This window comes from Rhipicephalus sanguineus, chromosome 11 (assembly GCF_013339695.2).
Source record: "Rhipicephalus sanguineus isolate Rsan-2018 chromosome 11, BIME_Rsan_1.4, whole genome shotgun sequence".
In the NCBI taxonomy this organism is placed as follows: Eukaryota; Metazoa; Arthropoda; class Arachnida; order Ixodida; family Ixodidae; genus Rhipicephalus; species Rhipicephalus sanguineus.
In genome coordinates, this window is record NC_051186.1 from 11,780,788 (window position 1) to 11,852,876 (window position 72,089).

The 72,089-nt window shown below is 47.5% G+C and overlaps 2 protein-coding genes across 2 annotated transcripts; both read left to right on the top strand.

The window, feature by feature from the left end:
• Window positions 1-26,334: 26,334 nt before the first annotated feature.
• Window positions 26,335-48,491, top strand: LOC119374866 (epoxide hydrolase 4). Its single transcript, XM_037645066.2, has 6 exons — window positions 26,335-26,628; window positions 35,700-35,827; window positions 37,169-37,281; window positions 39,001-39,169; window positions 44,551-44,693; window positions 48,322-48,491. Exons 1-6 carry the CDS (start codon window positions 26,335-26,337, stop codon window positions 48,489-48,491), a joined length of 1,017 nt encoding a protein of 338 aa, XP_037500994.2.
• Window positions 48,492-54,653: 6,162 nt separating this feature from the next.
• Window positions 54,654-66,053, top strand: LOC119374867 (neprilysin-1). Its single transcript, XM_037645067.1, has 3 exons — window positions 54,654-54,794; window positions 58,344-58,424; window positions 63,972-66,053. Exons 1-3 carry the CDS (start codon window positions 54,654-54,656, stop codon window positions 66,051-66,053), a joined length of 2,304 nt encoding a protein of 767 aa, XP_037500995.1.
• Window positions 66,054-72,089: the final 6,036 nt, after the last annotated feature.

Sequence of the window (72,089 nt, forward strand, 5' to 3'; positions counted from 1 at the left end):
CTTCCTTACGTGCCGTTTGCAGCTTACAAACCATAGTGCATCAATGCCTTATTGCACCAGACCCGCAACATGTCAATGATTCCGCTCCAGTTATTCTTACAGGAATTTCAAGAAAACTATGCACTGGATCTTATGCGCTAAGGGAGCAGGAGCTGTTCAATTACGTGGGTTTATTTGTAAACAACCTCGCACAGAACATTTGTTCTGCTCAGCAGTGAACCTTCATATCTGGTGCTATAGATTTGAGCCTTTTGAATGGCACTAGCATTTTTTTCCCCCCTCTTCTGCATATTGACATTAGACAGGGGCTAAATATTCCAAGAGAAGCGTGGTGCCACGTGCAGGCACGTGATAAAGACTGTAAAAGATTTGTTGGTTACAATCTGGGACCCAGCGCAGCTACAAGGTTGATCCTTACAGGGCCAACTTCCAGTACTTTTCACAGCCACTAATGTAGCATTTCCCATTTCTCAACGCACAACTTTCCGGGCAAGCATTGCCCTCGCTTTCCAGATCGGCCAAGGTAAGAGCCATTGACAGCATGGAAGGCGTGTCGTGCAAAGCGAGTATCCACCTATGTCCCATCTTCTCAGAATGCCCGCTCGTAAATGCTGCCCCGATGAAGCAGCAATAACCAAGCCACCTTGCTTTTCACGTATTACAGTGTTGAACTTCAACCAAGCCCCACTACTACGCACATACACCACAGTATATGGTGCCCTTTTTTTTTTTCTGAAACATCTCTATAGATCAGATCATGCCTTTGCAGTTGGTGAGGTGAAATTGCATTAACAAATGGAGACTTTCATAAATATCTTATTGATGAGACATTTAAAAGCCGTTTTATTATATCTTCTCACAATAGCTTCAAGAATAGATCCAAGAGCTCCAGAGTCTGCATTGTTTTTGTCATTTTTATCCATAGTGCTCAGTCACAGAAGCTATAACGTGTGCTGTTGAGGATATCTCTTCTGCTACGAGAAGCCATTTTGACTCCACCATTGAAGATGGAACCTGAAATTTTCGTTAGCAGCTGCTCGAAACCAGAGCTTATTTTTTGTTCTGAAATGGATTTTTACAGCTTTGTGTTACTAAATATACCTATATATATATTTGTTTAAATGCACATGTTTTGACAGCCTGCTACGAGTGTCACTTTAAAAAGCAAGGATGCCCAGATAATGTGGTCCAGACAGTAACGAAGTGGAAGAACCATTACGTTGGTGAAAAAATTGCAGACATCGACGATATGGTGAAGAGGTACACCAACCGCAATTTTGTTATAATTACTTTCTGCCATTTTTCTTGCAGTTTCACACAACCCACCTTACGATAAATGGTGTGCATCAGTGCGATTCATATTGAAGCCATATAGCCTCCTTAACGTAATGATGACATTACATCCACGCTCGTGACAACGTTACCGATTGTCGTTGTCATGGTAATATAGCGCCAATGCCATCGCATCACCATCCAGCCGTTGCATCACTACTTGCCGGGCTAGGATGCCCCCGACATACTTACCCACTACTATCTCACGTATCGTGGGCTCGCAGTCCAGTAATCACTTGAATGATTGCTTGGCACTGCAGGGCATCTAACAATTCGGCCATCTAATTCGCCAATCAAGGAAATGCTGGATGGCCTGCCGACTATGTCAATATGTGAGGCTGACTTTGCCCCCCACCCTCTTAGGTGAATAGGGGGGGGGGGGGGCGCCCCCTGCCCCCCCTGTGCGCACATCTATGATTTTAACCCTCTGAGGTACAGGAGACACGTATGTCCCCATGACTAGCATAAACCTTGTTTTTGGTCTCCAGGGAAAAGCTTTTGTGTGTATCTTGAAAATTAGGCGTAACTTGGCACGCCATCATTCACACACACGTATACTCACAACCCTGCGTTTGCGAATGTGTGCGTGAATGAGGGAGTGCCAAGTTGTGCCTTATGTTTAAGATGACGTATTACCTACTAACTCAACAGCAAGTTATAATAATAAGCTATATTGTGTGTGTTGAAACTTGGGCGTAACAGCGTATGTAACAGTGTCGGCTAATGTGGCGTAAAGTGGAGGTTGTAGGAATACGTGTGCCACCGGTGGCAAATTGCTTTTTTTTTTTGTCCACTCTAATTTCACTTGACCTCATAAGCACACTTATAACTACAAATAGCGGCCACTGGAAATACACGCAACAGTGGAATGTGTTACCGATTTTATTCTTGTTCCTTGTAAAAGTGTTTCCAGCACCTTCCACGCCAAAGAAGGCTAACGAAGAGGAAACAGACGAAGCAAAGAAACTTCTCGCACTAAAAGCCAATAAGAAATGCACACAAGGACACTTTTTCAGTGGTGGGAAGAGGATACTCCTGCGTGATCTTCACAATTTAGCAACAAACATGCAGGCAGAGAAAGTGAAAGGGTCGACGCTTGACTGCATTGCTTCTTCGCGTGCGCGCGAATCTGGAGGCACTATGGACATGCTTGTGGACAGCGATGATGCGCTGATTGGCCTGTTCTACCAAGATAGAGAAATGAAAAAGGCACATGAGAACTTTCCGGAGATTGTTTTTGTCAATGCAATTCATAAGAAAAATGACAAACGGATGCCCCTGTATGTTGTCCTCGTTGAAGACTCAAACGGGGAGAGCGAAATAGTGGCACTGCTGCTGTGTGCAGGTGAGGACGAGGCAACATTACAAGCGTTGTTTTCAAGGTTTAACGTGAACAACGAATCGACCACTAATACAAAGGTTATCGTGACAGACAAGGATTTTGTAGAAAGAAAGACCCTGAAGACCGTTTTTCCCTGCACAGTGAGCACTATATGCTTATTTCATGTGCTGCGTACTTTCAAAAGGTAGGTGACTATAGAGAAGATGGGTGTCACAAGTGAGATGAGGACGCATATTCTGGAGTTACTGCAGAAATTATGCTATTCTAGAGGTGAAGATTATTACCAAGAGACCTATAAAAGCTTGCAGGACACTGGTTGTGCAAAGGTGCTTCAATATTTCAATAACAATTGGCACCCCATATGTAATGAATGGGTGGAAGGCCTGAAACATCAAGCTACAACCTTTGGAAACTCCACCAACAACCGTGTCGAAGCCATCAATCAGGAAATAATGCAGGTCGTCAAACGGTACGCATCTCTCCATGAGATGTTTTCTGACTTACTCACTGTCGTGAACAGTGAGCGTCTTGAACGAGACCAGAGAGCAATGGAAGCGTTGCTGAAGGCCCCAGTAGTGGGAAACTTGACAAGTTGTGAGGAGGAATACTGCAAAATTTTGACACCATATGCGTTTCATATAGTGTCTAAGGAAATGAAAGGGGCAAATGAAATGGATTCGTTAGAGAAGTATGCTCAAAGTGTCTGAAGAAAGCTGCTCATGTAGTCTGTCCAAAGCAATGCATCTGCCATGTAGACACATATTCTTTTGCCGCAAAGAGCTTGGTCTACCTATGTTCTTTGACAACGGAACACCGAAAAGGTGGACAAGAAGTTTTACAGTCAGTCTTGACTCTTTGCCACAAATCCCATTGTTACAGGTCAAGCTAATGTACCGTATTTTCCGGTGTATAAGACGCACCTTTTTTCCTAGATTTTCGCTGGTGCGTCTTATACAACGGTGCGTCTTATATACGCAAAAAGTCACGTGATTCTGCGAGACCAATTTGTTTATATTTAATTTATGAGTACGATAAACAGAGCTCGAGAGCATTCGTAAAAATATATCTAATTTTGTTGTAACAATGAAGCGGCTGCGATCTTAGACTTGCTGTTCAAGCAGCGCGGTGACCACGGAGATTACGGCCACAATAAAAGCCACCACTGTCGCGTGCCCCATTGTACTGTTTGAATTGTTTGTTCTTACACGAAGAATTAAACCCACAGAACTGAGGCAATAAATAAAAAAGAGCACCACAACGGTCCATTGTAACGTTGTAGCGCCCACAATATCAGTTACAAAAGCGAAAGTACCACTTCATTATCATCATCATCAGTTTCTGTGTGAGACGTCGCTGCAGTCCAGCAGTAGTCGCAGCTTCCGGCTTCCGGTCGCCATTTACGTTTTGTATGCGTGTGTAGGTGGTATCCGACGATCGTGTGATAACCGTGCGGCGCGTTCGTTGTTTATGTGTTCTTGCCAAGTCTGGTAATGCCCTAAAGGTATGGTAGCCACCATAGTACAGGCAGTGCCAACGATGTCCTTCAAGGTGCTTACAATACTGCGTAAAAGTTACTCAGAGGCTGACGACGGCAACCCAGCGATGCTGCCAACCGAGGCGGAAGAACTTTTGACAGTGCGCCGGAGGATGTGGCTTCAAATCCAGCAGAATAAATAGTGGTTTTCTGCGCCTTAATAAAACTGCTGCTTACAGATATTCAGTGACGTGCGTGACTACGCATTTCGCAATCAATGTACTCTGCGTGGGTCATTGTGTTTTACCATGTCGACCGAGTTAAAAATAGATGCGTCTTATACATCATTTTTTCTTTCGAAAGTCGTAAAAAGTAGGGGGTGCGTCTTACACAAAGGTGCGACTTATACATCGGAAAATACGGTAGTTCCAAATACAGCTACAAGAAAGGTCATGTCAGAGTGTCAGAAGCATAGACAAGCTACGGCAATTCTGCTAAATATTGCGACACTGCTTGCAGAACTACCAATGAGGAATTATCTACAGACAATGGAACTGTTGAAGTCATTGAAAAAAAAGCATTGTTAAAAGGAAAGTCTGCCTTGTCGAAGTAGCAGTGAATGACAGTTCAGACGTCATGCAAGTCAGAGACAGTCCAAGTGAGTATTTTCTTTCTTGCATTAATTCACGTCTCAGCATTATGGTTACATATTGTATGTGGGCGACATGCATTGCATTTGCGAAAATGAACTACAAACATTGTTATTGCAGGCCAGCCTCTGGATACATGGGCAGCCAGCGAAGGCCCAAATGGGCCCGTGTCACTGCCCACGCAAGGAAGCGAACCTGCAGTGATATCACAGCAAGCGTGCAGTACAAGTGGTAAGCCATGCTGCATGCTGCCTTCAGTTATATCTTCCCATGGTTCTTCTAAAGTCATGTCAGTTCTGCATGATCATTACGAAGTGTTTCATAAACAGCCTTTCAACAGTAGGCCAGCCTGTGGATACGCTGGCGCCCAGCAGAGCCACAACAGTGCGCGTGTCCCTACCCACTCAGAAAAAAGCACCTGCAGCGAGATCACCATAAGCATGCAGTGCAAGTGGTAAGCTCGGATGCAACTGTTTTCAGCGACACCTTCCCGTGGTGTTTCTAAAGTCATGTCAGTTCTGTTTGCGTAATATTATGAAATGTTTGATAAACTGCCTTCCAACAACAGGCCAGCCCACAGACAAATCAGCACCCGGCAGAGGCACAACAGTGCTCGTGACCGTTCCCACTTGGGAAAAAGCACCTGCAGCAAAATCACAGCAAGCATGGAGTGCAAGTGGTAAGCTATGCTGCAGCTGCTTTCAGTTACGTTCCCGTGGTTGCTTCTAAAGAGTCACCTCTGGGTGATCCTTATAACTGCTTCATAAAATTCATTTCAACAGCAGGTCAACCCACAGACAAACTGGGGACCAACAGAGGCACAACAGTGCTGGTGTCCCTGCCCACTTGGAAAAAGTTGGACCATCTCCCCCGAAGGGAACGCTGATGGGATGCGAAGCAGCAGCGTTGCGCACGGGTGGCATCACGGGCTGAACGGCGCTAACGCGGGTGCTGCGGTAAGCGCTGGAAGATTCGTTTGAAGCGAAACTCGGTGTAGCGTTTACTGGTGTAAATGTTTGTTTGAAACGCAGTCACGGGAGGCAGCCGGCAGCTGCGGCGCTCCGGCGGGTGAGGGAGAGTGACGTACGCGCGCACCTGCGAGGGAAGCGTGCGAGGGGTGCGTGACGTCAACACCCAGCTGCAGCGTGACCTACTTGGCACCGCTCCAACACCTGTGTCGAGGGAAGCGCGTTGCCTCGCGTTTGTGCGGACGGACGGACAGCGTTACACAGGCTAGTCAAAGAGCTGCTACGCATCTAAAAAGCCCTTCCAGTGAGATCACAGCAAGCGTTCAGTGCAAGTGGTAAGCTATATGGTCCGGCTGCTTTCAGTGATATGTCTCCATGGTTCTTCTCATGTCAGATGCGTGATTATTATGAGGTGTTTGATAAACTGCCTTTCAACAGCAAGCCAGCCCATGGACTCACCGGCGCCCAGTAGAGCCACAACAACGCTCATGTCCCAGCTGCTCATGAAAAGCAGCTGCAGCGAGATCACCACAAGCATGCAGTGCAAGTGTAAGCTAGGATGCAACTGTTTTAGACGCACCTTCCCATGGTTCTTCTAAAGTCAGGTCAGTTCTGATTGCGTAATTATTATGAAATGTTTGATAAACAGCCTTCCAACAGCAGGCCAGCCCACGGGCACATCAGCGCCCAGCAGAGGTACAACAGTGCTCGTGTCCGTTCCTCGGGCAAAAGCCCCTGCAGCGACATCGCAGCATGCATGCAGTGCAAGTGGTAAGTCATGCTACAGTTGCATTCAGTGACACCCTCCCATGGTTCTTCTAAAGTCAGGTCAGTTCTGTATGCGTGATTATTATGAAATGTTTGATAAATGGTCTTTCAGCAGCAGGCCAACTCATGGGCACACCAGAGCCCAGCAAAGACGCAACAGGGTCCATATCACTGCCCGCTCATGAAAAGGCACCTGCTGCGAGATTACAGCAAGCATTCAGTGTTGTGCTGCAGCTTCTGCGATATTTTCCCACAATTCTTCTATTTATGAACATGGTGTCAGTTCGTTCTTATTGCATTCGATGTTGCTACTACTTTATAAGCACCTTAATAGGTCATACCGTAAAAACCGTAATATAGGTCGAATTTTTTTTCAAAAAAATGCGATGAAAAGTCGACCCTAGTCTTATATACCGGTCATTGGCAGAAAACCTATGGAAGTCTTGCAACAATGGGTTGATGAAGTCAGTAGCCCTATTGCCATCGTGAGCATCAGCAACAGCACACAGCACCGTTGGGCAACGCCATTTTGCGTTTTGTTTGTGCCGACTGCGAAGCAAGGGTGGCTGCGTTGGTTCTGCGCTGTTTAATTATCCCTATCTGAGGCTATCTCCTTCAATATGAGTGGCAGCCGACGGCAGTTTACAATGTGCTTCAAGAAAAAAGTCATCGAGTATGCAGAAGCCCACAGCAACCTGGCGGCACAACGAGAATTCGGTCCGACGGAGAAGAGCATCCGATACTGGAGGAGCCAGAAACAGTGCATCATAGGTTGCAGCACCAGAAGAAAACGTCGTTTCGTGGACGGACTGCAGTTCACCCCGAACTGGAAACGGCACTCGCCGAGTTCGTCCGGGAGCTGCGCACAAGGTCGCTACCCGTGACAACGGAGTGCATCCGCGTGAAAGCGCTCGAGATTGCGCGCGACTCGGGGCTCACGAGGGTGCAATTGAAGGGCTCGCCATCGTGGGTGCGCCGATTCATGAAGCGGAAGGGCCTTGTTCTGCGGCGGCGTACTTCAGCGTGTCAAAAACTACCAGCAGAGTTCGAGCACAAGCTCGTGGAGTATCAGCGCTTCATCATCGAGCTTCGTTGACAGCGTTGCTACATGATGGGCCACATGGGCAACGCTGACGAAACTCCGGTCTGGTTCGATGTGCCATCGAACACGACTGTGACCGAGAAAGGAGCGAAGCAAGTCAAGCTATTGACGACGGGCAACGAGCATTCGTGGTTTACTGTGATGCTCGCGTGTACAGCAGACGGAAAGAAGCTGCCCCCTTATATTATTTTTAAAAGGAAACGCTACCAAAGGAGGACTTTCCTTGGGATGTAATCGTGGCAAGCGAGAAGGGGTTCATGAACGAATCCCTCATGCTGGAATGGATCCGGCTCGTGTGGAACCGGCGACCGGGTGCCCTTTTTCAACGACTGAGCATGCTGGTGCTCGACTCTTTTCGAGGTCACCTCACGGCCGATGTCAAGCGATTGCTGTCCGATGGCAAGACGGATCTTGTTGTCATCCCGGGGGACTGACCTCTATACTCCCAGCCACTGGATGTTGTGCTAAACAAGCCGTTTAAGATAGCGTGCGCGAGCTCTACAGTGAGTGGATGCTGGGAGACAATCCCAAGACCCCCGCTGGCCGCCTACGGCGTCCACCGCTCGCAACCGTTTGTGGCTGGGTGTCCTCAGCCTGGAAATCCCTCCCGGAAGAGATGGTTTCGTAAATCCTTCCGCAAATGTTGCATCAGCAACGCGTTAGATGGCTCAGAGGACGATGCACTCTGGGACGTCGCTAGTGAAAAACAAACATCATCCGACTCGAGTTCGGATGAGTCCGAGTAACTTCGTGACCACCTAGCATTGAACAGTGTGTAAATAAAAATAAATGTCACCACAGTGCAGCTAGTTGCGTTGCGTTTTTATCAAGGTGAGGCGTGCCGCGATACTTTGCGATTTTTTTTAATTTCTTTTTTTACGATTCGAAGTTTGGGGGGTCGTCCTATATTGCGGTCCGTCCTATAGTCCGGTTTTTACGGTATTTTCTTGCTTGAAAATATTTCACTATTGCTAAACCTTTTGATATTGATGAAATGCTATAAGATTTCAGGTTCTCAGGAACGCCTTGGGCACATCAAATTGCCAGCAACCCTCAAGCACAGTGGAAGGCCAAAGGGAAGGGGACAAACTGTTATCGGAATTTCCAGAAAGCAGAGATGCACACGTCCAGTTCCTTTCACTAAGGCGCCTGTTGACCGCGCGAAAGTCATGCTTGGATGGCTCGTGGACAGTTGCAGTTTGGAAGCTGCACTGAACGGAACAAGGATTTCGGAACGCATGCTGGAGGTAGTGCCAGAAAATGTGACCTCGGCAATTCTAGACGGTGCCTGCAGTTTGGCAGAGATAAAGCCATATTTTGAAGACGACGCCTGGCTTTCTGTGATGGCCATGGTGGAAATTAAGAAAACCCGTGTGGAGCTGTCCAAGGTGCAAGAAATGTATTGGCAAGACTGATTCAGTCTGTTGCGATTCCTGTCTGGAATGGAGACATCCGCTGGGCTGATAAAGGTGCTTTTTTCTTGGGAATCCTTTTTTCGGACTCCTGATTAATCGGACATTTTGGCGGTTCCCTCCGAGTCTGAATAAACGGTCGGCGACTGTATTCGGGGTTCCCACCGGGTCAAAGAAAGAGATGCCGGCAGGGGCTACCATGGTTAATGAGATAGTTCACTCATTCAACGAGCTGGGTAGTCTTTCTCTCAAGCAGAGCGTGAAACCTGAAGTCATAAAGAAGGGAAAGATGGCAGAGAGAAGTCATAAAGAAGGGAAAGATGGTCAGAGTCACAAGCCAACTACCGAATAGTGCGGAATGGTCGAGATTTTTTTCAAAAAATGTCACTAAAAAGTCGCCCCTCGACCTATATACCGGCCCTTGGCACAAACCGAGTGATCGTCTGGCAACAGGGAGCGTCGCATGCTTCTTGGGCATCAGCATCGACATCGCCTCCATGGGCTGACGCCCGACGCCATTTTTCCTTTCTTGTACATCTAGTGTTCCTAGCGAGTGGCGACCTTGCTCTGCGGCCAGCTATGAATACCGGGACGCGGGGCCAGTTCACCGCCGCATTTAAAAGAAAAGTCATTGAATTCGTGGAAGCGAATGGCAACACGTCGGCGCAGCGGCAGCTTGGAGTGTCTGAGAATAGCGTCAGGTACTAGCGCAACCAGAAATCCAAACTGTCGGTGTGTAACGCGCGGAAGACGTCGTTTCGCGGTCGCCAAGCAGTGCACCCGGAACTCGAGGACAAAGTGGCGGATTTCGTCCGCGAGTACCGTGCCAGGTCCCTGCCAGTGAGTGCGGAGCTCATTCGCACAAAAGCCGTCGAGCTCGCCCGTGAGGCCGGTCTGTCAAGGGAAGACTTCAAGGGGTCCATTTATTGGGTCCGCCACTTCATGCGACGCAAAGGGTTTGCCCTTTGACGGCGCATGTCAATCTGCCAGAAGCTGCCGGAGGAGTACGAGGACAAGTTGATAGAGTTTCAACTCTACGTGAATAGCTTCCGGCGGCAGCATGGCTACATGTTAGGCCAGATCGGCAACGCCGATGGAACGCCGGTGTGGTTCGACATGCCGTCGTCCACAACAGTCTGTGAACGCGGGGCAAAGGAGGTGAAGCTGCTGTCGACCGGAAGCGAGCATTCACGCTTCACTGTGATGCTTTGCTGCACGGCTAACGGCAGAAAGTTGCCCCCGTTCATCATCTTTAAGCGGAAGACGCTGCCGAAGGAGGCCTTCCCGCGGGATGTCGTCGTCCGCGTGAATGAGAAGGGGTACATGGACAAGGCCCTAATGCGCGAGTGGATCCGCTCAGTGTGGAACCGGCGGCCCGGAGCCCTCGTGCAGCACCGGAACATGCTCATGTTGGATGCATTTCGCGGGCATTTGAAGGCATCAGTGAAGGAGACACTTCGCGACAGGAAGACCGATCTTGTCGTCATCACGGGAGGGATGACGTCAACACTGGAACCGCTCGACGTCGTCCTTAACAAGCCTTTTAAAGACCGTGTGCGTGCGTTTTACAATGAATGGATGGCTGGCGACAACCCGCAGACCCCGACAGGCCGGCTGCACAGGCCACCTCTCGCGACAGTTTGTGCTTGGGTCTCCAAGGCATGGAGGTCTCTGCCTGAAGAAATGGTGGTGCGCGCATTTAAGAAGTGCTGCATCAGCAACGCTCTCGACGGCACCGAGGACGACATGTTGTGGGAGGGGGCTAGCGAAAAGTAGTCGTCCTCGGAGGAGAGCTCCGACAGTTCGGAGGACTGAATAAAGTGCATCAGTGAACAGTACCGTGCTTTTTTTTTTTTTGCTGGTCAAGGTAAGGGGGTCGACCTATATCCGCCTCGACCTATACTCCGCATTAAATGGTACATGATCCACAAACATGTCTTTGGGGACCTTGTTTCAGTTGAGAGGGATCCCGCCTCGTGGACAGCAATTGGCATGTCGGCCTCGAAAGCGGCTTCTCCTGCCATATTCACCAGGTGGTTTCATGTCTTCAGGCACTGCACATGCAGCTCCTGGGCATCCTTTTTGGACTTTCATGAGACTATGCACGGCCATGAATTGAATAAAAAGTCCGGGCAGGCCTCGCCAGGTCCAATGGATTTTTGCGCCTATATTATCATGCTGCTCGTTCAGGTTGACCTGTCTGCTATGTCTATTGGGGCGCTTCCGACTTTTGGCCAGGGCATTGGCTGACTGCAGGAGTCCTGCCATCCAGGTTCACGCATGCAAGATGTCCATGCTCCCTACCACATTGGGCCCGGGTCCCATCTAACGGCCCACGAGAACACCTGGTGCCATTCATTTATGGCCAATTACACCCCTGACCTCCTGGCCAGAAAAAGTGAGATCACGGAGGAGGAATATCTCAGGAAGTTGGATGTTCTCGGCGATGACTTCATGGGACTCGTGTTGCCCTGAGAGACATCTGAGCTGTTTGACAAAACTATTGACGAGGTCTTTGGCGCCGGCGCCGTCACCATCACTCCGCCCATCTTTGGGACTCCTGGTGAAAAGGGATCTCTGGAGTTCCTTAGACGCAGACATTTCAGACTGGGGGAAGAGATAAGGACCTTCGGGGAACCCATCAGGGTCCTTGCCATAGCATGAACACCAAGGTGAAGGAGATTGTGGAGCACTTCAGCTCATTAGAATCGTTTGTAGAGAGGTTCTTTGGCTTCATTAATAAAGGAATGAAAAGGCACAGAAGGCAGCACTTGCGCTGCGGAAAAGAATGATTTATAACTACTACCGATGAGGCTGGCAAACAGTTTTCGAGGCTGTTGACACCGTATGTCCTATGATTGCGTAAAAAAAGTCGAGGGCTTCTCCATCGGCAGCCAGCCGTGCTTTTGCACCTGTTCATTTCAACGGGCTATGATGCTGCCATGCAGTCACATTGTTGTGGTGCATAGAACCTTCAGCTGGCAAAGTTTTACCAAAAACATTTGTAATGGCACATGCAAGCATATGTAAATGGCAGCACTTTTGCTGGGAAGACTTACCGGGATGCTGAAGCGGCGCATGTCGGGAGTCGCAAAAGTGAAAAGATTCTATCCACTCACCAAAAGGTCAATATGGTGGCTTTTGTTGCCACAAAATTGGCTGATCCAGCATCAGATGGCTCAATGTGCACATTCAAAGACTTGGAGTGCTTGGAAGCATACTTCAATGCTGGAAAAATGGAGAAAAGGTAGAAAGAATTAGTAAGTTGTAGGGGGAAATCAGTCTTGATGTTGCTGATAGTTTTCTCAAGGGAATGAGTGAAGCAAGCATTATGCAAGATGACCCGGCACAACCAACAATAAATGACATCATGCGACAAGATGAACTGCAGCAACTAGTCACTTGCATAACTGCCTCACACGCAAGCGCAGATGTGCACGTGACACTCTACACTCGGGCAACATAGAGAACAATAAAAAACAAGCACAGTGATCAGTTTGATGGTCCAAGGACCAGCGCACACCATGTCGAGAAAGAAGATAATTTCTTTTTTTTACTGATGAAGATGACACGAAAGAATGTTGAAGTGGGCTTAAAGAAATCAAGGTACCTGGGCCGTCGTTGCCGGGCGGGGGGGGGGAATTTTTTTCCCGAAATTTTTCAATTTTTTTACGTGTAGGTATACACGCGCACATACAAATGCACGCATAAACATACATAATTTACGGTTGAACCCTCCCCTCCTCCCCCGAAAAAAAGTTTCTGAACGCCCCTTACCAGAGGCAAGAAAAATGTGACCGCCTGAAAGGCCAAGTGCGTGCAACCATAGGCGTGCGCACAGGGGGGGCAAGCCGCCCCCCCTAATCACCTAAGAGAGGGGAGGGCGCAAAAATCTGCCCCATACATTGACTTAGTAGGCGCGGGGGGGCGCTGCGATGAACCTTGGCCTCCCTGATGGGGAACCCTGCGCACGCCTGTGCGTGCAACAATTGCTAGGGTTAAGGCTTGGTTGTCATCTGTTTTCCTTTGTGTTTGTCTAAAATTCAGCGCTGTTTTCCTTTCTTTGTGCAACGGTCACGTGTCTGACAGGACCACAGAAGGCAGCAGAGGCAATGGCAGGTAAAGTGTTATATGGACTGCGTCGAGCAAAGGCCTGAGTATATTCCTTCACGCATTCACGATGATAGTGTTGACATTAACCTTGTTTGACATTTCTTCACAGAGAATGCGTAGGAAGATGTGCAAATGGTAATTATTGCCAAGAACGGCAACACTGGAAGTGCATTGAGCACAACTCTTTTTACTTGGGCAGCCATGACATTCTGCGAGTGACGCTTGTGCTGGAGGCAGCTGCCATGTGCCGGTCTTAAGCAAGCTCCAAAAAACCAAACTTTGGAAGTGTGAATGTTGCACTGCCACGTAAACTTCTGAGTATATAATAATAATTGTTGGGGTTTTACGTCCAAAAGCCACGATATGATTATGAGAAACTCTGTAATGGAGGGCTCCGGAAATTCAGACCACCTGGGGTTGAAACTTCTGAGAGGCTTTGCCCTTGTGTTTCTGTGTGCATGCCTTTCTTGTCAGTCTTTCTTTTTTGCATAAAATGCAAAGTGCATTAAGATATCTCTACGAATGTTTGCTACGGTATGATTAGCTTGCCTATTTTGGTTTGTGTGTAGAATGTGCAAAAGTGCTGCTACGTGCACTGTACAAGTATTTACTTGAGCTTGATGAACCTAAGTGCCGTGTGAAATAAAAATAACGATGCTGTGGCCAGGCTGGACTGATTCACTACTCCTACTAACTGTCATGCCACATCCATTTATGTGCCTTGTGAAAGCATAGCAATCACGAAGTCTTAATTATTGAGTACTCCATGAGCTTGCCAAGCACAAACGTTCTAGTCGAAAGGGTGTTTTCTTCGACGAATAACACGTGGACTGCAGAGAAGGCGCAGTTTCTGTAGCTTAATGTGAATGCGCGTTAAGTGTGAGCAGTACCACGGACGCATCAGCAAAAAATGGGACTACAGAGGATGATTCATTCAAGAAAGCAGTATCAGACGCACGTGCTGGACTGGGGAAAACCTGGAGAAGGAACGGCGCGCGGTGCAGATGCAGCAGTAAAACGTGTAATTTCCTGGTTAAGCGCTATGATGTCATGCTCTTCCTTCGCCTCTAGATCTTGCTTCGGAGTCTAAGGAATATGGTCACTTTAGTTCTAGTCTGCAAAAAGTCAGCTGAAGTACAGTTTCAAGTGGTGGCAACATCAAAAGGGGCTGGCTGTGAATAAGAGAAGCAAGTTTATTTTACAAACGTTGTACTGCATCCCCCCCCCCTCTTCCGTCCGTATTTTCACTGGTAACAATAGGTATCGGTACAGACAACAGTTATACAGACACACCGCATGTATTACCAGCAAACCAAAGCGCCCAGTGCTCAGGGTTACGGGCAACAGTTGTTCACGCAGTAACCCAACTTAGAAGCGACAGCGTAATCTCGCAATCGCCACTGCTCGACGCCAGCCGCGGAACGGCATGACAATAGACACCGCGGAATCCTGAAAACAGTACTCGGGTGCTGAAAACGTACCTTGTCCGTTGGTATTGCATAAAGACAGCGTGAATCTCTCGCACACACGTCGTAACGTTCGCAGAATACAATAGGCACGGGCGTTGGCGTGGTACAACCAGTCGAACCGATGCCTTGGTCCGACGCACGTGGTTCTGGAATGTTGCGGCGACTGAACGCGCCGAAAATTACCCGCCGGGAAGGCATTCATCGCCGGTAATACGCGAGGAAACGAGCTTAGGAACATAACTGATCAATTATTTTACACTTCTGACCATGACACTTCAAGTGTCACTGAAAAGAACGAGGCGTTTTGTCGACCGCACTACACGCACTTTCGTCCACCGCACATTGTTTTGTATCAGTGACATGTACAGTGTTCTAGAAGTTCACTGTAGTGACATGCGAATGATGAGAGTTGTGTAAAATAATTTCAGAATACTTTTTGTCTGTACAGTCACATAATATACTTCTAAATTTATGTTTAGTTATTTTATTAATTATTGTTCATATTCAAAGCAATCAATGCAGTTTTCATATTAATTTTGATGGCTGCGGACTAGCAGCTGTCAGGAACGCAAAAAGGCGCCTTCTTCAAACGGTGTTCTTTTGAACAATGAATTCGTTCACGCCTTCGCCGGCGTAAGACGTTGCTTTACGTCGTAAAAAACTCGTTTGAACAGCGCAAGGTATATGGCGACGCTTCGTCTACGGAGCTATCCAGTAAAAAAAAAAAAATGAAGAATCACGCCTATAAGAATATTAATTGCATAGAACGAATAAACTGAGACATGCAGCCGCTTTATACGGGCATCCATACGTCGGCAATGCCCAATGTATGTGTGTGCGTGTGCGCACTGGCGTAGCCGGAGGGGGGGGGGGGTTATAATGCAAGAATAACAATAACAAAGATGCAAGAGCAACACAGGTGAGCGGTGCTTGTTGTTGGTTGATTTGGTTTTACGTTAAGGGGTCTATCTGTTAGCGTATATAAACAATTAAACAACAAGGAGTTGGTGAAGAAAGTGCAGGAAGCAACAGGCCGGTCCCTAAAAGTCGATTGTTTACAGTTGCTCCGAGGAGCGAAATTGCAAAAGAGGGACAAAGAGAGGACAGAAAAGGATGTGGCTGTATACTAACTGAAAAGTTTTATTTCTGTGCGCGCCGCCAAATATATAACCAAACGCGTACAATCACAAACAGAGGGTGATTACGCGAGAGATCCAACATGCGTGTCCGCTCGATATTTTTGTTTCGTCTGTTTTTTTATATGTTATGTTGGCGTATTCAAAGTGCACGTAACCAAAAATTTTATTTCCAGAAAACGCTCCCTACGCGCCAAAAAAAAAAGAAAAAATATATTTTTCTTCTTTTTTTTTTTTCCAGTCCGGCGCTGCAGTTCGAAGGAGGTGGCGTTTCGAATTGCGTTTTTTGCTTACATCAACATTTTCAGATTTCACGGCCGGACTTAACGCGAACTATAAAGGCTGCGTAGAAATCTTTTTCTGCTGCTTTTAACACGCATCAGTGTCAATTACATTCATGCTTTTCATGTGCTGTCCGCAAAAGAAATACAATGTTTAAAAAATGCCAAAACACAGCTCAAATAAAAAAAAAGTTTGCTAACTTTGATGCCCCCTTGGCCTGTTACTAACAGAGAAACTTCAAAAAAGTAAAAAAATATAGAACAGCGGCTTTGCAACATTTCCGCAAATTATTGTTTTCCTACAGGCGGTGTAAAAGAAATAAAATATAGTTCAAGAAGCGAGTATTTTTCGAAAAATCTCATTTTCAAAAAATAACAGACAGCATGTTCGCTCCCAATTTTTAACGATTTTTTTTCTTATATGGTGTAGCGCAAGCTTATGTCAGTCAAACACACGGTTTTCTATATTACGCGCCCTCATTTGCTTTGTGCACACAATATAACGGGCCACAGTGGCCTATGCTGAGTGCATGAGTTTGGAGAATGCGGGCCGCTTCCCGGGAAATCCGACCGCTGGCGTAGTTGCGTATCGCCACCTGCGAGTCAGAACAGAGAAAGAGAGAAAGCAACACATGAGCGCAGTAATGGAGGCGCTGACTGCAAAATTGCCGGCAGAGTATCCGTTGTATATTATCGCTTTTGTTGGCACTTAACAACCTTTTAACTTTCACATTGATGCATTCCTTCTCTCGTTCGTCCTTTGAGCGTAGTTTGGCGCGCAAGCAGAGCTCATCCGCAGTCGAAGCGGCACCCATAATGTAATGTGAGCGCCCGCGGCATCTAGCGGCCGCTGCTGCGGGTTTGTCGAGCGGCTGATCGCAAGACAAAGCTTGCTGAACCACGACACCTGGCTGCGCAATTGTTGGTATGGAGCTGCTGCTTTGTGATTATGTCGCGTACAAGTATTTTCAAACTTATATCCGATTTTCAGCACATAACGTACGGCGCGGTCGCTAGGTTGACTTGGCCACATTTGACGCATTATAACTTGTTAGCAACCAAAATAATGCAGCGTTTTTTATGCAGAATGGCAGATGACGTCCTCGACTTCAATCAGAGGGATTCTAAAAAAAAATAAAAATGGCGTTTCTGAGAAAACTATTATCAAACTTTGGCGTTTTCCGTAAAACACTTACGTTTCCGCCCAATTATCGAGCATAATGGAAGACAATAAAACCACGGAAGTTATTTTAAAAGAGAGCGCAAATATTAAAGTTAATAGGTACCGATTTTTATTATCCTCACTATAACTTGTTTGCAGCAATAAATTCCTGAAATACAGGTATTTTGTGCCATTTGCCATGTTTGTGATATTTTTCTTCAAACGTGCTTCGACAAGCAAGGGAAATAATAGACTCATAAGATTGTATTTCACTTGTTTTTTATGGGAATAAATATTGTGACCAAGAAGTGCACCGTTTTTCGGCTACGTGCGCTCAAATTTCAGAAATCACGAAACTGGCGGAAAAGTGTTTTTTTTTTTTTTTGCGGCCGAAATTTAGACTTTTTTTCAGGCAAACAAATTTTTGTTGCGTAATACTAACTTCGAAACCATTGTTCTGGGTCTAATGCCTAGGCCTAGAGTAAATTTCGCCAACAACTGGAATGGCGACTGAGACCTCGTGTTCGGTCTTATATGGACACACCTGTGTCCGGGTCTTGCGTGCGCCCGAGGAAAATAACAATAAAAAAGAAAAGAATATATGAATATGAAATGCTCAAATCAACGCGATACTAATATATATTTGCAACTGCAACGTCGGGTAAGTCTAGGCTTTTCTGTATTAAACACTGAATCATTAACGCTTTTCGATTTGGCTAATTTCTGACAGGCAAATAAATAAAAGCCCTAAAACCCGTCGCTGCTTTGAAGGTAATGGCATCGGACCTAATATGCTGCGCAACATTGACGGATCGCGGCAAGTCACGTCTTTTTGTCGCTCAAGAAATTGTTTCTTATCGCGTTACCCGGAGCATTCAAGTAATATGTACCGCACAGTCTCTAAGGTGCGAATGTTATCGCAGTAGGGATTAGTGGGTACGCCCCTCTGCGGATGTTCAGGAGAAAATTTTTTACCAAAGCCGATGCCTCGAACATTGCAAAAAGAAAAAAAAATCACGCCGTCTCCCGCTAAAGGGGACCATGAGGCGATGCGAAGCAGTGTTTCGGCATGTAGAGCCCGCGTTTCAGAGGGGGAGTGGTGAGGGGGAAGGGCAAGGGAAGTGGAGAGGGTTTGCGCATGCGCAGTAAGTGTGGTCACGCCGCACACCACCACCACCGGATTGAACTCCGCTATAAGATGCTTCACATCTAAGAAACATGCCTATCAAGAGAACGGCCGAAACTGGAATCTGTCAATTCAGCAAGACAATTTTTTGCGCTATAGTGACCCAGAAGTGAGACCGGAAATTTCATGAACACTTCCCCGACACTTCGAGACATTATAGGGAACCCAAGCTCAAGTTTGGGCGGGACTGAGCGAGTTACTGGGGGCAGATGCTGCCCGCGCAGGTGCATGGTTTGTCGCCGGACTTGCTAGCGGCGGCGTCAAGGACACGTGCGCGCGTGAGCTCCTCATTGGGCCCAGAGCACTGCTAGTCAGCAATGCAATGTGACGCACCACAGATGCAATCCGAGATCTCTGCGCGTTCGCGGAAAGCGGGGGCGGCAGTGTTGTGGCCGTGCGTGCCCCCAGTTGCGATAAGAGCAGTGGCGCCGCTCGACGTTGCTTTGAAAGCATATACCATCGTCTACGACTGAACGTGCACGGTATAGACGCTCTCCAGTGCTGCTATCGAACGCAATTTCACACTCAGAGGCTCAGCCGAGGTGTCGTGGGTCTCTGAGTCAATGTCGCTGATTTCTCAGTAAACGATGCGGATGCTCGAAAGCACGGTGCAGTTCGCCTGTGCAACACCACCGCTCATGCGGCCATGCAGCGTGACGTCATGGAGCTCTATCTATTAGACAATATAACACGGCGCTTTATCAAAGGCAGTTCCAGCCCAACTCTCAGCCTGGTCTCACATTTCACCCTTACGCGAGAGTGCGCGCCTTTGTTAGCTGTATAAGGTGCCTAAGCCGCCGTTGTGCACGATACGAACGTTTACGTTGGGCTATGTGATGTTCACGAAAGAAGACAATTAAACAGAAAAGTTGACAATCCCTTTAGCTGACGCTAAAGGGTCCCTGTCGAAAGCACATGCTCTCACGAAACATTAATTAAGTTCCCTTAAAACTTACAGATTACATTGCGTCTGCCAGGGGCGTAGCCAGAAATTTTTTTCGGGAGGGGGGGGTTCAACCATGCTTCATGTATGTTCGTGCATGCGTTTGTATGTGTGCGTGTATATATACGCAAGCAACACTAAAAAAATTCGGGGGGTTTGAACTCCCCCCCCCCCCCCCCCCGCCGGCTACGCCCCTGGTGCCTGCCACCGACGAAGACAATCTCGACGTCGTCGCTTATTTCCAACGCGCCGAAGAAGCTCGACAGTTCTCCCGCCTGCGTATCAAGAACCAGCAGCAGAGGAGAATATTTTATTTATTTATTTTGTGGGCTACTGCCAGCTGCCTGTAGGGAACCATGGCAGGAATGGGTTTTTTGGTATTGTAAAGAAAAGTAGTTATACATTACAACCGTTCACGTTGGCATACAGATAATTAACAAAAAGATCACATCAAAATAACAAAATCACGCCATATGCACGAAGTGAATGATGAATGGGGAGCTGGCTCGAAGATATCGGGTAAACCGTGAATGCTCCGTACAATTCCTCTACTGTCATATAAAGACGTGACACGTTGTTATTGTAGCGATTGTGGTCAGGTTGTTGTCGAACCACAAGCGGTCGCAGACCTTGCAGCTATGGCCGAACGTGTGGTTTATGAAATCGCGCTTGAAGCGCGCGTCGGCGCCACCAACTTCAGGTAGCGACCGCTTTCGGCGCTTGGCCGCTGCATCCCGCGCCCGCACCTCTTCGAGGTTCTCTTGCCGCCGCTTCCGCGCTGCTTCGGCTTCGCTGGCTTGTATCTCGGGGTCCGCCCGACGCTGACGTCTCTTGGGGCCTGACGAGCTCTCACCGCAGGGTCTTGATGGCGAGCCCACGCTGCTGCTGCCTTGCGAGCCCTCCGCTCCGCCGCCTTGTTTTCTTCGTTCATGTTATTAGTATCGAAGCGCAGTGCCGGAGTGGAGCGAGCGCCGTACGCTACAGTTGGCTATGCTATATACGTGGTTTTGCCTGCGTTATTATCATCCTCAAGGCTCTCGAAGAACACGAGGAAGAAGACTTCTCTTTCGCGCGAGCGTGCGCATGCTACAGTTGGCTATGCTATATGTGGTTTTGCTTGCATGAATATCATCATCAACGCACTCGAAGAACAAACAAGAGGAAGAAGACTTCTCTTTCGCGTGAGCTGCGCCTGTAGCGGTCGCCTCTGGAACTGAGGTTACGCGTATGGCGCGGGACTTTGCCCGAGCTCAAGAAGCTGGCTAGCTAGCTCCTAAAACACATGTAGTCGAATGTCGCCTAAAGAAGTGCGAACATGAAAAGCAAGCCCAGCAGCATTTGTAACAATATACTAAGCCAGGACATAGAACTTCAGAAACACATAGAATAGCGATCGAGCGAACGCTCCATAAACGTATTACTAGCCTTTTTTTTTCAGGATATATGTTCGACGTTTTTCATGTACGGAACCACTTCTCGCCTCTGAGTGCCCACTAGGGACTTCGCGGAATTCACGGAACATCGACACGACGACTGGCCCAGTGCAGGGGCGTAGCCAGGGAGGGGGGGTTGGGTGGGTTCAACCCCCCCCCCCAAATTTTTCAGTTTTGCTTGCCTATATATACACACGCACATACAAATGCAGGCACAAACATACATAAAGTATGGTTGAACGCCCCCCCCCCCCCCCATCCGAAAAATATGTCTGGCTACGCCCCTGGTCCCAGGGAAGCCAGATGAAAAAAGCCTTTCCAATGGAAGATCGAACCTGGCTTGCACATTGCGCCTGTGTGCGTCTTTTCCTTTCTGTTGAGCTGTTTCGTTGCACTGCTTACGATGACCATGGGCATATGTGTGCACGAGGGGGGCAAGAGCCCCCCCCCCCCCTAATCACCTCGGAGGGAGGCGGGAAGTTTGTCCCATCCGTTTACTGAGCTATGGCGACGCAGGTTTTTAACGATAATGGCAGCCGAACGCCCGTGATCTGATGTTGCATTCTAAGAACTGTTTACTTCCCATCTTTACCACCGGAAAGCCAGCGACCAAAGGCAAGCCACTGCGAGAAGCACGTCGCAGCTTCTTTTAGATGCGAAGTATCTTAAGGCCGAGCTCAATCCGGTGGTGGTGGTGTGCGGCGTGACCACCCTTACTGCGCATGCGCATACCCTCTCCACACACCTCCTCTCCACTCACCCTCTCCACTTCCCCTCTCCCCCTCCCATCTCCACTTTCCCTCTCCACTCCCCCTCTCCCATACCCTCTCCCCCTTTCCACTGTTCCTCTGATACGCGGGCTAGACAGGCCGAAATTCTCTCCTGCGCAACGCTGCGATGAGCTCTAGCGCATGCGCGTCCCCTCCCCTTCTCTCTCCTCTCCTACGCTGCCCCTCTCTCGCCCGCCTGTCGACCGCGTTTCCCGCTCGCCCTGTGAGAATTAACGGCCAGGCTAGATGGAAGATACGACGCGCGTAGCGTCCCTCTTCGCGTTCCACGACGCGAGGTCGGTAGCATGCCCAACGAACGCCAACGGAACGCGATCGTGCAAGTGCTCCGGATTCGCACTGCCTCATAATCCCCTTTAGCGGGAGATGGTGTAATTTTTCACTTTTATTTATCCATTGTGAAGCATGTTGTCCTTAGGACTCCACCGACAGGCGCGGGGAGGGATGAAACCTTGCCCCCCCCCCCCCCCTTTGGGGAACCCTGCGCACGCCTATGACGATGATAATAATGTCCGAACACCAACTCGCCCAACATTCGACTCTTAAACCGTACGTTTTGTCTCTGCTTACCGCAGGTTGTGAACGCTCGTTGGGATCGAGCTATTCCGCGCAAGACATATTACATTACTTATTAAGATATATTACTTGTTTATATTTTATCATTGTGTATAAGGACTAAAGCGGACATGAGTTCACAAATTTTGGATTAGCCGGCAGGAAAAGGACGTCTACGGAAAAGAAATAAGCGAAGCACGCAGCTTTACCTAGGCCTTACGTAAGCGTCAAGGATCACTGATGTCGGCAATTTTCTGTCTGCGTGCGACAAATGCGGAGAAAGGCAGATCATTCGCTGCAAGATCAAGCGGCCGAATTATCCCGGCCGGAAAAAAAGAAAAGAGGTCGGAAAGCAAGTGCGAATCTCATGGCTACGGGGGTGCTTTGAACTCAGCGGTGTACGCAGCTGCGATGCGCGTTGCAGCTAGGCTGCATAATAACCCGCAGCATTTTGAACCGCACATCCAGGTTCGGCGCAAGGCAGCGCGAACGCGCCTAGTTGTCCCCACACGACGCGTGCCATATGCGAGAACATCTGCACCTTCGCTGCACAAACGGGACGTCCCCGTTAGCAAAGGCAAGCGGCTGTGCCGGGCCCGCATAAGCACTGACAGCAGGCAGCACGTAACAGCTTGCGGCGCTAAGTGCTACGTCTAGCAGCCTTTTATGGCTTAGAAAACGCGAGCGTAGTAGGTCATCAACGAACGATTCGCACGCTTCATTTATGTGTCGCCGCTGAGAGCTCAGTGTGTGGTTTTACCCTATACCAGAGGACTTAGCACCGGGCACCATCCTTCGGAAGGACGTAAGTTGCACGTCAGTGGGCGGGTATCTGCACAGGTCGACTAAAGATTAATGTGTATATATCGGATTAGTCAACATCACGTGACGGTCAGCTGATGGGAGTGTTGGGTGGGGGCTAAAAGGAAGGGAAGACAATTCACTGCCTCGAACTGTTGAGCAGAGGTATACACTAACTGTGGCTTCTTCGAACTCACTTCAAGTGGGCTGGATATGTTGCCGTTGAATGTTTGTATGTAGTCGACGAAAACTTATGTTGACAGTGGAGCGAAGTCTACGGAGGCGGCGTTGCTTCCGCACACTCGTGTTCCTCCGCAAGTAGTAGGGCAGCTTGCGGCTGATTTCGGTTTTGCTCGCTCGCATCGTTAACGCGATTAGAAAATTAAAAAGCCGAAAAATGTGAATGGTAGAAACATTTCCATTGCTCAGTGTATATTTTAGTGTCATATTACCAGTACATTTTTCTTCGAGAACTAAACAATGCGTTTGCGGCCGCGCACTGACCCTCTACATCATAGACGCCATGTTTACTTTGGAAAACGGGCGTGCTGAAAAGGTGGTGCTGCCTAAGAAGTGGAAAGAAAAGGAAGGCATTCTTGCGAAGTGAACAATAGCTGTGTTTTACCTACGACTTCCCGCAACGGTTTGAGTCTTAAAATAAATAAAGCAGCACTTATTTCAACAAGGCCAATGAGAAAACTATCACTAAACTTAAGTACTATTTCTTGGCGCGGTAGCAGGCATGCGCTTCTGTTGTGTAGCTTCCACAGTGCTGTCAAGAAAAGTTGTCGCCGATTATAGTACAGGACGTATGATATCGTAGAACGTTCTGTCTTGTCCGTAGATGTATTCCGGTTGTTTTGCGGAACACCGGCTTACCATAGACGTATACGCGTGAGAAGTCGAGTTGGTGGGGCACCTTGTGACGCGCATTATAGCCTGGAAAGACATGTACTGTATTGCAGTGACCAACCATGTTATATATTCTGCAAATCAGTTCTGCGGAATCCCGCAAGGTGGCGGAAGGGTTAAGAAAGGGAAAATAGACAACCACCCGTTTGTAGCACGAAGGCACAAGTGCACAAGGAAATCCATATGGATTTCTCAGAAAGAAAGCCTCTTAGTTGCCGAAAAATTCGTCCTGGTCCCGGGTTCGATCCCCGGACCAGGACGAATTTTTCGGCAACTAAGAGGCTTTATTTCTGAGAAATCCGTATGGCTTTCCTTGTGGCTTCGTGCTACAAACTGGTGGTTGTCTATTTTCCCTTTCTTCATGTTATATATTTAACAGCCGTAAAGCCAAGGCAGGGGCAACACTGTAAACATGTTGTGTACATTTTTATATCTCTACGATAAAAATAACTATAGAACACAGAAACTCTTTTGACGCCTTGTGAGCCACAATAATCTTCAAAAGGAACACAATAATGTGTTCCTTGAGGAATCATCATAAGGCGTATAGCTATCAATGCTGCCACTGACACCTGTGCTTTGTTGTACGTGAACTGTCTTTGCCATTCCTGTACTTTCGTGTTCCTTGTGATGTTATATTGTGTTATTTCCTGTTCTTTTGACTTTTTCTTTTACGTAGCCGTTCTTTTTGTATTTATTTCCCTTGCGCGCTATCTTTATCTTTTTTTTACGTGTTCCACTACAGATACGTCACTGTGTTGTTCTTGGGCAAAAAAAAGAGATTAATTATTTGATTGATTGATTGATTGATTGATTGATTGATTGATTGATTGATTGATTGATTGATTGACTGATTGCTTGATTGATTGTGCGGTTGACCTAGCCAGACCTAGCCTACCTATATGAAACCTATACCTAGCCGGACCTATATGAAAAATCCAGGAATGGATGCTTCGTCTACATTTCAGAAGCATATCCCGGAAGAAATCGGACATAACAAGTAGAATGAGTGGTAAATAATGATGTTACATGCACGAAATCGCCGAACGTTAAATGCAGTTGGCCTTTTCGGCGGCATATCGCGCCTTTGAGACCTTTTACTTATGTATACTTTTTTTAAAGGTCACGAAGGCTTACTTATTTCGCAGAGATTACGAATCAATGAATGAGAGTTCACCGGCATTTCTGAAGAGAATATTCATAACGGATGTATTTGTTCGTACTATTAGGTGGAAGTAAATGGAAGCTTTTTACGTTGTGTAATTTACGCATGTACAGTAGAACACCTCTCTAACGAAGCGTGTACCGTGACAATTCTTCGCTATACACGTCACTTCGCTGTTGACGTCGCGCGCTTTCGCTGTAGGGATTTTCGCTGTGGTGACGCTCTGAATACATAATAACTGTATAAGTACAGCCAGGCCAAATCCATGCTTCGTTATACAAGCTGTATTGTACTGGAAGCGCTCGGTGTAGCGGCGTTTAGCTGTATTTAAGTAACGAGATCCCTGGCGTTATACTATATCAGCAAGGAAATCATTTACAAGGTAACAAATATAAAGGAAATGTGCGAGTGACGGTGGTGGATAATAATACCTAGGGGCCGTAGTTTTATTCTTCGCCTGATTTTGAGTATCAGTAACTCGAAAGTTATGGGAGGTTTCCATATTATTAAGCTAGAATCTATGCGCTGCTGGTTGCTAAGGTGTGCGAACATTCGAAAATTTCGAATAAGAAATGGAATCATGTGCTATTCGTTTCGGTCTTTGAACGGATAGATATATAATGTTATTCGCGCGTAGGAATATTTCTGGAATTTTTACGGATATTTTAAAATGTTAGCTGCTCCCAATTGAACACAATGTTGGTGCAGTTGCACGACGTATTTTACCCCCATGGGCACATTCTAAGCATATAGCACGAGCGCTTACCTATTGCAGAAGGCTACCGCACTCGGTGAGTCAGCTTTAGCACTCATTCGCACTCTCTGAGAAGGGTTCTGTGCAGGCGAAGAAAATGTGGTTATTTGTTTCTGATGCTTTCTTTCTGCTTATGAAGCTACAATTCTGAATTCCGGGATGTGAACCTCTTTTTATATTATTTGTAAGAAATTCTGTTAAATATTCGAAAAGTGCGCGATATTTAATTGTGGTGGTGGTGGTTGTGATGTTGCAGCAGGCGAGGTTAGCCTGGCCTACATAACCGGCAATAGTTGCGTCTGAGCATCTCATGAAATGTAGCCTATGTAGGGGTTGGTCACTACGTGTTAACCAGCCTAGTGCTTCGCAGGAAGGCAATCAAAATTCGTCGCAGGCTCCTCGTCGCCGCGGGCCCTGCCGGACAACTACATCTTCAAATGGCCGGCGCCTTTGACAGCCCCTTTGCAGACGGCGGACCATCGCTGTTCTTTCCCGGTCAAACTGCGGGCAAAGACAAATATAAATGTTATTCCCTCGTGCTACTATTCGATTCACTCTCATATTTACCTCTTCACACTTTCCTATACTATGGGTCTGCTGCTGGATGCGCTAATAAGGATGCACGGTCGGCACAGAGACATGCTGTGGAGCTTGCTGAGGACTTGGTTCCTGGCGAGGACAGCGTGCAACGTCCTGCGGCCCGCCGTATGCGGAGTCCTGTCCCTGATATTCGGTGCTTACCACCTGGTGCGGATGTGCCTGCGCATCGCGACCGCGGTCTGCCTCAAGGGACACTCGGTGCTCGAGGTCAAGGAGAGGACGGAAGAGCCGGAGTGCCTCAGGGATCCTGCCCTGGGAACTCACGAGTTCGTCACTTTGAATGTACGTGATTTCACGCGTGACAAGATGCGTTACCCGCCACGCAGGATTTGTAATTGTCCAAAGCCTGCAGGGCGCCGTTTGAATCATCCACTGGAAAAGTGAGGCATTAAAGAAACCCGAAGGAAGGGAGGAAAGTACACAAACAACAAACATACAATAACGACTGTAGTTCTATAGAGCGTGGTGCAAGGATGATGCAGCGAAGCGAACTTCCAGCGCGCAGACGGAATTATGAGTGTTTCGAGACCTTATTTCTGCTATAATCACGGAAAAAAAAACACATTTCATTGTTTTATTTGTGCAAATTCTTTAAGTGGCCTATCGCCAAAATTATTAGATGAAATCGAAGAGGTATTGCGGCAATTATTTGAACTTGACCTGATCGCTAGCCAGTAGCCGGGGGGGGGGGGGAGGTTAGCCCCCCCCCCCCCTACCGAAATTTTGGTCAAGTAGGTGTTTTTACCAAAAATAAATAAAGCAGATAGATGTTTTTCTCAAATAGACAAGGTTTTCAGCAAGTGCCCTCCCCCCCCAGAAAAAAAAAAATCCTGCCAACGGGCCTGTTGCTACCTATAGCTTTCTACCGGTTAATAGAGAAAAACAGAGTTATGAAAATCGACGATGACGAGGGAAGGTACGATACCCTTGAAGGTACGATACCCCCCCCCCCCCCCCCTTGGCTACACCCCTGGTACGATGTGATTATGTGACGGGTATGCACGTTCTTAACAGCACCAAATACGACTTCCATATGCAGCTCGCTTTTTACCCCTCAGTGCGACATAAAAATCGATGAACAGGCAACGTCCTTCGAGCCTACGACCTTCTACGTTCAACGATTTTTCATCACTTCTGGTCTCTATCTGACCCTGAACATGCTTCTTGCTTACTTTTACCTATGCATGACAACATTGTACCCACTACGTTTGTGTAAGAGAATGCGCGCACTAATGTGTGCGTCCTTTGTAATGGGTGACATGCTTTAAACCAGCAGCAATTTCGCGCGGGATGCTTTTTCAAAGTTGCGATGCACCCACTACGTGTTCGTATGGGAATACACCCAGTAATGTGTCTGCCTTTAGTAATGGGTGGCCGGCTTTAAACCACCAACTTGTTATGCAATTCACATATGCTTTGACGCCCAATGGCAATGTGCGCTTGTACCATGTTTTACTGCGATATTACGTCTCGTACTGTGACGCCTGCACACAGGACGAGTACGTTTGTGAAGCATGAATGTTACTTTCCATGCAGTTCCAAGCATTGGCGTGGCTCTGTTGTAGAACACCGGCTTGCCACGCCGATGGCCTGGGTTCGACTCCACCTCAGTACATCATTATTTATTATTGCGATAGAAATTATATGGGCATAACTAAGAAGAAAAAAATTTGGCAGATCCCACGTACCATGGGAATCGATGTTATGCGAAGCATGCGCGGGATGGTGACTGGCGCATTTTTTCACATTGAGCGAAACGTTACGGAATGACGCTCGAGAAAAATGGAAGTGGTATACGCACACTCATGTGTTGAAGAGTCGCATATTATATAGCCATGGCAGAGACTTTGTCTGGGTGAGTTGGCGCGACATTTACAAAATATAACAGCACGAAGGACGGGACTGAAGACAAAAACAGCAGGACGAGTGCTGACTACCAACTGAGATTTATTTGACGAAAGTGCTTTCTTTATAGTGTCACATGTCACCAGGTTGATTCAGGTTTTGTATGATATAGCGTTCATGATAGTTCTATTACTGGTTTCGTGAGTGGTGGCGTGTTGTTGTTGGTGACATGTGACATTATAAAGAAAGCACTTTCGTCAAATAAATGTGAGTTGGTAGTCAGCACTCGTCCTGCGGTTTTTGTGTCCTCATTCCTGTCCTTCGTGCTGTTATATTTTGCAAATTATATAGCCAGTTGTTTACAGTTGCGTAACGATAGCAACAGCAACATGGGCGTTAGCAACACCAGACGCGGTAAGCTGATATGTAGTGATCATGTTCCTCAATACTGCATAGCGCGAATCCGAACAGGACAAAGGCGGAAGACAGATAAACAGGACATGCGTTACTCTCAACTAAGTTTCATTAAGGAAAGTTTCCCTAGCTATATAGTACGCAGCCGAGAGACATGCGCAGGCGCATTGCACGCACGTTACAGTCACAGTTGCAGTTGTTACAGTTGTTATGTTTATACTTGTACGTAATGACGGAGAACGCACGCACGTTTCATGAACCCGTGTGCATGTGTAGAACGGGTTCATGACAGTTCTTGAACAAGGCCATCATCACTGTGATCAGGGGCACCAGCCTGGACCGGACTTGTTAATCGGATCCGTTCGTCAACGCGCCTATGAGAAGACTAAGTGTAGTGAAGTGCGATGTATATTGCAGCTGGTGAAGTCCTGGTTGGCTCTTACGATGAAGTAGAGTCACTGGAAAATCAGAGTACCGCAAAGGTAGCCTGCACGCGGGCAACATTGGGCGGCGGCGGCCATTTCCCTTCCGGACCGTCCGGCGCGTCGCTAGCGTGTGTTGAGAAGTGACCGATCTTTTCGCCTCGGTGCCGTGTTACGCTCAGCGGAACGGCATTATGTGCGTGTGTGTTTTTTAAGTGAATATTAGAAGTGATTTCGAGTCATCGATAGTTATGGATCGACTGCGCGGTTAGCGTTGTAACTAATGAAACGTGCGACGAATGCTGCCATGTGCTCGCGACTTCGCTTCATGGCTTCATCGGTTTCTTTTCGTGTCATGCCCGGGTGTGTTCGCTAGGTCGGAGCTGAAAAACATAGTTGCATTAGCGCAGTGACATTGTGTGAGATGCCATTTATTTCGACATTTGGTGAATCTTGCCTGTTTGCGCTAGCTTTGCAGTTGGTGTTCGGGTTCACTGCACTCGAGAACGTTGTCGAACAACATCGAGAACATTCAACATTGCGTCCTTCGACTGATCGCTGACACATACCTTGCTTGCGCACCATGCTTGCTGTTCAACTTGTTTTTATGTGTAATGGAAGTTGTGTGTGTACGGTAATTGGAAGTTGTGCGCGACGTATTTATGTCCTGATTTGGAACGCCAGCAGCCAAACGCATGGGCGAATCGGCGTGCGGTAGGTAAGGTGCGTCTTGCGATACGTAGAAAATAGGCCAGCGAAAATTATTGACATCACTACTTAATTGTATTATTTACTATTTCTTTTCTCCTTAATATTCTCAACTTCGCAGTGCATTTGCAAATATTTGCTGCGTTCCGACAGTATTTTTGCGTTGCCAGCGCATAAACAGCTGGGGTTCGGTTTCTGCATTGCTGCACCTTTTTTTTTTTTTTTTTCATAATGCACTCTTATTAGAATTTCATCGGCACGGTGCTTTATGTTCTTTTGATCAGAAATAGTACATCCGGGAAAATTTTTAAGCTTCTGCAACACAGTACGTATATAGACATATATAAGGCTCGCATAAAATCGACTCCTGCAATGCGTGCGATCTGTTTTTTTTTCTTTGCTGTGGCTATTTTCACCCACTAAACAGTATTTTAGTAGTACGCTCGGCGCAATGCAGCATTAGCAACATTTTTTGGGCAACTAATTTAAAAATGCGATTAATAACATGGCCTTATACCAAGTTTATCAACAGAGCTCCACGCTTCTGTTTTGCGCAATGGCAAATGATCATGCCACAATTGCCTTCAAGGTATACCAGTAAACAGTTATTATTTTAATAATCTTCAATTTCACTCTCGTGCGTGACACGCTTATAACTCGAATAGCATACGTAATCTGTTCAACAGATCGAGATATAAACAGCCGAGCAAATAGAAAGGTATTTATTGTTTTCAATATCGCTGACCATAGCGAACGAAAAGGTGAAGCATCCTGTCGCATAAGATCTTTTCCAGCAAAGTTTGTGTAGTTAACTGTAGAAAGGTGTGTTCGAGAGGGCGAATTCATTCCGAACAACTATATGCAGCCACGTAGAACGGCGCTCTTTGACATTAATTTTTCCCACACAGCATGCTAAAATTAACGAGATTCTCAGAGTAGCTCACCGGTAACGTTCGATTGCTGGTGAGCTACTCTCTGGAATCTGCATGCAGTGGCGTAGCCACGGGGTGGGACACCGGGGCCCGTGCCCCCCCCCCCCCCCCAATTTTTTCCCGTGGCATACGTAGCACGAAATGCCACTCGACCACCTCTGCCTGCCATGCCCCACTTCAGATCTAGGAGGTGCCCCCCCCCCTCCCGAAAAAATTTCTTACGCTCCTGTCTGCAAGGCGCGTTTAAAAATGCGACAAAGTACTTGTAGGGACCGTGGTACTGCTAAATGTCCGGCCACGCGCTGCACTGAACGCGCCTGCACGCAAAGCGCTTGGAAGGGATATGGCGGCGAGAGCTCACGTGATGCAAGTAAGCCAATCGCGTCGGCGGCGGCGCGCGGAAAACAGATGCGATACTCTGAAATTTTTCCAGTGACTCTACGATGAAATGATCAATGATGCCCCCTGTCGTGGACGTGGCAGCGAGGCCTTTTGATGTCCTCTCCACATTCAATCCGTGTTTCACGCAGTATAACGACCAAGCGTTGTTGGGTCTTGATAAATCAATGTTGAAGCCACCGGTAATGATAAAGTGTCCTGGGTCTCTCAGCAGATTTATTGTAGGAAGTATAGACGCCAGTTTTTGCGTAATCCACGTGGTGCGTGTTGCGGACCACGTGGAGTGGACGGTCTTCCAGGAGTGTTCTGTGTTCAGTTTCCTCACATTACTTACGCCTGCCGCGGTGGTTTAGCGGTTAAGGTGCTTGGCTGCTGACCCGAAGGTCGCGGGTTCGATTCCAGCCGCGGCGGTCGCATTTCGATGCAGGCGAAATGCTAGATGCCCGTGTTCTGTGCAATCTTGGTACACGTTAAAGAATACCCGATGGTCAAATTTTCTGGAGACCTTTCGGTACGGCAAATCTCATATCATATCGTGGTTTCCGGACATGAAGGACATGAACCCAACAATTACTATTATTATCACTTTCCTTACGTGCCAATGTGTGTGTTCGCGGTTACTAGTTTGGTTGAAACTCTGTATCACCTGTGGCACATACCCGCATAAAAATAACTGGTTTACGGGTATGCGCCACACGTGACTGAGAGAAAGGGTTTCATGACGTACGCGACAGGTATTTTTCAGTTAATCATGTCATGACCAGTTAGTCGTGTTCGTCATACATTGATGCCCTGCTAGGCCAATTTTGGTATATTACAAATTATACAGACGACCAGGAGAGCGCCCAGACGTAGGCGGCTAGATAGATAGATAGATAGATAGAAACGGCCAAAGTGTCTGAGGTTCGCTAAGAAATGCTTCGCATTTAAAAGTTTTGAAGCATTCGACCGGGGATTCGAACCAATGAACCCTCGCTCCGCAGCGCGCTGCGTTAGACAACGCAACCACGCGCCACGCATGCGCCGGCGTAGTAACGGAGAGCTATTTACATACACCGTTTACCGCTGGCGTACGCAGATCTGGGAGGAGCTTGAGCGTGTTTTCTGTCATGCAACGCTCCTACACATTCTTTCAATTTGAAAACTGCCCTTGAGACGCGCACGAAAAAATGGCCCCTTTCTGTACCAACTCGTGATGTGGAACGAAAAAAAAAGGGAACACCGGGCGCACCTTGCGTCAGACGCCACCGTGTGGCAGGAGACGCAGAGGGGTCACTCCACGCGCCGCAGTTTAAAAGAAAAAAATAAATACGTGAGAGCGTGGGGCTCTGCATCGTCGACACTTGCAGCGCGTTGCTCAAACACAAATACGTCACAACTGTGACAGTTGTTCTTTGTGCTCCAGCGGTGCGCTGCATGTATCGAGCTGCTTGTCGTTCTTCGTGTGACGTTTAAATTTCTTGCTATCGCATTCATTTGCTTCGCCTTTGCGGCGAAACTGAGTTTTTATTTGCATCCACGGTGATTTTTCGGTCGCGGACAATGATGATATTTCGCTCACAACCAACGACGCCGACACCGGAATTTCTGCTACCCAGGCTCTTTGACGCTATCGTGCTAAAACTGTTAAGAAGATAGCAATTAATTTACTGCCTTCTTCAAGAGAGAGGGACTGAGGTGGAAAACAAATGAAGCACTTCGCGTGCGAAAGGAAAGTTCGATCTTCAATGAGCTAACGCCTATATGAATCGCCTACCAGAGGCGTGAGATGGGAGTTTGCGAAGAACACATAGGTATTATTTAGAGGAACTTACACGACATTCGACGTTACTTTTCGATGGAGGAGAAAATGTATGAGGCCCGTGCACTTAGATTTAGGTGCCCGTTAAAGAAGCCCAGGTGGTCGAAATTTCCGGAGCCCTCCATTACGGCATTCCCCATAACCATATCGTGGTTTTGGGACGTTAAACCCCAGATATTATTATTATTATTATTGTTATTAATATTATTATTATTATTATTATTATTATTATTATTATTATTATTATTATTATTATTATTATTATTATTATGGCATTTCACATTACAAATAAAATATATACACAAACGCGAATATTATCTAAACGAGAGCCATATTGAAAACAGATTAGACTAGCCTGCACTGGAGGCGCAATTCTAACGAGGAAGCGGGCTGAGGGCACCTATGTAGTCCTGGCGTTTGCTGTTTTTTCAAGGTTTGCAAATTTTCTCTTTCTTTCTTCCTGTATTTCTTTCTTCTTATCTCTTCTCTCTGCTTTTCTGTGTCTTTTTTTCTTCTCTGTTTGTATCTATTTATGTATTTATCCCTATTTCACTATTTCTTTCTCTTTCTTGCTCTTTTTATCTTTCTTCATATTTAATCCATTTCTTTCTCTCTCTCTCTCTCTTTATTTCTCGCTTACTTCGTCCTTCTTTCTCTCTCTATCTCTCTCTCACTCTATTTGTTTCTCCCTCTTTGATTCCCTTTCTTTCTCTTTCTGCACTTCTTTCTCTTTATTTCTCTCTTTCTCATTCTTTCTATGCTATGCTTTACTCTCTCCCCCCTCCTCCTTCTCCTCTTCCTCACCATCGTATCTTTCCTCCTCACGTCCACTTTCCTCTGCCACCCCCCTTGCTACACTATAGTATACAAGGCTATGCTATGCTCTGCTAGCGCGCCTGGATAGCCGAATGGATATGACGCTCGCCTTCTGATCGATGATACACGGGTTCCAATCCCGCCTCCTGAGGCATTTTTTTCGGCAAAAATTTTTCTCTTTGTCATTATTTATGACTCTTTCTTTCTTTATCTCTCTCTCTCTCTGTACTCGTTCTCTCATCCATCAGGGTTATTAGAGACCACGCCGCAGAAATCGGCGCACGTGTTCCGGGAGGTCAGCAGAAGAGGCAGGAGATGAAGAAGAGGATGTAGAGAATGCGTGCCGGTTCATGGTGATGATAATTTCTGTTTCCGACAGACAAATTACGGTGAGCTTAAACGGCCTCGCTGTTAAAACAAAAGCACTGAACTGTTTCATGAAACGTACGGCTTAGTCCACGTATGAATTTACGTTGGGTATACGAGAAGAGACGATAGTCGGAGAGGCTGATATGAAGTTGAGAGTCCGGACGACTCTGATACGCGCGTCCTTTCTTTAACACGCAAGTGTTTTATGCCGGGGTCCACCACGGCTACACTGACGTATTTCCGCCACGGATATGACTTTGTAAAATGTACACTAACAGATGGCAAAGAAAAAAAAAACTAGAAGAAAAAAACCCGCATTTCCCCGAAGGGGAGTATGAGGAAGTGCGAAGCACGGGGTGATGCTATAAGGGGGCGCGCGCGACTAAACTGCAGAGCCGAGCGAAGGAGACGGCAGCGAGAGAGCACGCGCCAGCCGACCCACGGAGGTCTGGCCGTTTTTAAGTGCAAAGCACTTTTACTGATGATGATGATCTGTCTTCTGAACTCGTTCCAAAGAACCCGCAACGCGTTCAACTTGTTGGCGGCGTTGCGCACGCCCGAGATGGGGCTCAGGTTGTTGTCGAACCACAGTCGATCGCACACCGCGCAGCTATATCCGAAGCTGCAGTCCAGGAAGTCTCGCTTGAAGCGCGCGTCCGGCCGATCGAATTCGAGGGCCCGCGCTCGCTCACGCATCGCGCGTCCCCGCGCCAGATCGGCTTCGGGGTGCTCGGCTCGCTTCGCACGCTTTCGTTCGGCGTCTCGCCGCCGGCCTTCATCACCACAGGCAATGCGCGGGGCGCGCGCAGCCACGGAGCGGAGGGCGGAGCGCGCGCAGTCACGTGGGGCGTGACGTCGCTGCGCCGTTGCTACAGACGCTCCTCTCCGCTCCTCGCGCCGTTGCTATGGGACGGCGGATTCAGGGTCGCTTATAAAGTGCATTCGCACTTAAAAGTTCCGTTGCCGGGAGTCGAACCTATGACCCCTCGCTCCGCTGCGCGCAACCACTCGGCCACAGAGCGTGCGTTGTAAGGGATTAGTTACGGCAAGCTATTTATATACACCACTTACCGTTCGCGGTACTCGGAGCTCGGTGGCGTCAGCGTGTTCTTGTTATCACTGGCGAGATGGCGCGAAGAACGCGCAGGGCGCGCTTTAAAGGTCGTCGCCCCGCGCGTCGCGATGCGAGCGCGCTTCTGCAGGGGGTGTCTCCCGTGCGCGCGCGCGCTTCTCTCGTGATGTGGGCGGTTTGTACGTCTTGTCTTTTCGCCGCAAGTTACCGTTGACGTTACAGACAGCACGAAGGTCACTTCGCTCGCTGCAGCGGCCGCGTTTCCGAAAGGAGCGCGCTGCTCACACGCGAAGAGGTAACATTTGTGACAGTTGTTAGTTCGCGCTCGTCCTGTGTACGTTTTTTTCGTGCGTCCTTCCTGCTTTAGAGCGCGCTTCAAGGTTCGAGCTGCTTGCCGTTCTTCGCGTGACATTACAATTTGCTGCTATAGCATTCATTCCTTCGCCCTTGTGGCGAAACAATGCACAATAAACGCTAAACTACCCCTGCGAAGACATGTTTCTCTCTCGATTCCTATGAAAGGGGGATCAGCCATGTTATTTATTTATTGATTATTATTTTTTTTGCTTCAACAGGATGGTGTGACGTTGCACTATGTTTCTGCCGGAAGCCGAGACAAGCCCTTGGTTGTTATGCTCCACGGTTTCCCCGACATTTGGTACACGTGGCGCAAGCAGATACCCGAGCTCAAGAAAAACTACTGGTAACTATGTTTCCTCTGCATCAGAACGCTTCCTCTCTTCATGGTTATATCGTGCCGGGTCATATCACGCCCAACACTTTACGGTGAGACCCTTACGTCTGGTAAATAGGGTTTTCTTGCAAACTGCACGTAATTCGAGGGACACACGCATGCATGTTCCGTTTAGGGGAGGAAGGTGGCCACTACTTTCCGCTCTCTTCGAGCTACGGTATTTTTCATTTAACGTCAACACCGACTGATTCGCAGGGAACGGCAAATATGCGGAGTCGCGGTAGAATTGCGCCATCTCGTCCAGTTGGGAAGGGCCATTCAAATTGAAGAGAAACAGCGGAAACTTCAGTGACAATTTCTTATGGAAAAGTTTCACATATTGGCGGACAGTAAAACATTAAGGACTTCTAGAGGAAGGACTTGTGGAATTATTTGGCTTACTATTACTCATTAGCATAGGTGTGCGCACGGGGGGGGGTGCCCTAGTCACCTAAGAGGGGGCCATTAGTGCGCCGTAATTGGAAGAGACTGTTAATCAATGAATAATCTCGGGACATCTCCCAGGATTCGCGCATGCATACGGGACATAACCGCGACTCCGCGCGCGCGACCTGGGGTGATATACGGGTGAAATGCATCTTGTGGGCGCGTTCATTCAGGGCGTCAGTGTTCTTGAGTGACACGGCTGCAAGCTTGATACAAGCTGATCACCAGACGGTCAGTGAGTGCGACAGAATGCATAACAAGGGATGGTGGAAGGTGAAGTGGTGTGATGAAATTCAGAAATTTGCAAACATCAAATGGAAGCCTGTCGCCCATACTTGGCCGATAGGAGATCATTCGTAGATGCCTTCGTCATGCAGTGTACATTAAATTACATAAACAGGGCTGATACATCAACCCTAATGTAAACCTTGGCGTTATGAAATTCGTATTACTGAAGCAACGGTAGACAGCAATGAAATACGTTTGCAAAAAGAGCACATTTGGTGTCTGTAAGAGCTACTGCAACGCTATGTTTACTTAACCTCAATAGGATCGGTAACCTTCTGGCCGGGAAAAGCTTACTTTTGGCATTGTTAATTCTAATCTGAACAGGCTTCCAAGCCTTCGTTTGGTTTGATTGAAATAGCATCGTAATTGTTTTACACGTGCCCCCGGCTTCATCTCTTCGAAGACAAAGCGGCTGCGAAGATGCAAAGATTTCTGCTCGCTAATAATGTTGGGTTAATTTGCCTAATGGAACACTCGGCTTGCTCAATTAAGACAACGCTGCATTGAACACAGGCTTATGTATTTACTTAATTTGTGCTAGCATCCTTGATTGATTTATTGCTTTCTTGTCTGCAGGGTCGTCGCACCAGACATGCGAGGGTACGGACAGTCTTCGAAGCCATCCAATGTTAAGGAATACCAGATGCCCTACCTAGTAGAAGATCTCAGAGGCCTCATACATTCGTTGGGTAAGAAGCAAAAATGAAGATATGGATACTGTTGTAATTATTAGGGCGAAAGCCTTAACCGCCTCATCGAACGTGAAAAGGGACCGTCGGCGTGCGCGCGAGTGATGTAAAAAATCATCAACCCGTGAGGACGTCACAGGTCGGCAAAATTTGGGACGTTATCATGATGTCATCGCGCGACATATCCTCGCTTGGTCAAAGGTGCGCCGATTCCGTAGGCACTGAAAAACCACGTGAGATGAAGAAAGCTTCTAATGCCACTGATCTCGGAGGTAGTGCAAATTAACATTGGGTGTAGAATGCTTTCGGGGAGAGGGGACATTTTATTCAACACACTCCCTGCCATTCCGACCTTCTCCACTGTCCTGGCCCTTGCGGGAGACAATTTCGTGACTGTGGCTGTTAGCTGAGGTGAGTTTGAGTGTGTTAGGAGAATGGAAGTGTTTTTGACCGCAAAAAGCTTTGCGTCTGCTGGCTTTTGGCCATGCAGGTCTGCTGTGCAGGCGACAGACAGCGTTCGCCTTTTAAAATAGTGTTTCGCGTTTGCCGTTTGCGTCTTGCGCTTGCGCTTTTTTGCTTATTTAAATTATTATCCAATTTTGCCGAGTATTTCTGCTATCGGGCCCGTAACGGAGCGTCTCAGGAACATAAAAGCACCATTACTTTGACATGGCCAAAAATCGCCGGAGTTGGCCTTTAAGGGAACGCAAGTGTTTTCCACCGCAAAAAGCTTTGCGTCTGCTGGATTTTGGTCATGCAGGAGGTTGGCCTTTTAAATAGTGTTTCGCGCGGTGCCGTTTGCGCCTTGTACGTGCAGCGCTATCGCAACCAGGAAGACACGATAAGGTGAATATAAATTAGAAGCGGAAACAGCCAATGGCATCCGGTACACAAATTCTTCATCAACATTATTCGAAAAAGTTTAGTCGTAATTTCGGTGGTAATCATAAGCTCTTTGATTATAACCTGCCTTCATGAGTCATGACTATATCACATTTTGAATACGCCGTAATGAACTGATGGAGCCATAGAGGACGTTAATTGTAGTTTTCAACTGCAGTGCAGCAATTATAATATAAAGTGAAATGAATGAATGTGATCAACGTAATAACAACTTTCCGTCTTTAGGGACTAAACCCACAACCTCGGATCAGATGTCCGATGCTCTACCAATTGCGCTGTGTCGTCGGTCGTTCCTTCGTCCACTTCATTGTGCATGCATGTGCGTGTAATCCTGCCCAGGGTTGCCAGGTTTTGCTACTTTGAGCCACTACTTCCTTTAGGTCGGTTTGCGGCAGAAAAAAAAAACGTCTTCGCTACATGGCTACTTTTTGCCTAGTTTTTTGTTCCCTCGATTTGAAACATATTATCAATATCTTGTGAGCTCGCAGCCGCTGGCGTTGAGTATGCGGTGTCGAAACATGGCGACTAAGGTGCGTTTCCAGCTCCCGAGATTGAATTTGGCGGCTTGTATGACCCAAAAGAAAAGACTTTTGGAAACGCGGCTGGGACTCGGAGGACGACTGTTGTATGGTGGCTCATTTTGCAGACCACCTACTGCTGAATGCGACTTCAAGCTAGTTGTAAATAGAAGTGTACAGGACAAAGGAGAGCTCTTCGAATCTAGAATGCTCTGAACTCCACGCGCTATATTGCTCACTATAGCATAGTATAGTTCACGTTATTGCTGACGTAGTACATTTAACGCACTTTCTGCAGAGAGGAAGAAGGTGATTCTAATTGGCCACGACTGGGGCGCCATCGTTTCGTGGTGCTTCGCCAACAAGTATCCAGATGTGGTCGACAAGCTGGTCGCCATCAACGGAGGCCACCCGGACGCCCTGAGACAGCTTCTCAAGACAAGCCCCGCGCAGATGTTCAAGTCGGGGTGAGGCAAATTGAACGATCGAAAGGGCGCAGCTTTGTCGTTATCCATACGGCTACATCGTACTCGTCAATATAATGTTTCTTTAAGAATATAATAACGATGCAATAATATAACATAGCATAATATAATAATAATGTAATGTTCAATATAATAATGTGTTTATGATGACGCGTGTTTTGAACTCCCCAGGACTAGGTGGTCCCGAATTTCTGGATTTTCGTATATCATTCGACAAAGTACCGCGCAAGCAGATTTTAGTGTAAGGAAGGAAGGAAACAGAAAAAGGAGAAGGCAGGGAGGTTAACCAGAAACACTTCCGGTTGGCTACCCTACACTGGGGGATAGGGGAAGGGGAATAGAAAGACGAGAAATAGAGAGGAGGGAAGAGAAAAAAAGAGAGAGAGAAGATATGCAGTGCATTCATTACAGCGTGCGGGATTGCACCACAAGTCAGAGGCGTTCGCATAGCCCGAACTAATGAGATTACCAGTATTATGAAATTGATTAAGGCAGTACTTGACGAACAGAAATCAATATGCTGATGTTAACGGCTTCCCATCAGACACCCTGACGGTAACGTATGGAGTCGTTTACACGAGTGCCCTCATACGACAATTTAAACTCTGTTCTATTATGATTTTGTTGCTGTGGAGAGATTGAGGTATATAGCATCTCGGTTATTCCGTTCCTCTTTGTTTTGCAACAAAAATATGAAATATAAAAAAGGAGTGAAAGAAAAGTATTCAAGTTCTCTTGCGTAACAATGATTTGTAAAGCGTGATTACACACGATACGAGAATAAGATGAGTGTAGGACTGAATGTGTTAATACAACAACCTTAAACAGCCCCCAAACCACCTCGGATAATTTTCGAACATTTCAAGTGTACGCGCGCATCGAGTTCAGAATGCCGTCGCCAAACAATGCCAAACGCGGCAGCTCTACAAGCCGTGGGCATGCCACAAATTGCACGAAACGCGTAAGGGAATTTCCTTTCTGTCTAGCCTAGCACGTCACCCGTGGGTTGATATTACAGTAAAGACTCGGTGATTCGAATCTCGCGGGGTTACCAAAAATATTCGTATCATCCGAAATTCGTATCACCAGAAAACATGAAAAATCAATATGCGACAAAAGAAAGTTGGCATACGCTTTGATTTAGTGTTTTTCAGGGCTGCACCGACGTCACGAACAGCTCTGAATGATTGCCAGTAAAGTTTTTAGACGTCAGCGATCATACCTGTACTCGTAGATATACAGTGCATGTGCGCGTGTGTAATTAATGAACCAGATGTGTTGTGCCCCGTGATCGCTAGAAGCCTCTTCCTAATCTTACTACGCTTTTCTGCATGACACCAGAGTACTGCGGCGAAAGTGATTTACGAAGCGCTTTTTTCCCACGATAGATAGAGGCCAAGCTCCTTCGCCAAGACCCTCCGCTTCGTCTCTTGGGGTCTTCGCCCACCTTTATTGGGACTTCATGACTGACCCGCAGCCCGAGTTTGTCTTGTTTCATAGAACGTCTGATTGCGGGGACATGGCTTGCATCGACGTGGCAAGCACATGTTGACACAGTACAAAGACGCTGCTGCCTCGAGCACAGGAGCACGAGTCAACGCGTCGGAAAAGAAAAAGCGCGACGTCAACGTCATCTGTAACCGTCATCTGTAAGGCGCCTAAAGGCCTCCAAGATTCGCGTGCACTATCTCGGAGGCAACGACGCACCGTTGATGGTCGCGCTGCGCGCATGCCCGCAGCCGCGTGTGACTGCCGGGCAGGGGTGTAGCCAAGGGGGGGTTGGGGGGGGTTCAACCCCCCCCCCCCCGAAATTTTTCAGTTTTGCTTGCGTATATAGGCACGTACACATACAAACGCACGCACGAACATACATAAAGTACGGTTGAACACCCCCCCCCCCCCCCCCGAAAAAAATTTCTGGCTACGCCCCTGCTGCCGGGTCTTCCCCGACAGCGCAGGCAGCACCTGTTCGTACCTGTGCGCTAGCGTACGTTCGTATCAAACGTCGCAGGGTCCACATCGGTTCGCAACAACCGTACTCCAATACACTGCAGGATAATGGGCCTCGGCCGGGACCACCGTGGCCGGGACCACCGTGGCCGGGACCACCGTGGCCGGGACCACCGTGGCCGGGACCACAGAAAAATTCGTATCACCCCGAAATTCGTACGAGCCGTGATCGTATCACCGAGATTTTACTGTATTGTGCAAATAATAATTGTTTATAAATATATTAAACTATTATTATTATCACATGTTCTCTTCTCCGGGCCTTTCGGTAATCCCCAGCGTTGGCGATGACGTAAACATTCGCGTCTGGTCATCCACAAAACAGGACCTGTTTGCCTGCTCTCGGGTACGCGCGCTCGCCGCTCTTCCTCCTCGCACGGTGAGGAGAAGCACTCGGCCAGGAGGAGAGACGAGCCGACGAACGGAGCGTAGAAAGGGAAAGAGGGAAACAATCGAGGGCCTCTCTTGGATCATCGAACGCGTGCAACTCCGCTATTACGGCACCGTTTCGAAAAATTATCGCGACTACATGTATTTTGAAAATACGTGCACAACCGAAGCACCACAGCTAAATTTCGGCCTCTGTGCTGCTTATAGGGACGGGACCCTTTAAGATTTAGGACAGCGCAAGAACACCATAGGGAACAGAAGAGAGAACAGAGCGCCTTTTAAGATGGGGAGGCAAAACATTGCGGTAATTTCATATATACAAAGAATGTCGCACCAAATGAAAGAAAAAAGAAGTCCCGCAGCGTCTAAATCTAAAAATTGTTTTCTCAGCCCCAGCAAAAGTAGGCAATATGTAAAAAAAAAAATGACTGTCTCCACAGTCAGACATAAATTAAGAAGTCCAAAGAGGTCCCAGACGACCAAAGAGTGGCAGCCCATCGCTTCTGCGACCCAAGAAATAGTCCCGCTGTGCACTCGGCAATGCTCTCCGATGGAGGGTTCACCGGCCGCCCGGCGCACGACGTCAGTCTAGAGTGCGCTCTCATTGGTGCAGGCTCGTGTGCCTCCGGCTTTGAGGAGGAAATGCCGAGGAATCCTAAAGTTGTGTGCGGCTATAGACCCAAACAAGGGTGCCTTCCTTACAAAAGCGCTAATAATGAAGTATATCAGATACCTCTATCCTTAGGAAAACGTAACATTGGTGAGATAGATCACTGCGCAAACGATAGGTTGGAAGAACACTTGTGCAATGCTCTACGTGTGACAACACTGGCCGCCAATTGCCAATGGTGAGCCAACAATAGCCAACATCACCTAACACTGCACTTCACCAGCGAGTGCTAGACAATGCTTGTAGTACGCGGGACCACGGAAAGGGGTATCTTGCAGTTCACGAAGTGCACTGCACATTTCAGCACGTTATTCCAGGATGATTAAGCAGAACTCGAGCGTCGACAATAGTGCCGGTCCGCCGGCTCTAGCTTTACACTCGTAAAAAAAAAAAGGCCGTAGGACCAGCTATTTCGGGACAGTAACTGTTTGTCACATATGTTACTACCCTGTTAGTAACTGCACGCAGTAACGTCAAGGGTAGTAAGCATTCTTATGCTTGCCGCTACTAACGGCACATTAGTCACTGTTACTACCCTAGCCGTCAACAGATATATAGATTACCTTCATGAAGAACGTTGATTGATACGTTAGGTTTAATAGCGCGTTGTTGTTCCGGCTAAACACTGTTGGTCTACTTTTTATTTACTCTGCCAACTCCCTCACGATACATTTTACACTGAATCCCGTTGTGCCTACAGTAAGGTTGCTAGTATCACACTTTCGTATTCGATAGTATTTTCTAAGGCATTTTCTCAAAGACCCCGCGTAATATTCATTCATTCTTACATTCAGCATTCGTGTAAAGGAGAAGGCTCGCGAGATAAAAAAAAAAACTAGCAGGGGACCCTCCTCAAAATACCAAGCAATGACTGCAAAGTGAACACGTTTAACGTGACAAGCAAATATAGAACAAAACAGATCCTTTAGAAGAATGGATCGTTGGGCGAGTTGGTACGTAACAATGAAAAGAAGCGCGAAAAACGAGGAACCAGTGTGGAAAGCGCTCGTGTTCCCGCCGTCCTCTCTGTGTTCTCATTATTTTGCGCTTTTTAACAGCGATGCGGTCTTAGTCGAGGTTTCCACGTCCGATGATGGCGTAGCGCTGGTCACGTGACCTCGCAGGGTGGCGAGAGTGGGACTCGGTAAGAAGGGGAAGGGCAGCACTGCGCCAAGATGGGCGAGGGTGAGGCTCGATGGAAAGGATGAACAAATTAGAGGCGCGCCAAGAGGGGGAGTGTCGAGGCTCAGTGGAGAGTGTGAACCAGTGAGCGGTGCCCCAAAAGTGGGTGAGGGTGAGCCTGACAAAGGAGGGCATCTGCTTCGCTGTTTTGACGGTGTTCGCGAAGTGCAGCTGGCCGCATCTTTGTTCATTAAAACAAATCTCTACGTTATATAAAGTGCGAGAGTATGGTACCAACTCGGAAAGCCTTAATGAATGCCTCGGTCCCGGTCGACTTCAACTGCCAAAAAAATGAAAAAAAGGAATCACAGTTTCGCTTAACGGCGAAGCAATAAATGAGATAGCAACAAATTGGCATGTTATACAAAGTAATGCTAGCAGCTAGCTCTTTTGAATCTGATCTCGCGTAACTTAACAAAACGCTGATTTAAGTGACTACGACCGCTGAAGAGACCGAAGTCGTTTTCGTGTTGTCAGTTCTCTAAACGCGAAGTAAGCGTTGAGACCACAGCAAGTTTACGAGCCGTCTCATGATGCCTGTAGAGATAGCGCCCGCGCTCTTCGAGCAGCGCAGCCCCCCCCTCCCTCGGCGTCCCTTCATGCTCCTTACAAAAGACGGGCGGAGTGTTTCTTTGCTTGATGAGCAATCGACGGCAGGCTTCGCACGCGAAGTGATGTTATCACATGCGCCCTCCGTGCGACGGAGACGGCCGGTTCGCTTCATCTCCGCTTGAGCGCCGCGTTCGTCGTCAGCACTCGAATAACACGTTTCGAGCTAGTTGGTTGTTCATACCGAGGCGAAAACAGCGCGTAGAGCCCCTCTGTCTGTGCCTTTTCTTGTGTCTGTTCGTACTCGTCTCTGCGCGCTGTTTTCGCCTGGGTCAGCACTCGCACACTTTTACTCGCGGATGGAACATACGACGCGCGGGGGAACGTTATCAATTTGGACATTACACAGAAAGTGACGGGGACGGCGAGGAAAGTGACGGGAACGGCGAAAACCCGTCGAGAGTGCCCATATGACTGCTTTGATAAAACGATGCTTTGAGACACTCAATCTTAGTTACTGAATACAAAGTATAATTCAGTGATGCATACGTTTCGTTCGCAGATACGTGATCGCCTTCCAGTGTCCCAGATACCAGAATTATTGGCTCACGTGGACGACTTTCGCGCAAATGACGCGCGTGCACACACACTGTGACGATTTACAGGAAGTCACCTCCGTGCTGCAGTACGCGTTCTCGAAACCAGGTATGTATATCGCGTTAGAAATGGCGAATATATGCCACGCAGTGTGGTAATCTAGAATTTTTTGTATTTCAGCTTGTTAGTAAGGCTTACTTCAAGAACAGCGCGAACAAACGTACAAGAAAGACAGGCCGGCCTGACACTGTGCGGTGCTCTAATATTAGGCGAAGCATTTGCGGCGCAATGCTAGCGGATCGTCAAGACGTGTGGCCTGCACCGTGGACGGTCATGCCATGAGGCGTGGCCCGAAATTGTGTTCGGAAGAGGGGTTGGTGGGAGGGGTTGTTCAAACCAACATTAATGAATGTTTGTGCATGTGTTTGTGTTCATATACACATGCAAATATCAAAATTGCCGGGGGGGGGGGATGTTAGACCCCACCCCGCCACCCCCACGGAAGGTGGCAACCCTATGCCGAGGGGTAGGGTTGCCACCTTACCTATTAGAAAAAAACCAGCTCTTCAAGGAGGGAGGGGGGTTAATATACAGGCAGTTTAGTATGGCCGAAAAAAAAATACACCCATGCTCGCTCCTTTCTCACTGCAATGTGTATTGTAACATGTTTTGCCCGTCCAGAATCAACTAATGTGCATGTACGAAAGAAAAAAAAGAAACAGAGCTAACCAGCTATCCTGTCGCCATCAAAATAAATGCCGGCCAATGGGGCGTATATAGCCCCAGCAATTATTATTATTACATGTCGTTCACAAGCCAGAGCAGCTCTCGTTCTCAGGTGAGAGGTCCAGCTTTCGTAGAGACACCGACGATTTTCGCAGCTTCGAAGGCGCAGAATTTACGCTCATGATGCAAGCACGTAACCACTGATGGATTATTCTTCGCTCAATTGAATGACCGGTATAAACCTAGAGGGATCAATAACTTCGTCTTTTCTGTGGGCACTGGTCGAAAAATTGCGTGAGAGTTTTCGCGACTGACGAAAAATATGCAGTATCTTTCGAAGGTTGCTGATTTACGCTTAGTAAATGCGAAATAAAAAAAAAAATAAAATATTCGCGATGTTAGAATAAATATTCTAACAGAACACAACTTGGTTTCCAGTAACCAGCATGGTTTCCTTCGTGGTCGTTCATGTGAAACACAACTATTTGAATTGGTGACTGACCTTACACGAAGCCATTCATGCTGGATTAAAAATTGATGCTATATTCATTGATTTTGCGAAAGCATTGACAAGGTTCCGCACATCCGCTTAATAATGAAATTAACGAATCTTAACTATAAACAGCAAAATCGTAAAATGGATAAATAATTTTCCTAACCAACCGTAGCCAATCAGTCTGTGAATGGGCACACATCTTCACTTTCGCGTTGTAAAGTCTGTGTGTTCCACAGGGATCGGTCCTGGGACCAATTTTGTTTCTCATTTACATCCAACGACATTGGGACATACCTTATCATCTACAATCAGGTTATTTGCAGACGACTGAATCATCTACAGACGAATTGATAGCATCCAAGATAATAAGTCAGTACAGTCGGATCTCGATAAACTCGCATATTGGTGTCACCAGTGGCAATGCAAATTGAACGCTTCTAAAACCTAAGATCATGACCTTCACAAGAGCACCTAAATCAGTACTAAGCCTTTACGAAATTCAATGTGTCCCCATTGAAAAAATATCCACATTTAAATATCTCGGAGTTAATTTATCTTCTGATTAACTTGGAACGAGCACAATAATATCATAACAGTAAGGACAGCCAAAACACTTGGCTTCATTAGATGAAACCTATACTTGGCGAACTCTTCCACCAAATTGTTAGCATACACCACACTTGTCCGTTCAAAGATAGAATATGCAAAGATATCATCTGGAACCCACATAAATCATATCTGATCGATCAATTAGAATCAATACAAAATAAAGCGGCAATATTTATCACCAAGAAATATATAGATAGCATTACAGACATCAAACACTCACTTTCAGTACCCTCTCTTCAAAAAACGCAGAACTCTAGCACTGTTATCACATTTTCACAGACTTTATCATAGTCAATCCCGAGTTCCGTGAAGCTCACATTAAAACACCTCATAATATTTCCCAGCGTTTTGATCACGCTTTCAAAGGTACAGCCTTTCTTTGCAGCGCACTAATACGTATCAACATTCACCATTACTTCTAGCCATACATCACTGGAACGCACACTACCGAGGGACATAGCGTCGATCATTGATCATGACGCTTTTGTTAATTACTTTTTTTAAGAAGATTTTTTGAATGTATGACTAGCCATAAATGTGGGTATGTGCACGTATGTATAATACAATGTTCTTTCCTTTTTCTTTTCATTGTACAAATCGATTTTTCAGCTCAATTTTATGTATTTTATTTTTCAGTATAAAATTGCAATGTTCGTTTTATCTCTCCGTTCTCTTTTGCATCCGTGATTTTGTGACTTTGTCTTAACAATTTTATTTATATGTTACCAATCTTCTTGCACCCGGCCTTGTTAATAGTAGTATGTTTTATGTTGTTTACTATATTCAGTGTATATTACCAATGGTCTTATTTGCAAGTTTGTTCATATAACTGTCTCAAACCCCCTATGTAATGCCCGATTGGGCCTTTAGGGTAATATGAAGAAAAAAAAAATACGATGGCCAGAAAACCAGCCAATGACGGCTGGTCTTAGATGCGGACAGGTAACCGGCCCGCAGTCTAAAAAAAACCAGCCGGGCTGTTGGCAACCCTACAAGTGCATCATACTGTGATCGCCTTCGCTCTGAAGTGTCGAAGCACACGTTCTTCAAGCAAGGCGTATTGAGTCAAAATATGCGTGATAGACTAACTTGACAGTCATCAAATATTGTGTACCGCCTGTGCAAGTGCAGCACTGATTGACCGAACCCGTGGATAACTTCTGCATGGAGCATGTTGCAAGAGAGGTAGTGGATTGTGAAGTTTTAGAAACCGGAGGACCATGGAGCTAGGAAGACCGCAAATAGTTTGTCCATAGTATAGATGAAACAAGTTATAGAACGTGTTACGTAGCTGTGTTTTTGAATTGAAGCATGGTTTTTAAGCGCCGCACGATAGAGTAAAAGAGAGGCTAAAGGCCAAAGGCTCTCACCGAGCAGAAGTGGCTTTGTGTCGAAATAGTGTATTTTAACAGTGGAGTTTAAGTGACACGCTATGAGATGAATCATGTGATCATGGTCGCAACATCAAATGAAGATACAGCGATGGCCTTCCGCTGTTCTACGCATTTGGACATTTGTGCGCCTCTATTCAACGAGAGCTAGGAGTATATCCTAACAGGTGCACACGGTCATTACAGCCGACCAGCAACATCCTTGATACTGTATATGTCACATGGTATGTGATTGTGATTCAGGTTGTGATTAAAAGACAAGAGTTGTTCGACGCTCTTGATTTTTTCGCCCGCTTATTTCACAGCGGGATTGTCTATACTCCGTTCATATATCAGTGCAATGCTGTAGAAGCTAGCACATTTGTTCAGAGTCGTTTCTGTATACAGGAGATTTGTATGGAAGAGCAAACTCCCCTTCGAAAAATGGTGCCAGTACCCGTTAAGGATTAAGGCATCATTACGAGAGTATAGCCGTATAGTGACGAGATGTCGCGTGTGTTTGGTGAATGCGCAGGCGCCATGACAGCGGCAGTCAACTACTACCGTGCCGCCTACTCCAAGGAGCGGCGGCTCAGCAACGCTCAGTACCGCCGACTCGACGTGCCCACGCTCCTACTGTGGGGATACCCGAGATCCGTACCTGACACCACAAGTGGCCGAGCTGAGCCGGCACCACTCGTCTAAGGCGACCGTCCAAGTTCTTGCAAGAATGTGGACATTGGCCTCACCAGGAAAACGCACCGGTCGTCAACGAGGCCCTCGAAGCGTTCTTGGCCGCCGGTGCCCCTTCTGACGCGGCCAGGAGAGCTGGACTGAAGCGTTGTCGGTCATCGCTGTGACGCGAATAGTCTGAATAGCACTAACGGGCCTTCATAGGCTAGGAGTGCTTTTGTCTGGGCAAGTTGGTAGCGACATTTGCGAAGTTAACCAGCACGAAAGACGAAACAAAAGACACATGTACAAACAGGACCAGTGCTTCATAGATTAGTTGGTAAATAAATGGGAATAAAACATCGCTGAAAGCGAGATAGGCGAAACAAAAAAATTGGGGTAGCTACGCACTAGTGGTGCGAGGACTGTGGAAACGGCGAAGCGAGAGGCTTTTCCCGCCTCATTTCCTTTCACCTCACCTTCTCATCTCTCCTCTCACCTTCACTTCCCTTTCCAGCCTCCTTGCCATACTATGCTATACATGGCTATGATTATGCTTTCTTTCCTTCTCCTTCTCTTTCTATCTCTTGCTTTCTCCATCTGTCTATTTCTTTCTCTATCTATGTATCTGTCTCTCTCTCTCTCTCTCTCTCGGTTTCTCTCTTTCTTTCTTTTCTCTCTTTCTTTTTCTCGTTCTATCTCCCATAGCAACGCAGCCGTATGGTTCCCATAAATGCTTGTTCCTGGTGGCGTGTCTGGATAGCCGAGTGGTTTCGATGCTCGCCTTCGGACCGTGTGTTCGAATCCCGCCGTGCCGAGAAATCCTATTTTGTTTTGTTAATTTATTCTCCTCCACTCCACTTCTCCACTGCTCCTCCTTTTTCTTCCTCCGATGCGTTGCTAAGCGACGCATGGTGACGTCACCGCTCGGCGAGGTTTTTCTGCGAACACCTCATGGGCCAAATCTCCGCCTTACCGCCAGTTCCATCGAACTTACCCCAGTTCCACCGAGTGTGAAATCTGCAGAAACAGCGGAGCGGCGGTTCTTCTGTGCTTTCCTTGTGATTTTGAGTGGGTTACTGCGATTACGTTACTTGTAGAGTAGAGATGCACAGGAAAGGACGTGTGGCAGCCTCTGCCACACCCGCCCCTGCCAAAATGACTAGGCCCTACTCAGATCGAGCCGCCCTTCCCCGTTTCACTGTGCGGACTATACCGCTTCGTCCGCGACCGATCCAGTTACGCAATCTATGGGTGTATCTTACTTACCTACTTGCCGGTGTGTGACATGCGACATGGACACTGATCTTTCATCAGGCCCAACCCTAGAACTGCTCCGCTTTTAAAAGAACGAAAATTGAGAAACCATGCCACCCCGTCAACGTAGGTGACCAGCGCAGCTGACGGGCGCACCCCAGTGTTTGCTTCCGTAGCCGTTTTTCCGTAAGCACGCCGCTCCACGGGCGCTCTCACAACACGCGGCTGCCCCATACTGGCTACGGAAGACCGTGCCAACGCAGCACTGGCAGCACCTCGACTCGACTCACGTGAGGAAACGTGTACTGACTGTTTTTTATCACCTTAATACATTACTTCTTCAACCGCTCTCTTGAAAATATTAGGGGTTTTGTCAGTTTAATGCTTCGAATACGGATTTAAAGCAATAAACTGATGAAACCCCTAGTGCCCTCTAGAGAGCGATGGAAAAACCATGCATTAAAATTAGTTCTCCTGCACCCTACAAGGCATTAGGGATTTTTGCGTGCGGACAATGACACGAAGAAATAAAGGAGGTGTGCCATATACAGCTCTGCTTTAAAATGCCATGTATTCTTTTGTTTCGTCTGTCGCGTATTCAGCGCTTCTTCACTTCCATTCAGAATGGGTAATGGCCAATGCAGACGAGATGATGTACGCGACGAGGAAATAAACGTATTTGTTGATAAGTTTGTTGCCTTGACCTCATCTTGTGATTCAGCCGTATGCAATGATCTCATTGTGTCACAAAGGTTTTCCATGCCATCAAGCAGATAAAAGTTGCAGTGACGTTTCACTCCCTGAACGTGGGCGGTGCGCAAGGGAATGTGCGATGCCTCCTTGTGCATTGCCCCTAGAAGGTCTCTTTACGTTAACCAGGATGCCTTTGACACACTTCACGATGGTAATTTTACGAATGTGGCATCAACGCAGGCACGTAAACGCGGTTGACTCACTACCCTTGACCCGATCATTGGGAAATGAAACGTTCGGGTTCGTTGAGTGAGATGTGTTCGTGTCTGTGCAATGAGACACAATGGTAGTTAGTGTTATTGATACGCGGACGTTTGCTCCGCCCTTCCGCATTGTTGGTCTAGGCTTACAACGCGTCGTCTTTGTAGGAGCTGGCTCGCCAGGTTCTTAAGCTGGGGCAAAGCCCCCCGGCGTAAGCGTAACCTTAGTTCCAGAAGCGACCGCTACAGGCGCAGCTCGCGCGAAAGAGAAGTCTTCTTTTGTTCTTCGAGCGCCTTGATGATGATAATAACGCAGCCAAAACCACATATAACATAGCCAACTGTAGCAAAACCACGATGATTATGAGAGACGGCGCTCGTTACACTCCGGCAGCCGCCGCGGCCGGGATGCGCTTCGATACTGATAACATGAACGAAGAAGACAAGGCGGCGGAGCGAAGGGCTCGCAGGCATCCGCAGCGAGGGCTCGCCGCCAAGACCCTGCGGTGAGAGCTCGCTAGGCCGAAGAGAGACGTCAGCGTCTTGCGGATCCCGAGATACAAGCCCGCGAAGCCGAAGCAGCGCTGAAGCGGTGGCAAGAGAACCTCGAAGAGGAACGGGCGCGGGATGCTGCGGCTAAGCGCAAAAGCGGTCGCTACCTGCAGTTGGTTGGCGCCGACGCGCGCTTCCAGCGTGATTTCCTCGACCCCAAGTTCGGCGCACAGCTGCAAGCGTCTGCGACCCTTGTGGTTTGCAAAACCTGACCACAATCGCTACTATAACAACTTGTGACGTCTTTATATGACAGTAGAGGAATTGAACGGAGCATTCACGGGTTTATCCAGTTATCTCCGAGCCAGCTCCTCAATCATCATTCACTTCGTGGATATATCGTGATTTGTTCTTTCTCCCGCCTTTCGCCTCTCGGTGGCGCCACTTGCGGAGACTGGGGACACACTATACTTGTGGGGACACCCCACAAATCCGCGGTACCTTCTGGCGACACAGTATTGCGAACTAAATGTACCGAGCCAAGTACGAAGGAATAAACACACTTAGCGGTGCGCGTGTAGAGGAGGAGGAAACGGCTTAACACCTGATACTTTTTTTAAAGGGCTTCACCCTACGGTCTAAGGCATGGGGCTGAATTTTCAAAGCGTAGGGGGTTCATGGACAGTGAGGGCAAAATAGGCTTTAAGTGGATAGAAATAACCAAGAGAGGTTACTTATGGTGGCTAAAATCAAGGCAAGAGCGAAATTGAGTCATTCACGTAGAGTTAGTACTTTGTTATAAGTTACGGCTAGGTGTCGTAAGCCGCCGCCGGATCAAGAGGATACAGCCCCTTGAGTCCATCCATCCATTCATTCATCCATCCATCCACTCCACGAAAGCTATTTACAAACGGGGCAATTTACGCTTGCGCGTAAAGAGCACTACGTTCGCGTCGTTCGATCTTGCTTACGCAAGGCTCTCCTTCTTCCACCAACACCGGCACTTGCACGCACCAGCACACGCACTGTCGACGTTCCCGCGTGGTGCCCCTCAGTCAGGCGTCCATGCTGGCACGTTTCGCCCATGCGACAATTGGACTCCGAAGCGCAGCACAGTCTCGGGGTGCGCAAGGCAAACGTTGAATGCGTCGCGGATACGAGTGGCCAGGAGCCGTAATTTGCGTGTTCAGTCCTTCCTGGAAGCTTTTGTAAATGACCTTTGGGGCTGTCGGTGGCAGACAGACCTTCTTGCGGTACTTGAAACGCCACTGGCAGAAGCCCCGCACAACGGTTCGACGACGTGCTGGCGCGTAATGCAACTGAGGTCGTCGCTTCGAGTTGGTACAGCCGCGCTCACGAGCACAGGAGAAGTCATTCGAATTGACGCGACGACGACGCAGGCACGAGACGAACCGAGTCAGACAATGGGAGTGAGCGTTGACAAGGGTCGCCGCCCGTCGGCGCCACGATGAGGACATTCAGGTCTTGGACGTCATCGTTACTACCGTATCATCACTCAGGGAGGTGTGGGCGGCTCACTGAACACTTGTATATAATGTCGACGTCGCAGGATGCTGAACGTTCCGTGGAGCTTTCGTACGCTGTTCGCCCTCGAAATAAAATAGCCTCCATGTGACAGATATCATTCATAATTCGCCAAAAAAAAGCTATGCATACTGAGCAATCAAATGAGGGGCACATCTGGAGCTTGAGATGTGATGAGGGCTCGCCTAAAAGGAGCTTCCAATATTTCGATTTGACATGTCGTAAAGAGTCCCCTACCTTACTGCTTATAGCTGCAAGCTGAGACCCTATCTTTTCCCACCAGTAAAATTCGTTGCATTTCTTATGTTCACGTGGTTGCTATTGCCTTCTGGCGCCCACGCATGGATCAGCCCCGCTATGCGAGTATGCGCCACTATCCGTGATCATCGAGATCATGATCATCATCATAATCACAGGAGACGCACGAACTGCGCGAGGTGCACGCGTCCAAGAAGAAGACAAGGCAGAAGAAGACCAGCGCCTCGCTGAATATGCTTTTATTAATGATCCAGACTCCTTTTTTCTTGCTCAATGGACACGTTTTTGTACACCACAAATTATCTTCGTTCAGAAGCAACTAGAGAGGCTAAAGGTGAAAATTCGATATGTGCCTGCAGCAAATATGTCAAGTCAGAACCTTAAGATAGAATTCGATGAGATTTTCCCCTCTAGGCCTAAATTTCTATCATACAGGGTGTTAAATAGTCAGCTGCAAGATTATCTTGCACACGCGGAAACAAAAAATATAGTAGCCACAGATGCTTCAGTAATTGACGAAAAGGCAGGCGTAGGTATTTACTCCCCTTCGCTTGGCTGGTTATTTTCATTAAGACTGCCGGACTTCACCCCTGTTTTTGAAGCGGAACTCTCGGCAATTATACTAGCGCTGCGCAAGCTAGCTTTGAACGACCATTTCGCAATAATAATAACAGATTCCCTCTAGGTATGTACGTCTCTTAACAACTTCATCAAAATCAAATGCCTTAAAGGCGCTCCTTACGAGAGTTCCTCCACAGTTGAAGCTCTTGAAATTATTATGTATACCTGCCCATTGTGGATTAGAAATGAATGAAATGGCTGACACACCAGCGCGAGCGGCATTGAACGGTCCAATACTTTCGGTCCTTCCTGTAGTGGCCAGCATAACTGCGATTAGGTGTAGGAAATTTTCCCTTCATGTAGACAGCATAGAATCAATAACTTCAATGGACAGAATTTAGACATTTAAAATTTCCGTGGAAAATCCAGTGGTGTCAAACTAGACAATTGGAAGAAATATTAACTAGATTACGATGCCGAGTGCCCCCATTGAATCTATATATGCACACAGGGCTGGACGATGTGTCAATTTTGTTCAGAAATCGAATCAATACAGCACTCTTTCTTATCGTGTCGCCGCTATATCTTACAAAAAAAACACTACTTGAAACTCCATGTGCTAAGCTGGAAATAATTTTAACAATAGACGGTATACTCACCTTCGGTGCTTCGGTTTTGGGCTTCAGCCACAACAGTGTTTCTGATGCTGTTAGAGCGTTACTTCATGAAACAAAACGAAATGCGTTTTTAAATTCCTAATTGGAAAGGTATTCGATAGTAGCAATGAATCAATAAGAAAACAAATTAATAAAAAGAATACGACGTTCGGTAACATATTAATTTCATTATTCTAATTTCTAGTTAGGATGAGTAGTCTGGTCTGAATGTACAAATAATTATTGCACTCGTTCTATTATATGTTTGCTTGTATTTTGTGTTTATTCATTAGTTATAACTTTAAAACTTCATATCAAGAGTTCTTGGCCAATCCCCCAGAGTGGGTATGAGCCATGTGTAGAGACACATCATCATCATCAACCTCAACCTCGCTGCTCAAGACGCCTGTACACACATCACCGACCTCAAGTCTCTGACCTGCTTAAGTTCAGTGGATTCCTGTATCTAGGAAATGGCCGACGCGAGGAAGGCCAGCGTGGCCTCTGCAGTCTCCAAGTATTCCTCATCCGGCAAGTCGTCCTCTTCGACCAACTCCAAGGACAGCGGGAAGGTCAAGAAACCGAAGATGTCGCGGGTTTCCGAAGAAGGCAAGGTGAGTGCGAAGGCGATTGGAAACCGTTTCCTGTTAGTATGAAATATTGCGTGCAAAATCAAGGGAAGCTACTGTGTCGGCTTATGTGCTATAGTTGGTATTGCTCTGTTGAGCAGGAGGGCGCGGGGATCGACTCTCAGTCACCACATTTTGACTAGGGTGCAGCATGCATTAGTGCGACACAGAAAACAAAACAAGACCCAGTGACCCCGCTCACACGAAATCAGGTGCGAAGTCATGTCAGACACGAAATAGACGCTGAAGTGTAGGAATAAAAGGCTCGAAGCAAGCAAACATTTATTTGCGGGGTAACTAAGTTGATGTCCCTCAAGTGCTACCACTATCCCTCAAGACGAAGGTATATAAAAGCTGCATCTTACCGGTACTTACCTACGGAGCAGAAACCTGGAGGCTTACAAAGAGGGTTCAACTTAAATTGAGGACGACGCAGCGAGCGACGGAAAGGAAAATGATTGGTGTAACCTTAAGAGACAGGAAGAGAGCCGAGTGGGTCAGGGAACAAAAGGGGTTAAGGATATCATAGTTGAAATCAAGAAGAAGAAATGGATATGGGCCGGGCACGTAGCACGTGGCAGGATAACCGGTGGTCATTAAGGGTAACTGACTGGATTCCAAGAGATGGCAAACGCGTGAGGGGGAGACAGAAAATTAGGTGGGTAGATGAGATTAAGAAGTTTGTAGGCATAACGTGGCAGCAGAAAGCACAGGACCGGGTTGATTGGCGGAACATGGGAGAGGCCTTTGCCCTGCAGTGGGCGTGGACAGGCTGATGATGATGATGATGATGAAGTTGATGTCGCAGCCATGATTTCCGAGCTTCTCTCTTCGTATTTTTCTGCGGACCGAAGCACACTGTGCACTACAGCGCTATCACATGTACGATGCCCTCTGCAGAAGCAATAGCCGAATGAGCACGCATGTGCGTAAGCTCGCCTTCCACGTATTTGTCGGGAAAGGAGATGACGCATCTTGTGTTATGAACACGTTCAAGACCTGTTGTGTTTTGGTGCGTGTGAAAAGAACGAATTTGAACTGCATGGAGGGAGCAGTAACACGATTTTGGGGGCATCGCGAAAGAAACATCTTTGGTTTCCCTGTCATGCAGTGTTAACGGTCTTCACCTACTGCAGACAGGAAACACAAAATATTTTAGTTTGATCTCAATGCTCGTCGACCAGCTTCTGCAAGCCAGCCCCAACGCAATGGATATGATATTGACCAGTCAAGATCATGGCGGGGGGGGGGGGACTAGGAGGGAGCGTCACATGACAATTTTGGATCTCAGCCAAAAAAACGAAAGCTGGTGCATGCTGATAATACTATCGTGAGTACGAGGAGAGAGCGGCTGCGGAAGCGGTTGGCTTGTGAACGATAGGTATGCGCTCCCCCAGAAGTTTTTTTTCCTTCACCCATATAGGCAACACAGTTCGCTGCAGCATGGGTTTGCGAACTCTGCGTCGTGTGTGCGGCCGAAATCGCTGTTGTAGTCACTGGACAATTCACTCATCGTTCTCACGTGCAAGAACACCAGACAACAGAGCTGCTGCTAGTACGTCACGAGTTGCTATCCCCACGTGACTTAAGCCTACGTTAGACTGCGTTGTTACGTCAACATCGACATCGGAACCGAAAGTGCTTTAAAAAAAAATTCTAAAGTACTAAAAATATCGCATTCGAAAAAAGCAGCGGGAAACACGAACCACAGAGATAGAACACGACGGGACAGGCTGGCCCGTCGTGTCGTTCGTGTTTCCCGCTGGTCTTAGGGGGCGAAGCTCCTCTTAGTCTAATCTTGTCACGCGTCCGGCGTCCGGCGTAAGGCGTAACCGGCAGTATACTACGACCCATCACCGATCCTTTGCAAACTGCCCACTACTTCGTCTTTGCAAACATCCCACTACTTCCCACTGCTTCCCACTGCTTCCCACTACATCCCACTGCTTCAGGAGCTTCGCCCAAGCTCATCATCATTCATCCGTGGATAAGCTCTGAATTTTTTCATCCAATTTGACATGTACCAACTAGCTCAGCCCATCGCCTTGATACTAAAAATATATTCAATCCGTTCCGAGGAGCCACAATACCGGTTTAAGGGCTTTTGACACGTGTTTTCATTTTGATACGAAGGTAGCAAAATTCTTGTCAGTGCTTCTTGATATAAAGAGTAGGAAGCTTAGTGCGTGCCAGTCTCTTCGTTTGTGTCGTATCGTCTTTTTTGTATGTGTGCGTGTCGGTCTAGCACATGCTGCAATTATGGAACAGCATCTCAGTCGGATGAAATGCGAGAAAACATCACTCACGTGCTTACGTTTATGTGGACGTTAAAGAACACCGCAGCTGATGAAAGCTAGTCGGGAGCCCCCACTACGGCGTTCCTCGACATCGGACCTTGATTTCAGTGCTTAAATACTTAGTTTGTTTAACCGCGCATAGAAGACGCCGAACCTAAGAGTGCATAATTGCGTTCGTCTCGGTGTTCACTTTTTGCGCAACAAATTTATTCCCGAGGATCCCTAAAGAGCCCTACGTTACGTCGTTGTGCAATAGACTTGCTTATTCACAGTTTTCGCACCGTTCTCTGCGACCGCTATATTCTGGTGGAAGCCGCGTTTTCTGGTGCCTCGCACATTGCGCGCTTAAAGCGAGAAGCACTAAGATTTGACAGAAAGTTACATTAATCACTGCCTTTTGTCGTTCATGAGGCGTCACCTGTATTTGGAATGTACGCCATATCCTTGACATCTATTTCACACAGCATTACTTTAATGAGGAACAAATCACTGGCTTTTGTCGTAATTCATCGCATGTATTTGGGAAATCCACGTCACACCAAGTTAACGACAAAAGGCAGTGAGTTGTTTCTAACCAATGTAATCGCCTGTCAAATGTTAGTGCTGCTGTTGATGCTGCTTTTCACAATTATGATGTCGTTGTTGAATTATGGTTTGAGTTGTTTGTAATGAGTGGACAGCTTTAAACCACGAACTCGTTTCGCAATTCGCATGATGCGACGTTTGGGGCGATTGCGTGCTCTGTCATGCAATATTTGCACAGCCCCTAACGTGACCTTGCGCCTGGCACGAAGTTTCCATGTGGTATTTTACCGGCGCAGTTTCAAGCAATGGCGTGGCTCTGCGGTAGAAAAATTTATGGAAAAGGTCGATTCTGTCACGAACTCTGTTTTTTTTTTTCTCAGTTTGCGCGATAGCTGCACTTACACTGATGGCGCTGGCGCACAACATCGCCACCAAAATCGGCTGTCAGCTTAAAACGCTTACGCTATAAAAAAACTTAAAGCATGTGCTGAACATTCAGCACAATCACAGCGCAAGCTGAAGCAACCGCCTTTTAAAAGTTCCTTGTGAGCCCTTTTTGGACGCTTACTGCGAGCGCTGACCATAAAATATAGCGGTTTATTGCCCGCACATTTATCGAAGCGCTGTCATGTGTGGTCCACCCATTACGCAATGTGCATGGCGTGCTTTTGTGTAACGATTAAATGAAACGGGTGACGCGATACGCTCGCAGACTGCAGATGCCTTGGTTGCACCAGAAGCGCCACCCGCGGAAGTGCCTGCACTGGCTGGTCCCTCGAAGGAACCTCCTAAGGTGGGGAAATCAAACGAAAAGGTACGAATTCACTCTATACACCAGGGATGCTCGCATCCAGCTGATAAGTAGGTTTCATTGCAAGCCGGGCCGCATGCGCCCGCGCGTCGTGCGGTCCGGCTTCACCGCGGCACACTAGCTTCAGCCGAGGCCGGCATTGTCGCCGCTGCTCGGGAGATGGTGCTGCGCTCCCGCGGTGACACCACCTGGCGACGATGATGCGCGGGCTTATGAGGTTACTCGTGCGGTCCCCTGTTACTCATGGTACAGTGTACTAGAATATATAGTGTACCCCATATGGTACTTGGTACACTGTACTCTTGGTCCTTGGAGCTAGTGGCGGACGGTCGACTCGCGCTCGTGATGAGCAGGTCCATGGGCAATTCCGGCGATCGTACCCATGGACTCGGCAATGGCAAAGATCCAAAGGGAAAAAGCGCGTACCAATGAAAAGCTCCAATGCTTTCGGCTCCGGATAGCTCCAGGCAGGAAACGTAGTGATCTTCTTGATGAGGGCATGGGCGCGCGGTGCATAGTTAAATGTAGAAGCATTATGCACAATAATGTGTCTTAAGTTTTTTTGAGGTTGTGTTCTAGACAAACAAGAATCTACACTTCCAGAAGAAAGAAAATGTCAAACACGCTACGCGGGATGTAAAATTAATAGCCTACGAAACATTTCTACGACCAGTCTTAGAGTATGCTTCTGTTCTGTGGTCGCTTCTTCACAAAGTAATAAATACAAAAACAGAAAGAATGCAAAAACTGGCAGTCCGTTTAGCACGCGGTAAATACCGATGCGCATATTCCGTTTCAGTTTTGTTAATATTGCGTGAATCTCCGGAAGATCGCAGACGTAAGCACGCGGCTCAAACTTCTTTTTAATATTGTGAGCGGGCAAACAAAAATCAGCAAGGATTTATATGTACAATCTCTAGAACGGTGGTGGGATCGTCTGAACAATCGAGCCTCTATTAACACGTACTGATGCTTTATTTACTCGGTTTTTGCTGATGCAGTTGAGATGTGAAATAGTTTCTCTAACGCAGTTGTAAACCATGAAATGCGACTCAATCTTTAAAATGCGACAAACACTTTTCTCTTTAATGACTACACGCCGAATTTTTAGGCATTAAAAAGCGGGTTTTAGGCGCCAAAAATAGGCAGGGAAAACGTTTTGGCCTCCATTGTCGTAAATATTGGCACAATAAATTTTTACACAAATGCAAATAATTCCAAAGGGAGACGTGCGCGACCTCTGTTTACTGCAGAAAAAAACAAACAAAAAAACATGTCATTGTTTGAGGTAGTACACAGGTACCATCAGTTGAACGTAGCCGGGAAATTGTCCTTTGCCACGCACGCTTTGCAGCACGTGGTCTCTCCGCTTATTCTGTAGCATGGTGAGTCAAGTGTACACTGTCGAATCAATACACACCCCTGTGCCTTTCTTCTCGTCATGAATGAGAAGGGTAGAGCAGGAGCATACATCCAGATCGCTAATAGACCAGAAGGATGGACATTAGTTCCTATTGGCCAGGTCTAATCTGCGTACAACCATTTTCCCCTCTGGCGGCTGAACAGCCTTAAAGGTAAATTAGAAACTAAACACAAGCCGCGTAGCATCATAACATTTTTCTTTCTTCTCTTCGCTCTTCCTCTCCGCCTGAACGGCTCTTCCGCAATTTCGAATTCGCCAACCGCTTGCGCCATGTCAGCGCGGCGGCGTATGCTTGCCGGCGCGTCCCCTATTAACTGCTGCAAGCGTTGCTTCCGGGAGTTGGCTTGACTAGGGTTGAACCCCATAGATTGCGAACTGGCACTGGTGCACGGCACATATATAACTGGCTCAAACTGCGCCGGGAAGCGGAGGTTACATAGTGTTCATATAGCGCCCGTTTTAATCTTCATTTATAGGCGTATCTAGCAGGGCTTAAATTCGGGGGGTGCGCGGGGGGGGCCATTAGGGGGGCTGCCCCCCCCTCGACAGGGTCAACTGTAGCACTGCGGCATCCCTTTGACAAGCACTGAGATGATTTCTTTTATGCATTAGTGTTCTGTGGAGGTGAATTATAGCTCTCCAATCTTTGAGTTAATAATTTAATTACAATTATTTGGGTTGATGGGGAATCATAAAAAAAGAAAGAAAGAAACAGGTTTCATCGTGCTGCTGGATGCAATTGCCCGAGACACTGCACACCATGGGTCACCATCATGTTCGACTGAGCTTCTTGGCACAACACACTTTTGAACAAGGCACCTGTGCGTGAGGCTACCTGTTCTTCAATCAGTGAAGGTTCACCTTCGTCTCTTTAAGTCAACAGTCAAACTTCACTCGTTTAGTTGTGTATTACGAGTCTGTTGCAATGCGAAAGACGCATGTACTTTGCCTACTTTTTTAGGCAGGTACGAGTAAAAATAAGATATAGCATTCTCGTGCCTCAGGTTCTCAGTGCAGTGAGGGAACTGATGTTCTGCTTTGCAGCTAGACTTATTTGATATGAGTTCGCATATCGTTATGCTTTGACATCCCAAGTTACTTTTTGAAACATTATTTCTAAAATGCCCTCTTTTTAGTGGTTGATTGGATCGGCACATTGAGCAAACACGCGAAATAGACTCTGAATGATATATTGCTTTGTGTAGCATTCATAAGCATTTGTTCAATTTTAGAGGCAGTTGGCTTCACTACACTGTGATCGTACCAAACACAAACAACTCCGTATCAAGTGTACCTGGCAAATTTTCGACCATCTCCGATCATGGTAAAAAAAATCGTGCTAGTATATGGGAATGTGAGAAGTAGTTATTGAGGCGCTATATTTCGGGTAAAAAATGTGTTGCCTAGAGGGCGCTTCGAACTTTGGGTACGGAAGGGACACTGTGTCGCGCGAAATAATTTATATAAAATTACTGGTTTGAGCAATTACTCCGAAATGACTTTTTCCTTATGTCAAGGCGCTGATCTTTCATGACTATGATAGTTTATACATTTTTGTTTTAATTTTCACTATTTTTGGCCTAGTCAAAAAAATTGCAAAATGCTGCATGTTTAGCGCTTTTTAGAAAAAGCACATATTTTTTCGGGAGTAATATATGCACATCGCGGGCTTTATAGGTTTCTATAATAAATGATAAAAATACTGCGGGACCGAATGAAGCAGAAACGTTGTCACAATATTGTGTCAAATTTGGAAAAAATGGCATTTTGACTCATATTGCAGCTTCAGTTTCGCAATGTAGCGGTTCAGGCAAAAATATGACCTATACATTGTTCTGTAGTATGTTTTGTTGGTATTACATACAGAAAGTTTTAAAAGAGTAGTTTTTGTTTTAAGCGAGAAAAAATTTTCTAACCTAATAATCACAAGATTTTAGGAAGTTTGCCTTTGCCTCGCCTCCACTACATAGCAGGCCAGCGCAACATTCCAGCGGGGGCTTTTTGGCAGCGAATAATAGAAATCATGCAACTGCTTGTCACTTGCTTTAGTAATACTGCTGTATAAAACGTCAAAAACGGCAATAGGGCACAAATTATGGAATGGTATCTTCTCTCTTGGACCACCAAAGGGCAGGCAATATTCAACCGCTTCATAGTTCAAAGGGGCAGAATTATAGTGTAGTCGATGGCCTGCAGGACAGTTTTGGGGCGTCGTAATAGGCTTCTGATAATTAAGATACACGGTCTTACGTAATAATTAACGGCATAATTAAAATATACTTTGCTTAAGTTGTTTTTATGATGTTTCAGGTATAGGTCGATGCGTGATCGCTTACCACTGGTTTGCATGATGAAATGATGTATCCTAGGTGTACACGTTCGAGATGATTCAAAATCGTGCCCTTAACTGAACCTCATTCGCCATTTCCGGACGCGATTTAACATCGCGTCCTATTTGCACGCAATATGAGGACAGAACATTGCCCTACAGTTAAAAAATATTGTCCCCTATGCTTTCGTTGGCTTAATTGTCCGTTGGTTTCATATAGTTGTCTAACACAGAAAATGAATCCCTCGAACAATTTACTTTCTTCCTTTCATAGCGAGGGCTCGTCTTGGTAGACTTGACGCCTCAGGTAGCATTCGAAGGTTATTGGCCAGCTGCCACCTCGTGAAAAGATTTCTTGGCACGTGACGCCCTTTGGCAAAAAGAGTGTTTTCCACACTCGCCGCCTTGGCTACAAGTGGCGCTGGCTAACACTCCCAGAGATTTAACGAAGGAAAGGGGATTGATCAAGGGCGGTTTTCTTTGTTATGTACAAGCAACAGAGAATGAAGCCAAGGAATATATAGGGTCATTATTTGTAGTCTTTAACTCTAATTTGGTAATTATGATATGAGTGTAAATAATTTAAAATGGACGAAAAGACAACTTGCCGCTGGTAGGGAATGAACCTAAAACCTTGGGAAAAGCCGCCCGATGCTCTAACAATGGAGCTACAGTGGCGGTCGTCCCCTCCTACACTTCATTCGGTATTTCTGCGCTTGGAAACCTTGGAGTGTTAGCCAGCGCCGGTTGTAGCCATGACGCGAGTTTGGAAACTTTTTTTTGCAGTCCAAAAGTTAGAAACAGTGCAATCAAGCCGATCTAATCAGAAATTTTTGCCCAGCTTCGTTGCTTCGAAAGTTAAGTATAAACCTTGCGTAATTAATAAGCAATTAGGCAGAACACAACAAAACAAATGGTGTATATAAATAGCACGCCGTTAGTATGACGAAGAATGTGCCGTTTGTGGCGGAGTCGTTTCGCGCTGCGCGCTGGGGATGAAGAGGTCGTAAGTGCGATTCCAGGTGACGGAACTTTTTCTTCTAGTTTTTTTCTTCGCCATATGTTAGTCTTTACATTTTACAACGCCATATCCGTGACGGGAATGCGTCAGTGGAGCCGTGGTGGACCCCGGCATAAAACACTTTCGTGTTAATATTGACATGCTTTATCCAAATAGTCGGCAACATGCATTTGGCCGCGTCGTATTAGAGTGCGTCGGCATATTTTTAAATTGACGTATCTGGAGTACCCTGTACATGCTTCCTACAAGGGGAACATATACCGTAATTCTACTCGTACATGGGATGCCGCATCACACAGCAGTACCGTGACAACCTCCTCTACCATGAGCTGCAGAAAATATCGCCACACTAACTTTCCCATGAATGGCCACGTTATCTTGAAAGCATGGTATAGGACAGTTCACGTTCTTTCAACGTACTCGAAAATGAGCACATTTGAGCGGCTAGTTCGTTAAAACGCTTCCCGGACAGCACCTTACAAGTTCCAGGAACTCACCAAAGTCTGCCGCGGGGCCATGTTCTGGACGTTTAAAGGTGTAATGCTCGGTGCGCATTATGTCTGCTGAATAATGTGTTGTGCTTTGTACGAATTGAAGCGCTGTTCTGCAGTACCTGTTCTGATATTTGTGCCCACCGATCAGTTAGCCGTTCAACTACAGCGGAGTACGCGTTATAGTATGAAGCTCCCTACCGCTTACCCACTTGCACGAAACATGCCTGGAGTCATCATTAAAGTGTATTTTATTGTCTTGCAGTACGTTGAAGCCAGTGCGAAAGCTGAAGCAAAGGCCAGGTACCGCGGCAAGGTGACCATGCTGCTGGTCGTCCCAGCGATCACCGTTGTTCTCGTCCTGATGGCCGTGGTCATCTACATCATCACTATGGAAAAGCCCCAAATTCGCGTAGATACCTGCAGGAGCGACGACTGTGCTGCCTTTGGCAAAGAGCTGCACACTGCCATCAACTGGTCGATCGACCCGTGCCAAGACTTCCACGCGTTCGTGTGCGGCGGTTGGGATGACCCTCGGCGCCAAAAGACGACCGAATCGAGAATGGTAGCAGCGGCCTTGGATTTGGCGATCCAGGAAGCCAAAGCTGACCTGGTGCAGCAGGGCAACGCACCGCAGCAACGCAGCAAGGCCACCAATTTTTTCCAGAGCTGCGTCATCGCCGGAACGCAGAAGCAGCACAACCTTAAAGAGTTCGCTGATCTCCGGCACTCCTTGGGGCTCGTATGGCCCGAGCACAATCCTAGCGACACGACCCACCCGCTCGACATCATGGTGAACCTGGCGCTGAACTGGGAAATGAACTTCCTCTTCGACCTCGGTGCCGTTGCCGTACGCCAGTCCATCGCCCTTCTTGTCTCCCGCGGTCGCATGGATAACCTGTGGGAGGAGAAGCTGCGGCGTGCCAGGACGATCGAAGCGTACGAGAAATACGTCAATGAATACTACGATGTTCTCAAAGTCAATGGCTCGCAAATTGGCGTGACAGCAGCCGAACTCCTCGATATAGAGAAAACCATAATCAACGCGAAGTACGAGTTCCTGTATGGCCCATCTCGCCAGGACTGGTTCCAAGTGAGCGAACTAGATCGAAAGACACCATCGGTTCGGGCGGGCTTGTGGCTTACTCTTCTAGGAAAGCACGACACGCAGTACAACTGGGAGTGCCACGATACCGTGATAGTCGAGGACGTCAAAATACTGGAGAACCTGGGCCACCTGCTGAAAGGCCTCGGCCATGTCAAGCTGATCACCGGACTGTCGTGGATATTCATTCAGACGCACCTCTGGGCTGTTTACGGGGCGCCTTCGTTGCGATTCAGTGGCACGGAGAAAGAACTGGTGCATATGCAAGAGCGTGGCTGCATGGAATACGTCGGGTCTCGTCTCGGGCTCCTTGGCTGGGCAAAGTATTTCACCGACACGTACCGTAACAAGGAGGACCGACTGCACGTCACCAGTTTCTTGCACCGAATCAACGAGGAGACGAAGCGCCTGATTAACAAGCTCAGCTGGATGAATTCCCAGAACAAGCTGATGGTCTTCTCGAAGCTGGACAACATGTCGCGCGTCGTACTGCCCAGCGACAGCTTTTTTGACGCGAAAAAGAGGGAAGAACTCTACAGCGTATTTCCCGATATGAGCTGCAACACCTTCGTGACGAACCTGGTAATCATGTCCAAAGTTTACCAGAGGCTGCGCAACCACGAACACTTCGCCGACGTGTACAGCATTCGCATGGTTCCGCGGTATGGTCGCGAGCTTTACCTCTATTTAGCGAACTCGATGGCGATCGCCTTAGTGACCCTCAGCCCACCAATGTACTACAAGGACGCAACGCTGGCGATTAAATACGGCGCCATGGGCTCCTTTGTAGCTCGAGAGATGGCCAGGGCGTTCGACGAAATGGGTGTCACGGTGGATGATTCTGGAAAGCGCAAACTGTGGCTCGGGGCCGAGGCGGCAGCAGCGTATGCCAGCAAGGCTAACTGCGATGTTCGCGGAGGCTCGGACAGCGCCGCGTGGCGTCCGATACGCGCGCTGCCTGTCATGCCAGGGCTAGAGATTGCTTTCGAGGCCTTCATAGCGGCCGTGGCAGTTGACTATCGAGCCCCGGTAGACTTCAAGGTTCCTCATTTGGAGATGTTCACTGACTTGCAGATCTTCTTTGTGGCGTACTGCTACTCCCTATGCTCTAAGAGGCCCCATACCATGCGCGATGAATGCAACGTTCCGGCCAGGAACTCGCCCATTTTCGCTGAGGTATTCCACTGTCCCGCGGATTCACCGATGAACCCACCCAAAAAATGCACGTTCTTCGACAGATGAAAGCTGGCGGTGCACTGACTCTTTAGTTGCTAGCGGGTTTATGGGGACTACTTGTGTACCACGTGGACCATTGATGCCAATCTTATACGAGAAAATGCGCATCCCACTGACGCCTCTTTCATATGAATGACGCATGAACTTGGAGGGCAAAACTCTCTGGCATTTTTTCGGCCTTGTTGCTCGTAATATGCTGTCTTTGTACGTTGATGCTGTTTAATACCGTTGTCTCTCTCCCGCAGTCATTTTCCTTCTTCTCTTTTCACTTTTAAACACATTCTTGATTAGTGTAGATTCAATTATTATTGCTCTAAAGTTCCTTGGATACGCGCACTGGACACATTGTTAGCCTGTTTTGATGATAATTATGATTGCGACAATGATGATCCTGAGAAGATCCTATCTTCACTTTAATTCAAGCACAACATCAGTCTTGGTTAATTTGATTAGTGCTCATTAGTTCACTGGATAAGCTCAGTAAAAACTTTGTTAGCGCACTTAGATTGTGATGATAATGATGCTTCTGAGATGATTGACACCTACTCACTCAGTGTGATCGGCGAAGGGTCGGGTGTATCATACGGTCTTCAAATTTTTTCACTTCCTGCTGGAGATTATGGCGTCAATAAATAGAATATTTACTCTTCACGAATGCTAATAGAATACCAAGTCAACCGGTCTACAGAACCATTAAAAACATACGACAAAAGGAAGACAAAAAAGAAAAAACCCAAGCTTGCGCGGAACCGCAACACAGTCACAGCGAAAGCTGGAAGAGCGGCGTTTCCAGAGTCCGTTGTAAGCTCTCTTGGGGCTACTAATACAAGTACACTTGCACGGTACCCACTACGCCATAAATCACAATTTTTGTGAAGTTGGGAAGCACCTACTAAGTCAATATTCGTCATTCGGCGGGGAAGCGAGGTACCAGCTACACGCCTGTAAGGCATTATGTGCACTTTGTTGAAGCGATGACTGATGACGATGAAGAATTATGGCTCAGCCCTTTGTAATGGGTTGGAAGCTTTAAACGGCCCCCCAGTTATGTAATTTGCATTGGTTGACGCCCGGTTGCTATTTCCTTCTCCCGCCATGCTGTATAACATACGTTGACGTGGGAGAGGGGGGGGGGGGGGAGCGAAGAACTTTATGGAGACCCCGAGGAAAGGATCATGCGCTTATGGGCTTCCTTGGCAACCAATACAAGTGCTCTTGCGAGGAACCCACTACGCTATGATTGATTTATATTTTGAGAAGTAGGGAAGCAGGCACTATGCCATTTTTCGTCATTCTACGGACAGCAGTGGTACCTGCGAAACGCATGTAAGCATTATGCGCACTTTGTTGATGCTGTGCCTGATGACGATGAAGATTTATGGCGGAGCCCTTTGTAGTGGGTTGGAAGCATTCAACAACCAACTCGTTGCGCAGTTCGCATTGTGTGAAGCCTGGTTACAGAATTCGCGTTGTGCGACGCTTGGTGCTTATTTTACTCTTCTACCACGCTATATTGCATATGTTAATGTGGCTCCTTCCCGACATGAAGCCTCTATAGGGTCTTTTTGCAAAGCATTTTCAAGCACCGCATGGCTCAGAGGGTGAATACTGGACACCCACGCAGAGGGCTCAGGTTCGACCCTCGTTTCGTCCTGGAACTTATTTCGTTTTTTTTCTTATTTCGAGCGATAGTGGTTACGGACACCGGCGGCGGTGGCGGACAACTACGGCGCCAAAAACGGCCGCTGAAATGATCTCATAACAGCTTTCGCTGTAAAATTGTGCAGCTGCGCGTGTTGGCTTAAGGGCTCGTAGTGACTACTTCGCCAATTCAGAAGATGAATTATGGCGTAGTGGGCACTTCACACCGTACTTGCAGCAGGCATTCTGGGATAGCATGAAACGGCCAATTAGTAAGAGGACGTCATCACCATCGTCCTAATCAATGTTACGCGCGAAGGCGTTCTTTTCTTTACGCCACGCTTGAGGTCTTCAGCTAGAAGTGAATCCAGGCTGGTGACTGAGAAGACGATGCGAACGAGGCCCGATTACGCTCTCGCCTTCTGCTTCTGACGGCGAATCTCAAGCATCCTCCAAGTTTTTTTGTATAACATGATGGCTATGTATATTGTTTTGTGTCGTATAAGCGCAAACTAAATAGCAATAGTTTAGTCTCGAACAAATCAATAAAATTATGAAGTAGCATCATTACATTATGTGGGAGAAAACTTTCGCTTCCAAGTCCAACTACTTGCGATAATGCTTTTAATAAGTAGTTCATATGTACATACGCTAAATCGTTATCAGTGTGTCTTGGCGTGTTCTTCATTGATTATTAGTGATCCTTCTGAGTATGCTTATTGCACGTGACGCTTTAGTCTCTGTATGTTGAATATACATATGCCAGTTAAACTTTCCATTATAAAGAATTCGGAGATATCTTACTTCTTTTACTTAGGGGAATGTCCACATGGTGGAATGAGAGGGAGCTGTTGATATGGTCTTGCAGGGAGAATGTTAGAACTGCGCCTGCGCACCACTTCCGTGCAGTAATGGTCGAACGGATACTGCCTAGCCAACATCCCAAGCTGCATAATACCTCAGCCACGCAGGCGTATGGAAGGCCTCCTTTGTCCTTGTTCGGCGTCTTTTCGACTCGTTCATTCTTTCAGCGCTATGTGAGCGGCTGATATTTTGTTCGTCATGCGTGTGTATTCACACAAATGTACCTCACAAGTTATCACGTTTTCAAAATTTTGTGTCATACTCCTTTACCAAGGAGAACTAACAGAAAATAATGCCAAGGAAAGTATAGGGGATGTTATTTGTAGTAATTAGGATATAAATGTGAAGAAAGTAAAGTGGACGAAGTGAACAAGACTGCGGTATGCTTTCAGGCTAACCATTTTCTGTGGCAAGCGTTTTGCTAATGAATGAACGAGGCATATTGTTAGTTGGGAGGCGGCCACGCCGCTCCAGCAGTAAACGAGACAGTCGGACCATGCCAACAGAAAAACAGCGCAGGTTTTATTCACACTCGTGAATATATATAGGAAACTAAAGGGGAGAGGGAAGGGGGATAAAGATTGCGCACATGCGCACTTGAGAGCTTGGGCCGCGTCGTTCAGTGGGTTACCGCATTTCTTCCCTCTTAGTAGCCAAAACGCACGACCGGTTTCTTGGCTCGTGTGGAGCGCCGTAGTACGTGTGGTTGCGATTCTGGGGTACTCTGGGAGGTAGCCGGCGCCGTTGTTTCTAGTCGTACCGGCCCCGGGGAACCCGTTGTAGAGGGCCTCGACATGTCTTCGGCTGCTGGCGTTTCATCTGTGCTCCGCTTACGAACTTGATCCACGTGGTGGCGGACAAGCCCATCCACAGTCTTTACCTCCAGGAGGCGAGTGCCACGCGTAGCCTCCACTGTGCCTGGGGACCACTTGTCGCCGGCGCCGTAATTTCGCACGTACACGTAGTCTCCCGGTGCGAAATTCCAGCCTGGGTCACTCGTAGCTTTGGCAGGATAGACTCTGGAAGGAAAAGACATCTCCATTCTTGTGCGCAGACGATAGCCTAATAGCCTCTCTGAGGGCGAAAGACCCTCCTGGTGTGGTGCGTTCCGATAATTGCACAATACACGTGCCAGTGATGTGATGAGGCAAGTGCCTCCCATCTTCTTCAAGCCGTCTTTGATAGTGCGCACGGCTCTCTCTGCTAGTCCATTACTCTGGGGGTGATAGGGAGGTGTTCGAATATGCGCAATTCCATTGCGCTCCATAAATTGCTCGAACTCTCGTGCAGTGAATGGCGTCCCGTTATCAGAAACCACCGTGCGCGGTATACCAAAACGGCTAAATATCGTCCTGAGGGCCTCGACTGTGCTATGCGAGTTGGCCTGTGACACGGGAAGCGCCTCAATCCACTTTGTGTGCGCGTCAACGACGATGAGTAACATTTTCCCCTTTATTGGTCCCGCATAGTCCACATGTAAACGTGACCACCTTTCGTGCGTCTCGGGCCAATTTGCTGGTTCTTTTGCCTGAGGCATCGGCAACGCTTGCACACAGTTTTGGCATGTCGCCGCAATGCGCTCGATGTCTTGATCTACGCCCGGCCACCAAAATAATGATCTGGCCTTTGCCTTCATGGTGGACACTCCTTGGTGGGCTTCATGCAGTAGCCTTAGCAACTTCCCGCGCGCTGCTGTCGGCACTACCAAGCGATGGCCCCAGTAAAGAAGTTCTTCACTAACAGACAGCTCATGCCGCTTTTTGTAAAAATCGGCGATTTCTTTAGCTTCCATGTCGAGTTTTTTCGGCCAACCTTCCCGGGTGTACTTGCGTACCTGGAAAAGTACCTCATCCGCGACGGCGAGCGCTTGGAGCTCCTTCCATGGCAGGGCCGGCTGATCCCACTGGTCCAGGGTCAGAACGACTTGAGCTTCTTCCTCCTGGTCCGCTTCTTCCTGTAACGGTTGGGGTAGACGGCTCAGAGCATCAGCATTGCACATGAGTTTACCCGGTCGATGTTGCAACCGATAACGGTAGGCACCAAGTATGATGGCCCAACGCTGAATGCGCGCAGCGGCCATAGCCGGCGTCTGACGATCCGCTCTTAGGAGACCCAGCAATGGTTGATGGTCGGTTAGAAGCGTGAACTGTCTGCCTAGCAGATAATCTCGAAATCGCGTGACGCCATAAACCAGAGCCAACGCCTCACGTTCAATCTGTGAGTAATTCTTTTCTGCGGCCGTAAGCGTCCTGGATCGAAATCCAAGGGGCTGATACTGTCCTTCAATTCGGTGGAATAGTGCCGCTCCCACACCGTAGGGTGACGCGTCGCACTCCAGAAATAGCTCTCGTGCGGGATCGAAGTGAGTCAGCACAGGCGCGGAACACAAAACGGCTTTTGCTTTTCGAAAGGCATCGTTTTCGCGCTCATCCCAAGACCATTTAGATTTCTTTTCCAGCAGAAGGTATAAGGGACTCAGGAGCGTGGACAGATTAGGCAAGAATTTATTGTAGAAAGTTAGCATGCCCAAAAAAGACCGCAACTCTGTGACATTCCGAGGAGTTGGTGCCAGCTTAATTGCTTCGATGTTCTTCTCTGACGGGTGCAACCCTGCCGCGTCAATTCTGTGTCCTAGATACGTAACTGACTCCTCACCTATTCGGCACTTGTCCGAGCGGAGCTTGACACCGTATTCCCTGAACCGCTGCAAGACTGCTTGAAGGTTCGCGGTTGGCTTATCGTTCGCATCTGCTATCAGGACGTCGTCTAAGTACGCTTGGACCCCTGGGAGGCCTTGCAGCACCTGCTCAATTGTTCTTTGAAAAATCGCTGGTGCCGAGGCTATCCCAAACGGTAGTCTATTGTAACAAAAGAGGCCCCTGTGAGTGTTTATAACCGCTAGCTTGCGCGAATCTTCGTCTAGAAGAATTTGGTTGTAGGCATCACGTAGATCTAAGATGCTGAACTGCTGCCCTCCACGAAGCGTAGCGAAAATGTCGTCCACTACGGGTAGCGGATAACTTTCCATTTCACATACTGGGTTTAGCGTAACTTTGAAATCGCCACAGATGCGGACTGTTCCGTCACGTTTCAGCACTGGCACCACCGGGGTTGCCCATTCTGAATAGGAAACTGGCGTAATAATGCCTTCGGCCACGAGTCGATCTAGCTCGGCGGACACTTTGTCTAGCAAAGAAAATGGAATTTTTCTTGCCTTACAGAACCTTGGGGTTGCTCCGTCCTTTATATGAAGCCGCGCTGGTGGTCCCTTGATGGTTCCCAGGCCCTCCGCAAAAAGGTCTGCGTACTGTTGCATCACGGGTGCCGCTGTCCGACTCTCCAGCTTCCCGTCCGATGAGAGTGACGCGATGTGAAGAAGCGGTGCCCCTTGTGTCTCGAGCATCTGTAACAGGTCACGGCCGCAAAGGCTAGGTCCTTCGCAGTCTAACACAACGAGATCGCAGTCAACTGTTGCAGACTTGTAGGAAGCTTGCATTTTGACAACGCCCCGCACTGGTATCTTCCCAAGATAGCATG

What these genes read in the sequence shown, in the direction of transcription:
- LOC119374866 (XM_037645066.2), top strand. Translation starts at nt 26,335, where the DNA reads ATGGGTCTGCTGCTGGATGCGCTAATAAGGATGCACGGTCGGCACAGA. An exon ending in AGGCCTCATACATTCGTTGG is followed by an intron (nt 37,282 to 39,000) that starts GTAAGAAGCAAA and finishes CACTTTCTGCAG; the next exon opens with AGAGGAAGAAGGTGATTCTA. An exon ending in GCGCAGATGTTCAAGTCGGG is followed by an intron (nt 39,170 to 44,550) that starts GTGAGGCAAATT and finishes TTTCGTTCGCAG; the next exon opens with ATACGTGATCGCCTTCCAGT.
- LOC119374867 (XM_037645067.1), top strand. Translation starts at nt 54,654, where the DNA reads ATGGCCGACGCGAGGAAGGCCAGCGTGGCCTCTGCAGTCTCCAAGTAT. An exon ending in GGGTTTCCGAAGAAGGCAAG is followed by an intron (nt 54,795 to 58,343) that starts GTGAGTGCGAAG and finishes ATACGCTCGCAG; the next exon opens with ACTGCAGATGCCTTGGTTGC. An exon ending in CCTCGAAGGAACCTCCTAAG is followed by an intron (nt 58,425 to 63,971) that starts GTGGGGAAATCA and finishes ATTGTCTTGCAG; the next exon opens with TACGTTGAAGCCAGTGCGAA.